This window comes from Monodon monoceros, unplaced genomic scaffold, assembly GCF_005190385.1.
Source record: "Monodon monoceros isolate NGI ecotype Baffin Bay Population unplaced genomic scaffold, NGI_Narwhal_1 Super_Scaffold_7, whole genome shotgun sequence".
NCBI lineage: Eukaryota > Metazoa > Chordata > Mammalia > Artiodactyla > Monodontidae > Monodon > Monodon monoceros.
In genome coordinates this window covers 45,401,858-45,473,946 of record NW_021703784.1, presented here as the reverse complement: position 1 = coordinate 45,473,946, position 72,089 = coordinate 45,401,858, and the positions used below count along the sequence as shown (strand labels likewise).

Genomic DNA, 72,089 nt, shown 5'->3' with positions numbered 1-72,089 from the left:
CTGTTGTCCCCTCCCCACTTGCCCCAGATGCTCAGAGACTTGTTTATTGGCCTTCCTTTTTGAGGAGGCCTCATAGTCTTCCCCAATTCATTCATTTAATCCTCACCACATCCATGTAAGGCAGGTGTTACCATCTCCATTTTACGGGTAAGGCGACTGAGGATCAGAGAGGTAAAGCAATTTGCCCAAGGTCACAGAGCTAGTAAATAGCAGAGTTGGGATTCACACCCTCTTCTGTCTCCTCTCAAAGTCTGTGCTTTGAACAAGTACTCTCTGTGAGTCTCAGCCCTAACCAGCCTGTCAGATCAATAGTTTCAGACCCCCAGGTATGGAAGCTGGAATTAGTACTAATACAGCCTGGGTTTGGTGTGCCCCCTGTGCTCACCAAATTGCAGCCTTGTCCCTAGCCCCTGTTATGCTTGCCTGTCTATAAGACTGGATCTTACCGTAACTTTCTGCTTTGCACTTTAGTTACCCTGCCGGGCGGGGAGCCTAGCCTGAATCCCTGACCCCTTGACCCTCTCCTGCCAGTCTTGTCCTCCCAGTCATGATCCTGCTCCAAATTAGATAACCTCCTGCAACCCCAATCTTGTTTCTTGCCTGGATCTGACCACCACCACTGTCTGTAAACTGCTGCTGGGCCCCAATCCCTGACATCTGATTTCCCCCAGTTAGGTCAGGTCATGTCTAAGGCTCCAACCTAGAAACTAGAGCTGGGCTCAGACTGAGATAGAGCTGGCCAATAGCTGTGGAACACAGAGGTAAGAAGGGATCCAAGGAGAGTATCTAAGGATGGAGGCAAAGAGGGGAAGCAAGAGCCAGGCCAAAGAAGTATCAATTGCAGGGAGGCTGGCAGAGGGGGAACCAGCCAAGAGGGGGGAAGACTGTAACCAGAGCCAACATTACAGAGGAAACGGGTGCATAAGGAAGGACAGAGGTGAAGGCAGCAACAACTTCCCAAGCATTTAAATATGGAGACAGGGCTTCTGATAGGGGCTACCAGTGTATAAGGTCGCAAACTGGTTCAGACACCCAGAACTGACCTCCTTCTGGCTCTGTTTAAGCCCTCAGGCACTATCAAGGATTGTTGGTTGCTGTGACCACAGTCCAGCCCAATCCCAGCCTCTTCCGTCTCTCCACTTTCATTCATTCATTCACTCATTCAGTTAAACATCTGACCCTCCACTAGAATATAAGCTCCATGCAGGCAGAAACACTGTCTACCTTTTTTCATCATTTTAAGGCCTAAAACCCAGAACAATGTCTGGCACGTAGTAAGCACTAGCTATCAATTAGTTGAACGAATGAATAATAAATGAATGTTTGGAAAATGTGTTGAATTCTAGAGTATTTTCCGAGTTGTGACAGTAACCTTACTTAGAGTGCCAAGCACATGTTGCCTACTGATATTCACCAACAATAAAATGAGAGATTTGAATAGGCTAGCAGCCATCAGCGTGTGTAGTCTTCTGTCAGACACTTAATACACTGAGATCATTTAAAAATTTCTAAGAGACAAATAGCACATGGACTTGAGAAAAAAAATACACTTTAATTAGTCAGGTTTTAGAACATCTAAGACAAAATAATTTTTTTTCTTTTAAGTTTAGAACTAATTTGTGGTCAATATTATCAATGCTACTAAACATTTGCCAATGATTTCAAAAGAATTTGCAACAAAGAATGCCTGCAATTTGCCAAAAATTATACAGTCAACATTGTAGGCAAAAAAATTATGGAGTTTGACCACAAAATTTTCTAGACTTGAATGGAGTCCCAAGAGGAAAATATTGATGCAAAGCTTTGAAATTTTACTTTGTATTACTTCTTAGGGCACTAGATCAGATAAGACTGAAAAGTTTTCAAGATGCAGGTAAACTCCACATAAGCCCCAAATCATCTACGTACTGACTTCAGGATGCTGTTGTCAGTCAGGTTGGAGCTCTATGGGTCACCTTCATGTTCAGAGTAAACAAATAACGATCCTTGGACTTGTACAGAAACAATGGCAAACCCTGAGCGGGGCTTTAACTTTGAATTAAAGGAAACCACGAGCCACCAAACTGCTGACCATGAACATGTTTACATTTTATCTGATGGGGGGTGACTGCAAAAGAGTTTGAGTGACTTACAGAGCTGTTGCCCATGGTGTGGCCAAGGGAAAGAGGACTGGGGGATATGCAATAAAAGGATCCAGCTACACACAGTTAGAGGCTCAGAAGGTCCAAGGCAAACTTGAGCTTGGGTTGGGCAGGTATGACTGTCTGTTGGGTATGTGAGTGGAGGGAAGGGACGCTTAAGTAAATAACAGGTGTCAATCAGAGTGACATAGGGTCTATAGAAGATTGCTGAAAGTCTGGTTTATGATCATCAGAAGTATCAGTCTGAATATGGGGAATGGTTGACAGAATTTTGTTAAAGATTTCTCACTAAATGTCATACTGAATGTCTTGGGGTCGAATGGATTGCGTTGAGTAACATACAGAGAAAATGTTACAACCATCAGTGAGAACTTGCAATGATACATTTCAATACCTAAATTGAAATTTAATTTCAATTTCAATACCTACATTTCAATTTCAATTTAATTTCAACCTAAATGCTAAATTCTGCCATTCTAAGTAAGATAAAGCGGTTGAGGCAGCAGCAAATATTACCCCTCCCCCTGCACTGGGTAATTCAATGGGAATAAATGAGCCAATAGGAAGTAAGCTCCTTGCTCACCAAGGAAGCAGGCTAAGAGGGGCAGGGGGAGGACTACAAGAATTCAAAGCCGTGACCACAGACCAGGGCTCCCGTGGTCTATGTAATGTCTGTCCTGTGCAGATGACTCCCTCAGAGTCTATTCCACTCTTTCTGCTCTCTCCAGAGACTTGACAGAGACGGGCAGAGCTGAGATGCGATCTGGGATGAGTCACATCATGAGCGCTACTGTCTGCTACATCCATTCATAGGGAAAGGATGCTGGGACGATTAGGTATACTGCCGTGGCTAAGAGGTCAAAGAATGAAGTTTGCATATATCAGTGCCACTTCCTTCTTTGTTTACTATTCCTATTACATAGCTTATTTACTTTTTGAAGTGTCTGATGCTGAGTGTGAAACTCAAAAGAACCATGAGGGTGAATTATAGATGAAAGGGAACATTCCTCTGGCTAGTTCCTAGAAGCTATTTTGCAACATGGAGCAATGCTTTTTATTTCCAGGCAAGTGGACTATCTATAGCAGAACCCTAACTGGGGGATGTGTGGATGGGGAGGAAAGAGTTGGGTGCATGATTTCTAGCCAAGTTGTCTGGGGTTTGGAGCAGGGCTCAGCCTAAGCCAGAAACTGAAATATTAGGCAAGGAAACTGAGGCAGAAGCCCAACTGTACAGATTTTGGCAACACAAGAAGATTAAGGAAATGATGCTCAGAGTCAGAGAGCTGAGAACTGAAATCCAGGCTGTCATTCCCCATGAGTGTAACCCTTGACAAGTGTCAACTTCTCTAAGCCTGTTTCCTTATGTGTAAAATGGGGATAATAATAATCTCATAGGTATATTGTGAGAACTAAGCTATATAAAGGATATAGGCTAAAAATAAACACTTCTTTTCTATTAGATTAAAAGCTCCCTGACAAAACCTGAAGTCAACAGAAGGAAGGAAAAAATAAAGATCATAGAGGAAATAAATAAAATAGAGATTTAAAAAAATAGAAAAAAAACCCAATAAAACCAAGAGCTGGTTTTTTGAAAGGATAAACAAAATCAACAAACCTCTGGCCAGGCTCACCAAGAAGAAAAGAGAGAGGACCCAAATAAACAAACTAAGAAGTGAAAGAGGAGAAATAATAACTGTTACCACAGAAATAAAAAACCATAATAGAATACTATGAACAATCATATGCCAACAGATTGGACAACTGAGAGGAAATGGACAAGTTTCTAGAAACATACAGCCCACCAAAACTGAATCGAGAAGAAATAGATAATTTGAACAGACCAATTACTAGAAGTGAAATAGAATCTGTAATTAAAACAGCAACAACAACAACAACAGCAACAAACCTCCAGGCAAACAAAAGTCCAGGACCAGATGGCTTCACTGGGGAATTCTAGCAAACATACAAAAAAGAGCTTATATGGATCCTTCTCAAACTCTTCCAAGAGACTGAAGAGGAGGTAACACTCCCAAAGCCATTCTATGAAGCCACCATCACCCTGATACCAAAAGCAGACAAAGACACTACCAAAAAAGAAAATTGCAGGCCAGTATCTTTGATGAATATAGATGCAAAAATTCTCAACAAAATCTTAGTAAACTGAATCTAACAACACATAAAAAAGATCACACACCACGATCAAGTTGGATTCATCCCAGGGTCACAAAGATGGTTCAATTTCAACATATACAAATCAATCAATGTGCTACATACACCACATCAACAGGTGAAAAGAAAAAAACTGTATGATCATTTCAGTAGACGCAGAAAAAGCACTTGATAAAGTTCAACATCTATTCATGATGAGAACTCTTACCAAAGTGGGTATAGAGCAAACTTACCTCAACATAATAAAAGCCATTTATGACAAACCCATAGCCAATATAATCTACTCAATGGTGAAAAGCTGAAAGCCTTCCCATTAAAATTTGGAACAAGACAAGGATGCCCACTCTCATCACTTCTGTTCAACATAGTACTGGAAGTCCTAGCCATAGCAATCAGACAAGAAAAATTATCCAGATTGGAAGAAAAGGGGTAAAACTGTCATTATATGCAGATGACATGATACTATATATAGAAAACCCTAAGGACTCCACACAAAAACTACTAGAACTGATAAATTCAGCAAGGTATCAGGATACAAGGTTAAGACACAGAAATCAGTTGCATTTCTTTACTCTAACAATGAAATATCAGAAAGGGAAAGTAAAAGAACAATCCCTTTTAAAATCACATCAAAAAAATAAAATACTTAGGAATAAACCTGACCAAGGAGGTGAAAGACTTATATGCTAAGAACTATAAGATGTTGATAAAGGAAACTGAAGATGATTCAAAGAAATGGAAAGATTCCTTATGCTCTTGGATTGGAAGAATTAATATTGTTAAAATGGCCATATTACCCAAAGCAATCTACAGATTTAATGGGATCCCTATCATATTATCCATGACATTTTTAACAGAACCAGAGCAAATAATCCAAATTTATATGGAACCATAAAAGACCCAGAATTGCAAAAGCAATCCTGAGGAAAAAGAACAAAGCTAGAGGCATAACCCTCCCAGACTTCAGACAATACTACAAAGCTATAGTAATCAAAGGAGTGTGGTATTGGCACAAAAAGAGGCATATGGAGCAATGGAACAGAATAGAGAGCCCAGAAATAAACCCACACTCCTATGGTCAATTAATCTTTGACAAAGGAGGCAAGAATATACAATGGAAAAAAAGCCAGTCTCTTCAGGAAATGGTGTTGGGAAAACTGGACAGTCACATGTAAATCAATGAAGTTAGAACACTCCCTCATACCATACCCAAAAGTAAACTCAAAATGGCTTAAAGACTTAAATATAAGCAAGACACCATAAAACTCCTAGAAGAGAACACAGGCAAAACATTCTCTGACATAAATCATAGCAATGTTTTCTTATGTCAGTCTCCCAAGGCAACAGAAATAAAAGCAAAATAAACAAATGGGACCTAATCAAACTTATAAGCTTTTGCACAGCAAGGGAAACCATAAACAAAATGAAAAGACTACCTATACACTGGGAGAAAATATTTGCAAACGATGTGACCAACAAGGGCTTTATTTCCAAAATATATAAACAGCTTATACAACTCAATAACAAACAACCAAATCAAAAAATGGGCAGAAGACCTAAATAGACATTCTCCAAAGAAGACCTACAGATGTTCAATAGACACATGAAAAGATGCTCAATATCGCTAATTATTAGAGAAATGCAAATCAAAACTACGATTGAGGAATCATTTCACATCAGTCAGAATGGCCATATCATCAAAAAGTCTACAAATAATAAATGCTGGAGAGGGTTTAGAGAAAAGGGAACCCTCCTACACTGTTGACGGTAATGGAAATTGGTGAAGCCCCGATGGAGAACAGTATGGAGGTTCCTTAAAAAACTAAAAATGGAGTTACCATATGATCCAGAAATCCCACTCCTGAACATATACCCAGAAAAAACTCTTAATTCAAAAAGATACACAGGGCTTCCCTGGTGGCACAGTGGTTGAGAGTCCGCCTGCCTATGCAGGGGACACGGGTTCGTGCCCTGGTCTGGGAAGATCCCACATGCCGCAGAAAAGCTGGGCCCGTGAGCCATGGCCATTGAGCCTGAGCGTCTGGAGCCTGTGCTCCGCAACAGGAGAGGCCACAACAGTGAGAGGTCCACGTACTGCAAAAAAAAAAAAGAAAAAAACTGGCATTATGCATATTTTTCAGGCATCACTATAAAAAGCAACCATCAATTCTGAAATGGGGATGTTTCCTTTTGTACTGTCAAAGCAAGATGAACTTTCAGCAACTATTTACATTTAAGGAGTGCAGTTTCAGCAGTGATGTCATTGACATTTGTCAAACTGCAGTTCAAATCTCAATTAAAAAAAGAACTGTCTGAGAAACAATTAAATTGTCCTCAAATAGAAGCCAAATAATGGAGACAGATCCCTTTGGTTAAAAAAATAATTATATTAATCAAACTTCATCCTAAATAATAGAGCTATTTCATGTATTTAATTCCACTCGTTGGTGGCTTAATTTTTTAAAGAAAACAGCCTGATTGCAATATAACTGACATATAATAAACTGCACAAATTTTGACATATGTATGCACCCATGAAACCACTGTGCTGGCTTATTTTTGAAAGCAATTCTACCTAGTTTTAAGTCTATATCATTTAAAAATCCACTTTCTGGAATAATCCATTAATTATCACACTTATGCAGTGATCCATTATGGGCTAAAGCTCTTTACATTACTCCCTATTTGAAATGGCTATATGAGTATATTCCAAAGTGCATACGTGTAAAATAATAAATACATTCTAATCCCCAGAAATTAAGAGGCATGTCTTACAAATAGTAATAAAAGCTACCACTTATTTAGCATCTATCATTGCCAAGGTCTATTTTGTAACTTTTTACATACATCATTTGTAACCCTCACAACAATCCTATGAGATCAATGTTATTAACTCTATTTCACCAGTGAGCAAATTGAGATTAGAGGCATTCAGTGATTTAGAGACATTTACATAGTTAGAACATGACGGAACTGGGAACTAGATTCATCCCACTATGCTAATATTTCCCAAACTGTTAATTTATTCAACAAGTATACGCCAGGCTCTAGGTTAGATGTTGGAGATATAGTAGTGAAGGTCATGGTTCCCAACATCATAAACTTTACAGGCAGGGGTAAAGAGATATGCCATTTCATTGAAATATGTTCTGACATATGTATACACCTTTGAAACTGACAGCACACTGAAGATTATGAACATACCCATTACTACCATAAGAGTCTTATGATCCTGTGTAATTCCTGCCTCCTGACCCTACCCTGCCCACGACAAAGCAACCATTGATCTACTTTCTCGCCCTATACATTAGCTTGCATTTTCTGGGGTTTAACGTAGATGGAATCATACATATGTATTATTTGCCTGGATTAATCTCTGGGTATATTTGAACTGTATTCAATTTTTAAAAATCAGCTTTACTGAGGCATAACTTACAAACTCACCAATTTTAAATGTAGAATTTGATGAGTTTTGACACATGAATATCAGCAAGTAATCACCACTACAATCAAGATACAGAGCATTTGACGAGGAATATTTTAAGTTTAGACAAAATTTTACCCTTAAAAGCACAGAGTTTATTAGTTTCAGAGAAAGTCAAGTGCAGTACACATGGAACATTCGTGCATTATCCCAGGAACACACCAAAATCCATGTCATTTTGCCTCCTTTTTAAACCTACACAGCTATGGGAACTTGCATTCTTGATTGTTTACAGGGAACTTTTATGATTGCCTATTGCTCTTCTTACAAACACCCCTTTGGCGCTTTAGGAAATAACTTCAAAGAGAACATAACAGGAAGGGGTATACTTTGATTCATTCACCACAGTGATTTCTCTGTCCCCAATCAGCCTAGTGACCCACAGTGGAAAGTTTCACACAGCTCAAAAGTTTCCGTCAGCCACGCTGTCTCAGGCTTCTTTCCTCTCTTTTTGTTCCCCAGCCTCCAGTCTCTTCCCATTCCATCCCTGCCTAAATATCACTGTTCCATTCATTTTTCTAAAGTCTTGCTTTTGGCATGCTGGGAAACATTCCGCGGCTCTACAGTGCTCACAGGATTAAGTCCAAGCTCTATAAGGCCACCTTTGTACGCTCCACCTGTTTGCACTCATGCTGCTGAGCAGCTGGGAGCCAGCTCCCGGGGCTGAGCCAAGCTGCTGCCCGGCCCCAGCAAAACGTGTGGAGCGTTTGCGTGTTCCCTGGACCCAGCACGACGTGTGGAGGGGACCTGGGTCTAGAAAAAAGATATCGGGACTGTATTTGCTGCAAAGGGATAAAAATGAACATCCTAAGCTTTATTTAGAAAGCCTAGTAAGGCCCTTAATTGGCATTGTTAAGAAATTTCAGTGATTTATGTGAATATAGGGATTCAGATGTAACAATAACTTAGAGGGTTTTTTGCTGCATGTGTAATTTCTCTGTCAAATACAAAGCATGCCGTGACTGGGTTACTTTCTGAAAGGATCACCATATTTCATTTATCCACACATTCACTAAATATCTCTTGAGCACCTATTACATATCAGGCTCTGTGCTAAGCCCTGGTGGTATATTGGTGAAGCAGAGAGGTATGATCTGCACCCTTACAGAACTAACAGATTAGCTGATGGGTCACTACAGGGTAAAGAGAACCACAAAGCAGAGATAAAATGCTTTCTGGGAGCTATGGTAGACACTATTGCCCTGCCCATATCCCTTAGCGCTCACCAGGCAAGCCAGAGGCTTCTTTCCACCAGGGACTCTCAGGCTGAGTGAGAACTTTTCTGGCCCAGGGGAACAGGAGCTCAGCCCTTGCGTGGTGCAGGCCGTGATTGCTGGGGAATCAGTGCCTTCAGGTGCAGCCCTAAACCAATGGCAAATGAGGATTGAGAGTTAACTACCCAGCTTCCACCCAGAGCACCCTGGCAACTCTGAGCTTGTTCCATGCTGTCTTAGCTTGAGCTGCCATTAACAAAATGCCATAGACTGAGTGGCTTGAACAACAGGAAATTTTTTTCTCACAGTTCTTAGAGGCTGGACGGCTGAGATTAGGGTGCCAGCATGCTTGGTTTCCGGTGAAGCATCTCTTCCTGGTTTGTGGGCTCACGTGACCTCTTGTGTGGAGAGAGAGAGAGAGAGAGAGAGACAGAGACAGACAGAGAGACAGAGAGATAGAGAGAGAACTCTCCGGTGCCTCTTTTTGAAGACACTCATCCTATTGCATCAAGGCCCCACCCTCACCATCTCACCGTAGGGCCTCCTTGATGTTTAATTACCTCCCTATAGGCCCTATCTCCAGACACAGTCACATTTGGGGTTAGAGCTTCAACATACACGTTTTGGGGGAACACAGTTCGGTCCATAGCATACACTGTCTCCCAGAGTTCTCCACTGAGGCTGAGCCCCAGTTACCCATCTCCCAGTAACTTGTTCATCAATGCATGCTGAATTGGATTCTTTTCCTTCCCTCCTCATTTCCCCATCCTCCTACCAGAGCTCCCTGAGACTACCTCCTAAATTAACAACTTGCACTCAAATCTCAGTCTCAGGGTGTGTTTCTGGGGGAACCCAACCAGTGACTGGAGCACATAGCAGGGAACCTGCCCCAGACCTGGGGGGCCTGGATTTTAGAAAGCCTTACCAGTTGTGTCAGTAATTTTTTCCTGAGGGCTCTGTGGGAAGCCACTTAAGGTCTTAAGCAAAGGAATGAATCTCTGGAAGAACGTGGAGAAAGGATTAGAGGAAATAAAAAGTAGATTCAGGGCAATTAGTTGGGAACCTATTTCTTCAGTCAATAGGAGGAAACTGTGACCTGGATTAGGGAGAAGGCAGTGAAGACGGAACCTGACATGGTGCTTAGCTCAAAGAGAGCTGCTCAACAAATATTTTTGATTAAAATTAATAAATGGGTTCAATCTACCGAATTTCTAGGTAGACTGACAGAACTCGAAGGTTGATTAGGTCTAGGGTCTGGGGAAAGGAAAGAGTTGAGAATAATTCCCATCTTCAGGCTTGAACAGCTAAGTAGATGCTGGTGCTATTGACTGAATATGGACACAGCCTCGAGGAGAAGGGGCAGGTTAGAGGGGGTAGGAGATAATGAGTTTGGGGCATGATGTGCCTGTGATACCTCTAACTGACGTTGAGTAGGCAGCTGGGTGTACAGGTTTGCAGCTGGGTCAGAGAGGCATATTTGGGTCCCACCAGACCAGCCACATGGGAAATATGACTCAGAAGAGCTCCACTTTTCCTACTTTCTGGCATTCCCTCTAAAATAATATTTTAGAAGGAGTATGATGGAGAATTAATATTTATTGAGAACCTACTACGTGTCAGGAATTGTACCAGGCATTTATTTAATCTTCCAAACGGCCCAGAGAGGTATGCAATATTATCTCCATTTACAGATGAGGAATTGCGGTGCAGAAAAGAGAAGTAACTTATCCAAGGTCACACAGCTGGTAAGCAGCTTCAGAAAAACTCTGGACTTACTCCAAATTTCATGTTCTTAAAGAAAATCAGATCAACAAAGTGTGGTTCTGTATCCTATGTCTCTCAGTCTCTCTAGACACCACAATGAGCAATTCGCAAAGTCAAGTGCATTCACTAGAAGGATCTTTCAATTTCAGCACCCAAAGACTTCTCTCCGCAGCGCCCTGTTGAGCTACGCATCCCTCATTTGGACAGTTCTCTCTCCAAGTCGTCCCCCTGCTGGTGACCCTACTGTGTACAGCCCTAACTGAAGTCTCTCAATTTTTTTTTTTGCGGTACGTTGCGGAGCACAGGCTCCGGACGCGCAGGCTCAGCGGCCATGGCTCACGGGCCCAGCCGCTCCGCGGCATGTGGGATCTTCCCCGACCGGGGCACGAACCCGTGTCCCCTGCATCGGCAGGCGGACTCTCAACCACTGCGCCACCAGGGAAGCCCCCTCTCTCAATTTTTGTCTCTGGAAATTTTTTCTTTTTCTGGAAATATCTTCTAAAAGGAATCACATAATGTGGTCTTTTGCAATGGTTTTCTTAGCTAGTGTGCTGTATAAAAGGTAAAATATTTAGTATTTTTCAACACCATATGAAGTGTAGGGAGTAACCCAAAACCTCATTATTTCTTTTCATTTAAAAATACAGCACACTACCTTGGATGTGCTAATATTGATTTATAGTCCTGAAAATGTCCCTTATTTTCCCTTCTGCAAACAAATACTTTTTTGTAGATCTGCATTAAACTTACACATTTCTTTGGAAAGAATTGACATTCTTCAATGTTATATATTTTCTCTTCAGGCACGCATTTCCTTTCCAATGCAATATGCTAAGTCAAAAGTTTTGAGAACTTTAAAAAAATTATTATTTAGGTTTTGAACATATGCTAGCAGTATGTAGTTAAACCCTTTGTTCTTTTTGTGATATTTTTATATGACACATTTTCCCATAGTCTATTCTAAATCAGTGTTTCTGATAGACAGGAAAGCTACTGAATTGCAAATTTAAAATTTGGAAAAAAACATATGGAGGTTCTTCAAAAAATTTAAAATAGAACTACCATAGGATCCAGCAATCCCATTTCTGGGTATTTATCCAAAAGAATTGAAATCAGGATCTCAAAGAGATATCTGCACTCCTGTGTTCACTGCAGTATTAGTCACAATAACCAAAATATGGAAACAACTTCAATGTCCATTGATAAATGAATGGATAAACAAAACATGGTACATTCATATAATGCAATATTACGTATCTTTAATGGAAGAAGAAAATACTACCATTTGCAACAACATGGATAAACATGGATAAAGCCAGTCACAGAAGGACAAATACTACATGATTCCACTTATATGGAATATCTAAAATAATCAAGCTCATAGGAGGGGGAAATGGGGAGCTGCTATTCAACAAAGTTTCATTTATGCCAGATGCATAAATTTTAGACATCTGCTATTAAATATAGTGCCTATAGCTAACAATATTGTATTATACACTTAAGATTTTGTTAAGAGGGCAGATCTCATGTGTTCTTACCACAATAATAAAAAAATCAAGGGGGAAAGAATTATATGAATACAGTCCTTAAAAGGTGGAAATTATTATCTATACTGCCCTATTCTCCAGATATGAGGTAGTGTTACTCCATGAGAGAGTGGCATGGACATCTATACACTACCAAGTGTAAAATAGATCGCGAGTGGGAAGTAGCCACATAGCACAGGGAGATCAGCTCCCCCTAGAGGGGTGGGATAGGGAGGGTGGGAGGCAGATGCAAGAGGGAGGAGATATGGGGATATATGTATACGTATAGCTGTTCACTTTGTGATACAGCAGAAACTAACACACCATTGTAAAGCAATTATACTCCATAAAGATGTTAAAAAAATAATAATTCCTTTCATATGTTTGCTGGAGGCGGAGCTTCATAGACTACTTCCTGGTGTGGAGGTAGGCATCTCACCTGAGTCATAGAAGGCTCCAGAGATTAGGCAAGCTGATAACTTGAACCAGGAAGATGAGGTCATTCTTTTTGCCAGTCGCTGCAGTCTGGCAAAAGGCAGATCCTGAGACATTTCTTGGACCAGAAACTAGACCTAAGGCAGAGGCTCTTAGGCAGAAAAAGATTGGAACTGTGGTCATTGGAGTTCATCCTGGAAATTGTCCCCATCCTGACTTCTCCCATCCTCCTCCACACTGGGGCCAGAGTGAACATTTGTTATCATAAAAGAGCGTGGTTCAGAGGACCCATCAGGATCTGCCCCTTCTTGCTTCTCCAGCCTCCCCTCTCGCTCCTTTCTTCTCTCTGGGACCCTATGATCTAACCATTAGTAAATTTCTTTCAGCTCCATGAGAAACTCATCATGTTCATTTTCACCTCTAGGCCTTTGTACATGCCCAGGCCTCTGTCCCAGCCCCTCTCACACCCTCCAAACTGACTCATTCCTGCCCACTGTCAAAACTCAGTTTAGACCTCACTTCCTCTAGGAATTCTTCCTTGACCCTCAAGGCTGGGCTCGGTTTTCCCTTAGCACTCTGCTTCTACCCCTGTTCCAGGGGTTATCCAGCTCTGTTGCAGTTGCCTATTAATTTGTCTGCCCCTCCCTCTTCCTAGACTGAAAGCTCCTTTAGGCAGAGACAGAATCTGTCCAACATCTGCCCTCATGAGATACCCCAAGTTAGAACTGCCCAGTCAATTTGCTCCGAAATTCCTGATGCATAGAAACCATGAGATAATAAGTGATTATTGTTGTCTTGAATCACTAAACGTTGGGGTAATTTGTCATACAGCGATGGACAACTAATGCACTATCAAAGCTCAGTGGCTTAAAACAACCGAATCTCAGATTCTGTAGGTTAGTAATTGGTGATCTCTTGCTCCTTGTGGCATCAATGAGATCAACTCAGCAATACTCAGCTGATGCATGGGCTGGTTGGGAGGATCCAAGGTGGCTTCACTCACAGGCCTGGCACTTTGTGGGCTGGAAGGCAGGACTCAGTTGGTTAACCACAGAGCCTACACGTGCTCTCTCTAGCATGGTCGTCTCAAAGTAGACTTTTTACGTGGCAGCTGGCCTCCCTCAGAGCAAAAGAACCTGGAAGAAGCTGCATGAGTTTTTACGACCTAGCCTTGGAAGTAACATAGAGTCATTTCTGCCATATTCTCTTGGTTGAAGCAGTCATAAAGACCACCAGATTCAAGAAGAGGAAACAGAGACCTCCATCTCTTGATGAGAGGAGTTGTCAAATAACTTTAGCTATTTTTTAAATTAACTTTTAAACATATAATTTATATACAATGCACCCATTTAAAGATAATTTGATGAGTTTTAACAAATACATACACCACCACTGCAATCAAGTTATAGAACATTTCCTTCATCCTAAAAAGTTCCCTCCTGCCCTCTTGTAGTCAATCCCCTCATTCCCCCCATCAGCACTAGGCAACCAGTGATCTGCTTTCAGGATTTTCTAGAAGTTCATGTGATGTAGTATATAATTTCTCACACTCGGCTTTTTCACTTAGCTAAGTTCTTTTGAGACTCATCATGCTGTTGATGGTGGGTCAAAACATAATCTCCTCTATGAGTTTGTCACCATGCCTGCTTAAAGGTGATGTAAACTTTTCCCCTCAAGAGAATATTTTACTTTATGACTTTTTTTTTTTGGCAAAACACCAATTTAACTGTTTCAAATTTGTCAGGAACAAAGTTTTTGGATAAGAAGTTATAGCAGGGCTTTTATATTTCTCAAAAATAACTTTGGGGCTTCCCTGGTGGCGCAGTGGTTGAGAGTCCTCCTGCCGATGCAGGGGACGCAGGCTTGTGCCCCGGTCCGGGAAGATCCCACATGCCGCAGAGCGGCTGGGCCTGTGAGGCATGGCCGCTGAGCCTCTGCGTCCGGAGCCTGTGCTCCGCAGCGGGAGAGGCCACAACAGTGAAAGGCCCGCCTACTGCAAAAAAAAAAAAAAAAAAAAAAAAAAGTAACTTTGTTGTCAGTAAAAGCTGTGATTTACTAGAAGTTTGAACTGGTTTACAAAGCCAATGGGTTAATCACTAGCTTGTGTTCCTAAAAATTATTGTGAGATTTAATATTAATACATTTAGTTGTCTTATGGTCTATTTGCAGAGGTAATGAAAATAGATTTTAAAGTATAAAATGCTTAGCAACAGAACATACCAAACAAGTTCTTTGTGTTTTTGCCAAAATCAGACAACATATTTGGCTTTTTCTACCACAGAAACTCTCCTGCCTCTATTTCTGCCTCATTCAACATGGCAAGGCTAACAGAAAATCAAGGTCAAATAAGGAAACTCTGCAAATGGTTTTTATCTGGCTTCACTGTTTGACCACAAACTGGCAAACACCATAAGAAAAACTGCACAGGAGATAAATGATAGGGTAAAAGTACATTTTTGACCATGGGCCCAGGCTCTAGCAAAAGAAACTGTCCTAAGATTTATAGAAAGTGATTTAGGAATGAATTCAAAGTACTGAAGAATCACAAAATTGTTTTTCCATTGAACAGCAACAAAAAAATCCCCATACTTTAAAAAATTTGTGTGGTGGCTTTTTTTTGTCCCTCTTGCATCGAACTCTATTCAATAATTTTACCCCATATCCCCACCTGTTGTTATTATTATAATTGGCCCTAAAGAAATATATAACACTAATAGAATAAAGGGCGGTTTGAATGAGATAGGAGACATAAATGATCTCAAACTGGCTAGGTTTTGGACGACTTTTTACTGATGAGAAAAACTACCTTAACCAAAGGTAATTAATATTTTTATTCACTGCTTCAGTTCCCTTCCTTAAGTTTTTAATATGTATTAATGTAACAGCATTAATCATAAAACATATGAAAATGTATTTTTTAAATCAAATTCAAGAATGCCAAACAGGAGACTTATGCAGAGAGTGGAGGCCCAAGAGAGCGCCTCATTTTTGTCTTCTGGGGACAAAAGGATGAATAATTGACTCTAACTAAGTGCTCTCAGGATGTAAGAAATTGTCTTGAGGCGAACGCAGATGAGGAAAAGAGGAACGTTAGCGGTGTAGGTGTGTGATATTTTTTCCCCCTGAATTAGGAGAGAGCTGCCAAAAGTGGAAACAGAGGGAAAGACAAAATCTATACTGGTTTTCTTAAGGTTTAGAAGCAAAAATGTAAAACGAGAAAGAAAACAAGCCGGATCAAGGACTTTTAAAGCTGTAAGTTACCTTATAAGCATTTAGTCCAGGGGTTTGCACTTCTGTTTGGAGTTAAAAGAACTCTTACACAAAACAAAAGTAGACAGGAGAAAAGCTGCCCAGGTGGAAGGGGCTGGTAGGGGTGGCGGGGGCGCGCTGAATCCCCGTCACGCGCACACATCCCAACATCGTAGGATGCTACGCGCTGCTTGAAAACCACAGACCAGTCCTGACGTCTCATTTTACAGGGGAAGAAACAAGTGAGCGTCTTACGGTCACAACACAGAGCCCGGACGTCAAGTCTCTATACTTCTCACCACTTCCCGGTTTGCCACTAGAGGGAGGCAAGCTGGGCGAGCGCGCCTTGTGGAGTAAGCTGGGTGGCTTGCGGCGGTGACAACCCCGCGGGAAGAAGGTGGGAGGGCGCGGTACCCTCAGGGAGGCAGCGCGAGACCTCGGCCTGATTGTTCCCCTTGCTGCCACCAGGTGGCGCGCCTGGCCCGCCGCTCGCGGCTGTTTGGTGGTGGGCGGGGGAGGCCCTAGCTCGCCGGTCGCCTTGGAAACGGAGGGCGCCGCGGCGACGGCTGTGGAGTGAGTGGGACTGGTCCGCCGGCCCGACGCGAGTACTACTTCCGGACCCGTTACTGTGTATCCGCACCTGGAAGCCGTCGAGGGGAGGTCAGAAGGCTGCCTAGCCTCCTCGCTCGGCCCCGAGTCCTTCCAGTCTGACACTTAAGACTTTACGAGCATCTCCGCCCCACCCCAACAGCCCTGCTGCTTACTCTGCCGCAAAATGGTCCTGTGGTCCCAACCTTCTGGGGTCCCGCGCCGGGCGAAATTCTGGGCGGTTAGGAGCCGCTGAGAAGGATTCTCATAGGCCGACCCTTCCTTTTCACCCAGGAGACACAGAGGGAGGAAGAACTTTTGATCTGATCGGAATATTAACCCATCTCTTTTTCCGCCTTGCAATAGAACCCCTGGATACATTGCTTATTTGCCTTTCTAGGTTTTCAGATCTGAATTTGATTCAGGTTTGCCCTCACAGTCTCTAGCACACAGTAGGTGCTCAGTAAACTAATGCCTTCCATTTGTACGGGGCTTTATCACTTGACAATTTTCCAAAGCATTAGAGCCTCATTAATAACTCCGACAGGAAGTAGGAAAGATGGAAGAGAAACTGAGGGTTAGAGGGGGTTAGAGACCTGTCCGAGGTTATAAAACTCCCTGGTGGAGGAGCTAGGTCTAGACTCATCTTCTTAGTCTCTTCTCACTGAATTCCCAGTCTGGTGAATGCCTTTAGAATGAGTACCCCGCAAACCCTGGAACCCTTCTCCGTACCAGCACAGAACCCCTCCCACTGCAGGTACCTTATAAGTGCTCCGTGTGGGCTTGATGGCGTTTCACCCTCACCCACCCAATCCATAGGCTGGTTTCAGCTTTTTGCCCTGGCTGCTGGCAGCATCCTTCTAAACAGGACACTTGGTTTCTTTCTTTTATTAACTTGTTAGATTTGTATAGCGGCCTATTTGTTTCCTCATTCTCTTCTTACCCCATAATGCTCTGCTGGGCGGAGAGACTTGATGAAACCGTTGGGAGGTGGGAGGAGATGTCCCATCTGAGAGGGAAGAAAAGGTTTCTGTGAAGGCAGAGAAGGAAAATAAGAAGACTGGGTGTTTATCAGTGTGTGTAATAATTGCTCATGGATTTCCTTTCCACCAGCCCCAAGACCCAGCCCCAGTTGGTCGTCTTTATTCACCACTGCTCTTTGAAGGAGAGAAGGCTTTTTGTTCTCCTCCACCATCAGAGTGTAAAGGTACTGCATGTCTTTCCATTATCCTTACAATATTCTCTTCACAGTTATGTTTCTTTTGTTTTTTGACACTTCTAAAATTGAAGGACAGTAGGAGTTGAAAAAAATGTAGTTCCGGTTGCTAGAAAAGTTAGTGTAATATACTGCTTTTCCAACTATTTGTTATTAGCAATTCTGGATCAAAAGACACCAATTTTTAAGCTAAGAATCCAATATAATTTGAGATCTGTAGTTCAGAAATGTGCCACTAACCAAAGGATTTGTATTGGTAAAGAAAATACATGCTAATGTAATGCACATTGTCAGTCATGCAAGTGAAAATGTCATCCATCTAGATATTTTTAAATACCTAGATTTGAATGTATAGTTATTTATCATATCTCAAAACTGGCTCTATCTTACATTTTAAAGCTGTTTGGGGCTATATATACATAATCTATACAAAAAGAGATGGGTCTGAAATTTTGTAAAACTAACTGTTAGGTGATATCACTACTAAGAGGCTTTAAATGCATTCAGGGGTTTGTTTTTGTTTTTGTTTTTTTTAACACGTGCTGGAGAGCATTTCTAAAATATTTTCAATTGTATTGAAAATGTGTTCTAGCCGAATTGAGAATTAGAGTTTAAAAGTTATTTTACTTTCCAAATTCAGGGTATATACAACGTTATGAGCAAATAAATAGGGCCACTAGGAAAGAAAGTGAGCATGCATTATTTATTTGCCAGTCAGTCATTTACATCAGACATTTATTGAACATCTAGTTTGTGCCCATGGGAGATGCTGACCTATGTGCCAACATCTGTGTTTGAATTCCCAAAGATATGAGTTGCTGAAGTAGTTACTATTCAGTATTTAAGGAGTTATGTTTTGCTGAAGATGAGTGCCTTGATAGTTAGACGTGTGCCTTTTAAGTTTGCTCTTTAACAAAGGGTCTTGGAAGTACTTCATTATTATTGTTGTTGTTGTTAGATTTACATAATGTTATAGCTTGTTAATGGTAAAGCCATGAATACACTTTAAGACTTCCGGCACCCATATAGAGACCTTTTAACTAAATTGTGCTGTCAACCCCTGATGGAATCTTATTCAGAACTTTTGTCATTACTAATGCTATTAAGTAAACATCTTCCATTTTAATCTACATTTATATAAAACATTAGCTAAAAAACAGGATCCATTTCAAACGTCTGGAAAGGTATTAGGGCAGAATTGCCACCCCTCCCAGCCTCCACAAGATTTGAAAGGAGTCGTTAGGAGGCTTCTGGATATTCATGGCTCCACAAAGTCATGAGAAAAGTCATTAGGAGCTTTCTACGTATTGAGCCAGGATCCTGAGACTGTGCAGGAAGGGACACACTCCTTGTTTTTTGGGTAATTTTGCAAAGTCAAGTAAAGCATTATGGGATAACAGCTCATTTGAAGAAGATGGCTACTATATGTCCCTTTCTACTAAATAGACTTCTTGCTTTTCACTGAGAAGCATTTGGGGAATATTTTTTGAAACATTTTCTGACAGAAAATGATTATGAAATAGTCTCTGAAAAGGCTGGATACCTGAGTCCTTCAAACCCACCCTCCTCACCTGCCCTCACTATATATAGTGTGTGTTATTGATGCCCAAACAGAGTTGGGAGAGGAAAAACGGACACGCACAAAAGGTCATGCCCTGGGCGAAGATCTCTCTAGCATTCATTACTTGTATGGTTTTCTCAAGCCTTTTAAAGTTGCTCTTTTTTTTTTTTAAGTTCTGCTGGAGTATGCTTCAGTCTGAGTAGAGATCTCACCTCTTCTACATTTTATAACCAAGGGCCAGGAAAACTGCCATACAGAGAACAGGCACTAAATAGATGTTTGAAATTACTGACAAAGCCGATTAGATGTCTGTCAGGAATTATTTTAAGTGAAATCTTCCTGGAAGATAATTACGTTACTTTGTGACTATTTTTCTAGAATTCTCACCTTTTACTGAGATAGAAATCCGGGACTTCCCTGGAAATCCAGTGGTTAAGACTTCGCCTTCCAGTGCAGAGGGTGAGGGTTCAATCCCTGGTTGGGGAGCTAAGATCCCACATGCCTCAGGGCCAGAAAACCAAAACATAAAACAGAAGCAATATTGTAACAAATTCAATAAAGACTTTAAAAAAATGGTCCACATCAAAAGAAAAAAGACATGCTGAGATAGAAATCCTCTAGGTGGTCAGGAACTGTAAATCCTTGTAAATGTTTATTAAAATCCCCGTTGTTTGTAGTACATTAATGCAAAAGTACATTTTGAGGCAATGTCATTAGCTCATTGCAAAAAGGCAGCTATTAAGCAGGGAGTCCAGTTGGCTTACTAATTTTCTGTAAAGTGTGTGAAACAATGAATCTTAATATAGTTTATGCACAAATCATTTGTGCTTAATGGATCTACATTTTCAGTCATATTTTATTAAAATCCTCTGCCGTGAGCTGCAGTTAGGTAACTAATTGTACATTGGTCAGAGAGCTGAAAACATTAGAGCCAGGTAACTGAAGTAATTGGGCAAGATGAGGTCATTTTTCCTCCAGCACCAGATGGGTACCATAGGTGGGAACCATAACTCTTGATCTCTTCTATATGACTCAGAAAAAAAATTAGAAATTAATGTTGCTTTACCTTTTAAATAAAATATTTTATAGTAAAAGTTTTTGTTAAATACTGTTATTATAAAATGAAACATTTGACAACATGCTATGTTTTTGTGCAACAGTCAATTTAAACATTCAAATTCTAAAATAGAAAATAATATAAAAATTCAATTCTACATCTGAAACAAAAGAAAGCAAATTTTTTTCCTAGCTGATAAGTTTCTGTGACCTGTGATGGTATAATGAAACATTTTGGTGTGTAGCTTATAGAATTATTCTTAATACTTTCATATCTGAGAAGATATCCCTTAATATATTACCGTGTCTTAATATGTTAAATCTTTTTGATGTGTCACCTTTGTGATTTTCAGTTAAAAAGTATTGTAGTATGTTTGCATGCATGAATACTAGAATCTATTAGGATGCAGAGATGAACATGCTTGGCTAGAAAAGAAAAGTCTCAGCCACAAAGACTGAGCCTTGCTGGAGGTCTGGTTATGTAAGCAGCATGTCTGCAGGGGAAAAGTATGTTTTCATTTCAGAGAGTTTCTCCACTTTGGATCTGAATGACCTATGTAGATTGCCTATTCAGTGATCCAAATCAACAATGAAGGCTGACAGCAGCAAACCACATGGATTAGTCTTTACACCTCTCATCATACTTGGCAGCAGGCAGACATCCTCTGCTTTAGTTACCTGACATTTAAAGAAGCATAATCTGGAGCCATAACTAAAGGGGCAGAATGCTTATTAAGCTCTTTCTATATGTCAGACACTATGCTAGGTGCTTTAAATATTAACTTATTTAATCCTTACTACAGCGTTTAGAATAAGATTTTTTGTTTTTGTTTTTGTTTTTTTGCGGTACGCAGGCCTCTCACTGTTGTGGCCTTTCCCGTTGCGGAGCACAGGCTCCGGACGCACAGGCTCAGCGGCGATGGCTCACAGGCCCAGCCGCTCCGCGGCATGTGGGATCTTCCCGGACCGGGGCATGAACCCGTGTCCCCTGCATCGGCAGGCGGACTCTCAACCACTGCGCCACCAGGGAAGCCCTAGAATAAGATTTTTGTTCTTACTTTAGGAAATGATGGAACTGAAGCTCAAAAAGATTCAGTAACCTACTCAAGGTCACACAGGTAAAAGATGGTGGATCTAGGATTAAAATATGTCTGCCTGATTCATCCACCTGTCCATTCATTCATTTGACAAGGACTGCATCTACTGTGCTAGGTGGGGAAATACAGTAATGCACAAGAATTACATCATCCCCACTCTCATGGAGTTTCCAGCCATTTTAACAAATCATTACAAAGGTTATGTTCTTTCTACCACACCCAACTACTAACACACTGATTGAAGGTTAGGCACTTATTTTCTTGAGATTAATAAAAATCAAAAGATAAAAATCTGTCAAGGAAGACTATGATCTTAAAAGATGTGCATTAGTATCCATACCAAATCCACAAAGTTATTTCTGCTTCCCATAAAAATCTAAGAACCTTGGGCCTGATTTTCTTGTTTAAAAAATATTAGTTTTCATAGTTTTTATTATTAGTTACAAAAGCAATTAATAGCTGATGAACAGTTACTGTTAATGATAACACATTATTATTATCATTCTTCTTATTATTTTGCATTTGTAAACCTCTTCACCATTTAAAAAATACTTTAATGTGTCCTTTTATTTGTTCTTTATAACAATCCTGGCCAAACCTAATTCTTTTGGATCCCAGTTCTAATTCTTTTGGAGCCTAGTCTCTTGGTGCTCATAGAAAGTTGTGCTTTTGTTTTGTCTTACTTTTTAAAAACTAAAAGACATATATCAAGCTGCTGTTACATGTGGTGCACTCTACCAAACATTGTGGAGACATTAAATGATTGAAAAAGTTTAGCCCTTGCTCTTAAAGAAGCTTGACAGGGGCAACAGTTGTTGATGGATAATGTAAGAGAGTGAGTCTCAGACAGTTTTGGGTGGGGGAATGCTGTACCTGGGCTAAGCATGGAACTCACCAGACTCAAGAATCCAGTTGATTCATGAGGTCCCAGCATTGTGGTGGATGTTAGCTCTCGGGACGTGGAAGCAATCTGGATGGAAAAGCCAGTTTTAAATTAAGTCCCAGCAGTGCTTTATCTCGTAAACACAAGTCGAGGGACAAAGAATTTATTTATTCTTCCTATGCCTCTTTTTAAAACAGGTATTCTTCTTTCTAGCTAAGCAACACAATGGAAAACACGTTGAAAACAAATAAAAAGGATATTCAAGACAGACCGCCAAAAGAAGTCAAATTGCCTATCGGTGAAGCACTTCTCGACTATCAGTAAGCTTAGATTATGAAATCCCAAAGTTCCCATACATAAGTGGCAATCATTGCTGCTAAGACTCATATGAGTCCAATGGAAAATGAAGTGCTCAAAAGCACTTCAGTAGTTGTGGCTCGCGGGCTCAGTAGTTGTGGCTCACAGGCTTAGTTGTAACTGAAGGACTTGAAATAGACCAGGAAAAGCTTGTTTGAGGAAGCGATGTTGAGCTAACCTCTGAAAGAGGAACAGGTGTTAAGGAGACAGAGTGATGGACAGAAGGCTTATGGAAAAAAGGCTGGGGTGAGGAAGAGCTTATCACAGTCTAGGAAGTGAGAAATGGCAGAGTGAGGGAGAGAGGGCAGAGCAGACTCTGGGGGTTTAGGTAAGGGTCAGATAAGCAAACCCCTGTGGAATACTTGGGCTTTGGAAATGGGAAGCCATTTATTGGAGGGCAACAAGGTTGAAAGTCAGGAGTCCACACTGCTGGTGACTAGGCCTTTGTTTAAGAGAATTGTTTTTAACAACACTCAGGGAAAATCCATCTCCCTGCAAGACTCCAAATCTATTCATATGTTCTTTTTAGAAGATAGTGAGCGAAAGGGTCAGAACACTGAGAGAGAAACATCCATGGGAAGGGACTTTTAACGAAGTTCCCTTTATTTTCTAGATAACAATTAAGTGATGACCAGATTGTACCTGCACTCATTTCTCAGCATAACTGAAAACTTCGCTCATCTTGCCTTAGCAGAGGTGGACAAAAAGTCCAGCTCTGTGATTACAATCTGGTCTCTAATCTGCTTCCATGGCTCACAGTGATGACATCCACTTAACAGCTCCTTCTCTCTCTTCTGGGTCAACCAGAGGGCAGTCTTTCTCCTCTTTAACAGAGGTTTACAAAGAGGCACACGTTTAAAAGTTCTCATGATCTAGTGAGAGACGCAAGTTGAACATTCCCATGCTTTTGTTCTCTTTCCTTTGTTAAAACTAAACAAATAATCTCATGGACTGGAACAGCCTAGGCCTTACTGTGCTCTTCCGGTGACGCTTTAATCATTCCATGTGTTCCGAGGTGACAGGACTTTTGTCACATGACAAATAGCCAGGACACCTCCCTCCACCATCTGAGGAAGGATTATCCAAGGGTCCCCTGGCAGCATCTTATATTTCTCTTATACAATCTCAGCTCCTGACAAAGAGCCGAGGGCACACAGTAGGTAGTCAATTCCAAACAGTTAACTTAAAACAAAATCTATCTCAAGAAAATAAAGTCATGAACCTATATGGTTGTTTGTGAAAAGCTGAGACTGCCAGTGTTGAACCTATAAAGTGATCATCTCTTAGTCTCTCCCCCACCCCTTATCCTCAGGGATTACACACCTAGACTCCCAGTGGATGCCTGAAATCACAGATAGTACCGAACCCTTTATATACTATGTTTTTTCCTATACATATATACCTATTATAAAGTTTAATTTATTAATTAGGCACAGTAAGAGATTAACAATAATAAGTAATAATACAATAGAACAATTATAACAATATACTGTATTAAAAGTTATGTGAATGTGGTCTTTCTCTCCCTCTCTCAAAATATCTTATTACATAATGCTAAATCTATAAAGTGGTCATCTCTAGGTAATGGTGGTTTTTATTTTTTCCTTTATACGTATTCCCCCAAACCTAGTTTTCTACAATGAGTATGGACATAGAGATAGAAATAGGTATGGATATAGTTGTGGGTTTAAAAAGTAGATAAAATTATAGATTCTTTTTTGGAATCCAAATTTGTTTTCTTTCTCAGAATTTTCAATGAAATTACATGGAAGAAGGAAGTCGACACATTACTATGTTGAGGCAAATACTCAATAAACAACCTGTAATAAAAATAGAAAAGAGTTTTATACAAGCCAAACTGAGGACTATAGCCCAGGAGACACAGATTCAAGAAACACTTGAATTGTGTTCCACTGACTATGAAATGGGGAGGCTTATATAGGCAAAAAACCACAGTTACACGTTGTTTGTCAAGAATTAGGATTGGAGCTGGCAAGAAGTAAGGGTGCTTGTTAAGCAAGGATTGGTTGGGGTCCAAAATCATCACACAGTTACAAGCGGAGACCTTGAGACCATAAGGTTGCAGCTGGCAGCTACTGGCAGATATTATTCTGAAAACGTCTGGTGGTGTCTTTGAGTTTGATACAGTTCAGAAAATTCAGGTTGTCAGTGATGCAGGAATGTATATGAAAACACATCCACAACGACAAGTTTTAAAAACTTGAAGTTATCTCTCTAATCCATATTTTAGTGAGTAAAAGATACTCAGAAACACAAACTCACTTAAGATTCTTATCCCTAAATGGGTCTTTATAATATGTTTAATACTTTATTTCAATTCAAATTAATTTAGATTAAATTTTATCTCATTAGTTTTTCCTAAGGCAAATAATCGTAAAATACATCTTGTCTTTGTTATCAGCTGTCAAATAAAGGAAAATGCAGTGGAACGATTCATGGCTCAAATAAAGAAAATGAGAGAAAAGAACCAAAAGTATCATGAAAGAGTAAGTATAAAATTTAAAGCCAATATCTAGTCATTAAACATTTACACAAATGCTTTAAAAAATTGTGAGTTATGATGAAATGAACTCTAGGAAATTATCTTCTTTAGCCCTTGGAGTTGATAAATTTACACTATATTTAAATACATTTTTGTACATGGGAGACAAGAGGATACTGCTGTTCTTATTATATTAATTATAATGTCAAAGGAAGTCAGCTTGAATTGTGTTATTTAGATCATGCAGACACTGAATCTTATGTTGAAAATTTTAAAGCTCTGCAACCACATTTATCTTTTAAATTCTTATTTAACCACACTATAAAACATTGGTTCTCTATTTTAAATTTCTGTATCTGTTTTCCTTTAGATTTTCAGAGTGTGTGCATATGTAAATATTATCTGAAAAGTACAATCTCAGTTGTTAAAATGACTAATTTATTGTTTAAGTGATTTATTTTTATGAAATTAGAATAAAGTGACTATCAAAGGGGTGCTGTATATGACTCTCAGGACCAACAGAAATAAAGTTAGGAAGCAGTAAATGATGCATACAACTTAGCCCTTAAGGGTTCTCATGAGTGAGGAAATACTGAGGGTGTCCACTATTAAAACATTTATTTTATATGTACCCTGAAATTTCCACACCTGTTTTATTTGGCTTTTGTCTAAAAAGACTATATCTACAAATTTTAACAGAATTTGGGTCAGAGACCTAAATTTGCATCCTGACTGTACAACTTACTGCTGATGTCATTTTGGCCAACCTGGTGTAAGCCTCAATTTCCCCCTTGTAAAATGAGGATTCCTGTCTTCCTTATAGGGGGAATTTGTTCATTTGTTCAGCAAATATGTATTGGGCAAGACAAGCCCCGGTGGTGATATAACTGTGACCCTGACATTGTCATGATTCTGAAGAATCAGTCACTTGCAATAGGACCTAAGAAACTGAAGTCTGTGGATGAGAGTGGAAAGGGGAAGTCTGGCTTAGGCACTTGGAGGCAGGTTCCACATGTGATTCCAGAGCACATGAGAGTGAGCTGCCATCAAGGGGCCAATGCACACCCCCTAGTGGTCAGCATGGGAACTCCCAGGCCAGCTTTGGGATTTCCATTTGGTTGTGCAAAGGACAACAGATCAGGACTGAGGAATCACTTTCCCATAACCCATCAACTGGAGCCAGAAACAAAGTTCTTGTTTCCATGAGGATTAGCTCAAGAATGCGATAGATCTTGGAGTCACTAGTGGACCCAGCAGTGAGGAGCATGGTAATGCAGACTCTAGCTCAACCGTATGTATCTATTTCTTTCCATTTATGCTGCTATTGCCACAGTTTAAGCCACCATCTTCTCTTACCCATCCTTCCTCTAACCAGTACAGTTTCCACAGTGCAACCAGAATCACCCTTGGAATACGGTAAACTTTTCAGTGCTTAAAACCCTGCAGTGGCTTCCTACTGCACAGAAAGTAAAATCCATAGTCCTTCCTAAAGTCTTCAAGGCCCTGCAAAAGCTGACCTCTGCTCACCTCTCCAATCTTGTCTCCAGCCGCCCCACCCTTTGCTTACCCCTGCTTCTTTTAAATATTAGAAAACCCAATCTTTTTCTTACTATGGTACCTTTACAACAAAAAGGCTGTTTCCTCTTCCTGAAATGCTCTTCTCTTGGCTAGCCCCTGTTCATTCCCCCCATCTGAGGTAGGATGTTGTGTAAAAATATTTCTCCATTATTCAGTTGAAAGCCCTTTAGGCAGCAGCAATCAAATCTTATCTTCGTTTCTCCAGAAAGGCCCAGCATGAGTAGATGTTCAATAAATATATGTTGAGTTGATTCACACAAACACCAGTGGGAGGAAAAAAATTTGAGGTCACAGATATTTAAATTGCTAAGTTAAACATGACTCATTAGCAAGATATATTTTTCTCTTCAGTTATGTGGAAATCGGAAATGCCCCTCTTCCTTCCTACCCATCATCTCTTCCTATGTGTTTAGTTCTGTTTAGATGTTTATTATCTTTCTTTTTCTGTTTGCATTCATTGCTCCACTACATCATTAGATATTTCATAGTTCAGTGTGTTCACATCCTTACTTCCCGACACATACTTTCACTCCTGCTATTCCGCTACAGCCGCTCTAGAAAAAGTTGTTAATGACCAGTTAGCCAGGTTCAATGGACTCTTTGTAGTCCTTTCTTTACCCCTTACTCCTTCAGCAGTCACTCCTGTCATCTTGAAACTCTTTTTCCTTTGGGTTCCAGGATATCACTCTTAAATTTCCTTCTACTTCTCTGATCATTTTTTCTTGGTTTTCATTGTTTTTTTCCTAGAACCACCCTTTAATTAGGGTATTTATCAAGGTTCTGACCTCCATCCTTCTCTTTCACTCTAAACTCTCTCTGGATCATCTTATTTAACATCATGGCTTCAAATGCCATCTTCATAGTGATACTTCTCATATGTATATGTGACAGAATTCATAATCCTATTGAAAGGGTTCCCGACCCAGTTCCAACTTGTATGTGTGGAGGCTTCCTCTCACCAGCAAGAGAATCTCAGACACAAACAGGGTGTCTGAGAGTTCAGCTCAACTCTGACACTACCTACCAGGAGATAGAGTCAGATTCCACAGGTAAAGGGCTCAGTCCCACAAGACCACCCTCCACTTCAGACGCCAGCTGCAAGCCCAGGTTGTTTTTTGTGCTTCTGACCGACTGGCTATAAATCAGAGGCTCGCACAACCCCTTCCTCAGTTTCAATTAATTTGCTAGAATGGCTCCCAGAACTCAGGAAAACCCATTTACTCACTAGATTACTGATTTATCATAAAAAGGGTATTAAAGGATATGAATCAAAATCAACAGCCAGATGAAGAGATACATAGAGCAAAGTCCTGAACAAAGGAGCTTCTGTCCTTATGAAGCTTGGGGCCCAGCACAGTGTCACATGGAAGCTCTCTCAAAAAGGACCAAAAGACGCTCCTTGTTCCGGTTTTAATGGAGGCTTCATTACATAATCATGATTGACTAAATCATTGGCCAATAGCGGCTGATTCAACCTCAAGTCCCTCTCCCTTCCCCGGAAGTCAGGGGGAGGGAATGAAAGTTCCAACCCTCTAATAATTTGGTTGGTTCTCCTGGCAACCAGGCCCCTTCCCTCTCTCCCCACCTGTGGGATTCAAAAGTCACTTTCATTAACATAAACCCAATTGTTGATGGCAGAAATTCCAAGGGTTTTGGGCACTGTGGACCAGGAACTATGGGTGAAAACCAAATATAGCTAAGAAATATGTTTTAGTCATCTGAATGACCAAATAAATATATTTTTATAGATCACAATATCACAACTATAACTAAAAAAAAAAAAAGTAAAAACTGGTGAAATCCAAATAAAGTCTCTAGTTCAGTTAATAACATTGTACCAATGTCAATTTCCTGGTTTTGATACTGTACTATCATTAGATAAGATGTTATCATTGGGGAAAGCTGGGTGAATAGTAGATGGGAACTGTGTGTCCTATTTTGGCAACTTCTATTCTTGTTCTTGTGAGTCTTAAAAAGTTAAAAAAAAGACCATGAGATGGCCTTATAACAAAACAAAATTAATCCTTTCTTTGTAACTTAATTACTAAATTTCCTTTCTTCTATTTTATAATGTGATAATTATTCTTACCTCAAATAATAAATGTACTTCGTAAGATAAATGTCATTTTTTAGCATATTGGTGGATATATTTAAATAAATTTTATTTTGGTATGTAGCTCAAAATAATTTTTCAGACATAGCGAATTTTATAACATTGTCAGACACATTTCCTTTCTATTTGAAATTCATACAGGATTTGGGAAGTTTAATATAGATGTTATTAAATTTATATATATGCCCTATACATGCATGTGGCCTTTTAGATTCCCAGGAATATGTCAGAGCTTTCAAAGCTCTCCATGGACATCTCATCTGCAGATTTCTTTTAAAGTTTTTTGGTCAGCTTGTTGTTTACCTCAACTTTTACTACCGCCTCAGGGAGCTGTAATGTTCAACAATTGTTGATTGTTTTTGACAAACATCTGCCTCTGATTGTTTTTGACCAACATCAATCTGGGAAAAGGCTGGTCACACACTGGGTAAGCTCTGACTCAGGTCAAATAAAGACAAGGTTTCCCAGTGGGATTTTCCAGGGAATTACCAGATAGGTCAAATAGTGACTGTTATTTGGGAATTGAGCTTTGGAAGAGTTCTGTTCCCCTCACTTCTCTCCATGACCCTCAACCCCAGGCTGCTAAGTTGCTGGTTTTTACCGTAACCTTGGGCTTTTGGTTTTTAGAGCACGTTAAAATGCCACAAAGCTCACTTGTCCTTACCAAGATTCAACCATTTTTCTTGAATAAACACTCCCTGGAAGTTACTGCAAAGCCTTTCATTTCAAGAGTTCTGAAAAGTTGATTTTGACAATTTTTGCCAACTTTTTCTCATTGCTTTTATGAAGGAGAGGATTTTCAGAAGTCTTATTCCACCATTCCTGCTTACATCATGCCCAATAAGATTTTACACAGAAGGAAAGAGATTCAGTTTTCAGATATATCATATTATGAACCCTTCGGTACTAAAAATTCTTCAGAGACAGAATTATGACACTTTAGAATATTACAAACAAAAGATCAGAGAAGTTAAACGACCAAATTTTGAATATCATATCTTTTTAACCTTTTTTTTTTTTTTTTTGCGGTATGCGGCCCTCTCACTGTTGTGGCCTCTCCCATTGCGGAGCACAGGCTCTGGACGCGCAGGCTCAGCGGCCATGGCTCACGGGCCCAGCCACCCCGCGGCACGTGGGATCCTCCCGGACCGGGGCACGAGCCCATGTCCCCTGCATCGGCAGGCGGACTCTCAACCACTGCGCCACCAGGGAAGCCCATATCTTTTTAATCTTTATTTCCATTTTTTTTTAATCACTCAAAGCCTGTCCAGTCCCAGTCTTTTTTTTTTTTTTTTTTTGGCCTGTATTTCCCAATACTGAGCATCATCATAAAGTTAATTGTCTGTTGCTTTCTTTCAGCTTATCAAAGTTTTAAATTAAAATTCTAATGCACTGAAATGACAATAATGTCACGCAGCCTGTGGAATAACTTAAAGAGCACTAAGGTTACATAATCCTGTCCAGGGAGTTTATTAAACTAGAAATCAAATTTTTCAGCCTTCAACTTTAAAGTTTGTTGGATTAAGTGTTAAAGAATTGAGTTTTAGTAGGCCGTAGTACTATCAATAAATCACAGATATTTGGATTACCTGAAAGAAGTTTGCTACCCAAACTGTGGGTTGTGGGCCAGCAGGCTTGGCATCACCTGGAGCTTATCAGAAGTGCAGAATTGCAGGCTTCATACCAAACTTACTGAACCAGAATCTGCATTTTAAAAAGGTCCCCAAGTGTTGGGTATACACATTGAAGTCTGCGAATCACTGGCCCAGAGAATAAATTTTGGGAAAGAAAATACTCTTCCAGTAGAGTATCCATGTAGGTTAAGAGGATAAAAGACGTGAATATCAGAAATAAAATATAATGTTGAAAAAGCTATAGTAAAGAGAATGTTAAATTATAGGAAAAATAATTTTTAAAAGAAGTATTAGAATATTTTAAGTATGTGCATTTTATTAGGTTTAAGAAATTGAAGGAGAGACACCAGGAAAGTGAGGATTAAAACTTAAAGGGAGGCTAAGAAAATTACAAGGAAAAGGTATTAAGTTCACACACAGTAAAATATCTCTACATATACATAATAAGCTAGCAAGGACAAGAATAAACTCTAAGTTGATTAAGTAAGAAACTTGGAAACATAGGTGGGATATTCACAAAAGGAACACAGTCCATACTTCAGGTATGGAGTATTGAAATAGTAACCATCACCCCAGAACAAGAGAGTTAGGGTCATTTGTGAGAAAAACAAAGAATAATGTAAATTCCACAAGAGCAGTACTTTTGTCTATTTTGTTCACTGATATATTCCTAGTGTCTAGAAGACTACCTGGCATATGGTAGATGCCCCATAAATACTGACTAAATGAACGATGTTTCCTAGAAAAGCAAGGTGTTTGTGGGAGTTGAAGAAACTGACCTCTGAAATCTAATTTTAATGTTCACCGATCCTATGACAGGGTGATAGACTGGCAGATTAATAACGCAGGTTTTAATATGTAACTTTCTCTTCAGTGATTACTGTATTGATGGGTTTAATTTTGAGTCTTCCATATTCCATATGTTCTTTAGACATGTTATTGAATAACTTATTTCATTAAATATCTCTCATTTTGCAAACCTCAATGTGTAACTCTATTTGAGGGAAATCAATGGAAGTACTTCAGCAGATGTAATTAACAACTGTTGATATTCATGACAGAATAAACGCTTAAAGGATGAACAGATTTGGCACATAAGGAACCTACTAAAGGACCTGAGCGAGGAGAAGTCAAAGGGATTAGCAGTTGTAACAAGAGAGGAAGTTGAAGAAGCAATGAAGGAAAAATGGAAGTTTGTAAGAGACCAGGAGCAAAACTTGAAAGGTGATTTAGAAACTTAGAAAATTATCATAAAGCTGTATCAAGTTATTTCTTGAATGTATTAATGCTTTTGTCTCCTAATATGTTCAAAAGGCTGTGAACACATTTCAAATGACATCATCACCACAACCACAAACACATATAAGTAAGTGGACGAGACAGGGAAATAAAGTGGGCGGAGATACTGAAGCCAAGCGAGGCGGAGGAGTAAGGGCAGTGATCAAAAACAAAGACAGGGCTTCCCGGGTGGTGCAGTGGTTGAGAGCCCGCCTGCCGATGCAGGGGACACGGGTTCGTGCCCCGGTCCGGGAAGATCCCACATACCGCGGCTGGGCCTGTGAGCCATGGCCACTGAGCCTGTGCGTCCGGAGCCTGTGCACCACAACGGGAGAGGCCACGGCAGTGAGAGGCCTGCGTACCGCAAAAAAAAAAAAAAAAATCCTATCCCTTCATCATAAACTTGCTGCTCAGATTTCTAAAACTTTTGCCAGAACCTCTATAAATACCATCTCAGCTAGGAAGCTGGAAACCAAGGAGAGACTTGAGTGCTCTCAGGAAGCAGTATTAGAATCTGAGAGGCAAAAAAAGGGACTAGATTTTCTTGAGTTTCCCCAAGCATTTTAGAGAGCCTCCTTACCCAAGCGCTTGGCGCAGAGCAGGCATTCCCTTTGTAGATATTTGTTATTCTGAAAGAAATAGTTACCAACGCCAAAGGTCAATCAGCAAATTTCATTTTTAGGGGGTCTCTAAAACTTTCCCATAAGCCTCCTCCTGCCAAGTCCCTGTGTGAACAACAGTGATGTCATGAGGTGGTAGACGTATTTTCTGGTCGGGCTTCTGTCTAGGAGAGTTCTGCTTATGTTTGGAAGGAATGCTTTAAGAAGTCAAACCCTTGAGATGGGTGTGAGACCAAAGCAGATACTTAGATGTGCTCCCTAAACTGCCTTCAAAGGGAATGGGCCCGGTTAGTTAAGGTGTGCCTGTCTGTGGTTTGGGCTGAGTGCTGGGGTATGTGTGTCATACAAGACTGGGGACGTGCTGGGTGACTAAGAACAGGAGGGCTGGGCATGTGCAGTGGTCCAAGGAAGAAAGAAGCCCACAGATGCTGAGGAAGAGAAGGAAAGAGAGAACAGATGTGTCTACAAAGGATCCCTGAGGCAGTGACATTTTGTACCAGGTAGTCAGTCACTTTCAACTCAATTTGGTCTGTGGAGCAGCAGCTGGAGCTTCACCTGGCAGCTTGTGATAGTACTGAACCTCAGACCCCCATCCGGACCTGCTGAATCAGAATCTGCATTTGGACGGGATCCTAGGGGAGTCCTGTGCACAGTAAAGTTTGAGAAGTGCTGACAAAACTCCCTTCTTCCAATGTTTAGTTAGGACTCTTTCAGTTGCAAGGATAAAAATCCAATCTAAACTAGTCCAAGCATAAAGAAGATGTTAATTTTTTCATGTAACCGAACAGAAAAGGCAGGGTGCTACTGACCTGGACCCAGAGCCTCACATGCTGTCAGATCTCAGCGTCTTTTTGTTAATTTCCCTCTCTTGCCCCCCTCTCTCCCCCTGCATCACCCTCCCTCTTTTATCCCACCTCCTCCCCCTCCACCCGCTGCTCCTCTTACGCGTATTCTCTCTCTGCCTTCCCCCTGAAAGTTGGCTCCTTTTTCTGAGAATGTTCTCCCCATGAGGCTGGAATTCTGACCAGACACCTCTGAACTTACATCCTTATAATCTCAAAGTGGAGACAAAAGAGACATGTTTTCCACCAGTGAAAATATTTCTAGGGGAGGACTCCGAGCATTTGCCCAGCTTGGGGCACCTGCTCAGCCCTGGACCAATCCCTAAAGCCAGGAGAAGGGGCGACTGTAATCGGTCTACTTATATGACAAGGGACAGGAGACATGTGTTACTAGAAGGGAAGGGAGAGAGGGGTTCTGGGAAAGTAGAGCAACAGCCACTACACCCCCCTCTCTTTCAAAAGCTTCAGTGACATCAATCAACCCTCCCCACAAAGACTGAACATGGTGCAGGGCTGAGACAGCAACAGTCTGCCCACATGGGAGGACAGCTGATCACTGGGGTGCAGTGTTCTTACTTGTTTAATGATAATAACAAGTACCATTTGTTAAGGGAGTTTAAAATATATTATCTTATATTCTTAATATACTAAGTATATATTAAAAAATATATATTAAAAATATATTATCATGTCTTGGAAAAAGACATGTCTGGAGAACTCCTGGACCTTTGGACTGAAGAACACCTCTCTGGCCTGAATGGGATGCTTCAGTCATAAACATCGATTGAGCACCAACTAAATGCCAGACTCTGTGCTAAGTGCTGGGTGGACAGAGATGAGTAAGACGTGGTCTTGCCCTCAGGGGCTCTCAAACAAGACGGTGCGTGGTAGTGCGCCAAACAGCCATTCAGTTCATCGGACCTGACTTTTTGTAATGCTGCCTTTTCCAGAATATTCAGCAGCATGATACTCAGCCTAAAGACTGAGTAGAATATCATGTGTAGGAAGTACACCAGGGCAAGCTGAAAGTTTATATGATTGAGAGGGCTCCGTATTTGTACACACGTAACTGGGGAACTTATGTTTCACTCTGAAGTCTCACTGTGTGGGGTTAGGGGAAGGCAGGTTATTATGACTATCATATGCTATCATTTCACACAAGGGAAGCTCAAACAATTGAACTTTAAATGATGGAATCAAACAGCTTACCTACAAAAATGGTCACCAAGTACTGGGGAAGGATGTTAAGTTGAAATCACTTTGCCCAGACACATAATGACCAGAAAAATGACAATTCACTAATAAAAAGTATATGCGACATAATATATTGTACAAGACAGGACACTTATCAAGCTATCACAGGCATAACTTAAGCTTGTGGGTCCCTAGGCATATAGGTTGATTGCATGTTACAGCTCTCAATCACAGCCCCAAACCACACAACTACTTTATAATTGGAAGTCTAATTTTACTTAGATTTTGAATCATGAGGGCTAGATAAACAATAGTTTGAATAGTTTAGATTTCCCTAAATTATAGATATAAAATAGTATTTAAGAGTTGATATTTTCACATCAGACCTTAACTTCACAAAAACAGATTGCAACATATAATGGTTGCAAGGACAATAGAAATGACAGAAAGTCTCGATTTTCTTTCAACAGATATGCGCATCCAAATAAATAACGCTGAGAAACTATTTCTTGAGAAACTCAGTGAGAAAGAATATTGGGAGGAGTACAAGAATGTAGGGAGTGAACAACATGCTAAACTCATTACCTCCTTACAGAATGACATCAACAGAGTTAAAGAGAATGCTGAGAAAATGTCAGGTCAGTTGCAAGAAAGCTGGTTCAGATTCAATAAAAAAATCTTTCAGGGGCAGACATTTGGTGGAAGAAAGAAACGGGTACCCCCTGAATCATCCGTTACTCTCAGCACAAGCACTATGAGCCTAAGGATTAGGTGAAGGGAGGAAGTAAAGAAACCATCCCAGGACCACCTATGGAACTGAGCAGGGGAAGTAAAGGGATGGGAGTGTGTGCCTCTGTGTGTGTAGAAACCCTGCAACCGACTTTGAGAAAGAAGCTTCATTCAGTGGGTGGGTGTCTGCCTGCTCTCACACCTGGGTCTGGGCCAATTCCACCAAGGTGAGAGGGTCCTGGGAAGGGGTTATATTAGAGAAGGAATTCACCTGAGGCAAGCTGAGGCAACCCACCCAGGCTGGACAACCAGAATCGTTATAGAAAAATGGCCAAGTAAATGCTAAGTTGCAGACGGTGGGGGGGGAAAAACTGGAGAACAAACATGAGACAGGAAGTGAAGAGGGTATGGAGCAGGGCGGCCTCGGGCATAATGAATCTTACCAGGATCAGAGCTGGGAACCATGAGGCCGGCCAGCTGTCTGTCACTGAGGCATAGTGGCTTAAAAGAACACCAGACAGAGACAAGAAAGTCCTAGGGTAGAACAAACAGGAGAAATCTGGCCTGAAAGAACACTGTGGGTGGATGGCAGTTCTGAGCCCAGCTGGTAATGGTACCCTGTTTTGTGGAAGGAGCGTTCATTCGGGGTCGTTCCCACTATCCCCTCTGAGGCTCTGTCCAGTCAGTCTGCTTCTAGACCAATTTTTATGTAAGTTTCTCAGCTCAGGGCCTCTGTACCACAGTGGTAGTGTAAATTTGGCCCCAAATCAGTTACAATTTTTCAAAAGGTTCTCCTCCCCAAAAGAAGAAAGTAAGAGTGACACCCTCCTACCCCTGTCAATCCCCCAGCCACTGAGATCCTTCCTCTAGATAAAAACACTATTACCAGTTCCTTATGTAACCTTTCAGAAAGAGTCCATGCATGTTTCAGTATGTACATATATGTCACAAGCAGCATGCCACAGATGCAATTTTTCACTTGCTCTTTCAGGTAACAATATGGACATCCTTATAGATGAGTACATATTAATACTTCCTCATCCTCCCAATGGCTACTTTGTTTTGTTGTACCATAATTTTTTAAAGTCCCCTACTCATAAGCATTTAGGCTGTTTCCCATCTTTTACTATTACAAATAATACTGCAGTGACTATCCTTACACAATCTCATTTTACTACGATGAATACCCTCGTATGTATGTAATTTCACTTATGTGCATCTCTAAAGGGAAATGGCTGGCCCAAACAGCCTATTCATTTTTACACTGATAGGCATGGCCCTGCGTAGAGGTTGTACCAAGTGTACTCCGGCTGGTGGTGGTGAGGATGTGTGTTTTCCCACTTCTTCAACAACAGGGGTTGTGATCCACCTCTTTGTTCTTTGCCAGTCTTATAGGTAGAAAATGGTATCTCATTGTAGCTTTAATTTCCATTTCTCTTACTATAAGCAACAGTGAATATCTTTTTATAAGTTCAAGAACCATATGAATTTCCTTTCTGTTCACATCTTTGCCCATTTTTCTATCGTGCTGTGGAGCTCTTTACATTTCAAGGAAATTAGCTCTTTAACTGTGATATAAGATGCAAATATTTTTCCCATTTGTCATTAGTCTTTTGTTTATGCAGTGTTTGTATGAGGAAATTTTATAGTTTTATAGTGCCCAATTTATCACTTTGATTTTATGATTTCTGATATTACAAATACATTCTCTAATATTTTTCTTCTAGAATTTTTTATGGCTTCATTTTTATATTTAATCTCTGATTTTTTTGTGTGAGATAGGAAACCAACCTTATTTTTTGCCAGATGGCTTTCCAGTTGTCCCAACATCACCTATTAAATAAGCCATTTTTACCCTATGATCCAAAATGCTAACTTTATCATACTTTCATTTCCCATGTGTATTTGGATCTCTTTCTGTCTTTTCTATTCTGTTCCATGGATCTATGTATTTGTGCAACAATACCACACTTTAAAAATTGTTACTGTTCTAGTATGCTTTAGATTTTTAAAATAATTTTTCCAGCATTCCTTTATTTTATGGTTTTTAAGTAGGAAGAGTGATCTTCTCATATAAACTTAACCCATTATCCTGATTAGAAATTTGGATGGTTTCTTTGAGCTGAAAATTTCATGCTTTTGTATCCAACTTTGGGGTAGGGGTAATAATTATATGCTGCTGGTTGAGCCTTGGCGTATAGCCTGTTTTAAGTGTCATGGGATAATGGCTGTTATGGGCTTATCTTATTTGCCATTAGTTTTAGGCACTTCTCCTAACCATACAGCAGCAATTCTGCCTGGGGATGATTAAAGCACCTTGGGGGCCACTAACTGGGCACAATGAATATGAGTAGAACTCCTAAATTAAATTTATCTGAAGTCTTACTACCACCATCTCTTCCTCTCACCTCTCTCCTTCTTCCATGACTTTTCTAGAATTCTCCTCCCACACCCATGATCATGGAGTTTGTGTTAGCTAGACTGCTTTAATTGCAAGGAACAAGTACTTTAGTCGAAAGGGGCTTTATTGTAAGTGAAACATGATATTAAAATGAAACTTTTTTAGTCTCAGTTTAAACCTGGTTGTCTATATAATGGATACCACATTTCAAAGTAAAGTGAGATATCGCCAGGCAGACTGCCAATATGATGAGGCAGAAAACTGGTTTCACACCTTCAACCACTGAATTCCAGTCTATAAAAGAAGTTGAGGAAGCCATGAAAAGACTGTTGGAAATAAGGAGACAGTTTTTGGAAAGAGCTCTTGGTGTGCTGTAAGTTGTACACAGTCCCCCAAAGGGGCAGGTGAAGGGTAATTCCTCCTTCATCTCAAATCAAGTCGCAAGGTCTTTAAAGGAAATTCTTCAGATTCTTCAACATGTGTTCCCTGCAGTTTGGGGCGGGGGTGGGGGGACATTGAGATCTAGTTTATGACTCATCCCTGAAAAAAATCTATGGGATAAGTGGCTGACTAGGAAACTGTTCTAACATCAGAGCAAAGAAGAGGTCGGCAGCTGCTGCCCTGGGCTGGGCCTGTGTCTTAGTCCATTCAGGCCTCTATAACAAAGTACCATAGACTGGGTGTCTTACAAATGACAGAAATTTATTTCTCACAGTTCTGGAGGCTGGGAAGTCAAGATCAAGTCACTGACAGATTCAGTGCCCAGTGAGAGCTTGCTTCCTGGTTCATCGATGCCTTCTATTTGCTGTAACCTCACGTAGTGAAAGGGCGAGGCAACTCTCTGGGGTCTCTATCATAAGGGCACTAATTCCATGCATGAGGCTTCTACCCTCCTGACCTAACGACCACCCAAATACCAGTACATTGGGGATTAGGTTTCAACCTAAGAATCTGGGGCGGGCGCGGGTGGGGGGTCAGAGACTTTCAGCCTGTAGCAGCCTGCACTTCCAGAGTTTGTTGTGGCAAAGCGAGAAGGAGTGTTTCCTGTGGACCGGTTGTGAAAGAGAGCTGGTATGCAGTCCTGTTAAATCTTGCCTGAGGGCTGATGAGAGGGGCCATGGTGCCCCCAAAGAGAAACAGGAGCCTGTCTATGTGGGAGGGAGGAGGAAACTGAGACCCAGAGGCCAAAGGAAGAGTCATTAGCCAACCTCCAAGGGCAGTATTTCCCCTGTATCAAGGGCATGCAGGTAAAATATAACTAGCAATGGGGGAGGCGGTCCTCCGGAGAACCTACAAAAACCACCCCCAAGAGAGGAGAATCAATCTTAAATGCTAACTAGACCCAGAAAATGGGACATCAGCTTGAGATAGTATCAGTCAAGTGAGTGCTTTCCTGTCCCTTTCCAGGCTCCCCTTCAGCCCTGAGGGAGAAGGCATAGAAGTTCAAGTAAGAGGAAATGGTAGTAGGTTTAAGCTAGGAAGGGAACAGCCATAACTTTAAATGAAGCTTAAAATTTCAATTATTATAAAGACTAGACATATTAATTTCTGATTGGAAGATATTTTGTTATCACAAAGGAACCAGAAAAGTCATAGGATTGCCATGTATCTTACTGAGAGAGAGCTTCTAGCCTCACAGTATGAATTTTAAAGGCAAGAGAGAAAAATAAGGTTTCTTGATGTCCCATGATCATGTTTGTTGGATGTAACACTTGTACTGAAGAATGGGAGGACTGAAGATGGAAACAGAAGGCCATCAGATCAGTGGTGGCTCTAGGGATGCTCCTCCCTACATTTGTCACTCATGGTCTGTGACTGTCCCTCTTGTGGCACCTCTGCTTTGCTCTTTGTGCCTGTCCCCATTCTCTTCTTGCTTCCCACAGACCAATTCTTGCAGTATTCTCCAACCCAGATTCTGAAAAGAGCCAGTGTGATCACCTACCTAGTCAAAGGTGACCAAAGACCTTCGTCCATGCCTCCTCATGGGTCATCAGTTGGCCCCAGCACAAACCATTCTTTGGTCAGCTGTCCAACCTATCTTATTCAGTAGCCACCCTGAGCCCTAGGGGCATGGGGAGGAAGAACCTGGAGCTGCTTTCCTGAACTTCAGCTAGAAGGAGATGTCGGGATATAGGGTGTAGAAAACACAGTCACTGATAAAACCAGGACAAGGCTCTTTCTCTCAATAAAAGGAAAGGGAACCTTAGATTAGGCTCAGGAACAGAGAAAGTATGGGTTATTACAAATCATCAGATATTAGAGTCACAGAGAGCTTTTACTTTTGTCCTTGACCAGGTGCATGGGACAGGGATCCTGAAAAGTTTCTTTGTACACTAACAGTGAGTTAATCCACCTCTTTGAATGCTAGTTTCCTCGCCTGTAAAGTGAGAGTACCTCAGAGATCTCCAGCAGAACTCACAGTCCCAGCACCTGCTTTTCTATACCTTATCTCATCCAACTCGTACAAGTTCCTTTGAGTTGGATACCATTGTGCCCAGTTTAAAGATGAGGAAACAGAGGCCCGGAGAAGTTAATTGCCTTAACTAAACGCACAGATTTAGTAAGCAGTGGAAATGGGATTTGAACACAGGTGTGTGTCAGACCCAAACCCTTATGCTTCAAATAAGTCCTCCCAGCTCTGTGATGCAGCGAAGTAGGGAGGGCTCTCTAACATGCACTCTGCCTGAAGAAACTGCTACATGGCCAGTGTTGCCACCTGCCCTTGCTTGGTTTTCTCCAGAGGGGGCTCAAAGGAAGTCACTGGCACAGTGAAGCTGGGTGACACCCGGAAGTGTGTGAAGAGTGAACAGACTCCTAAAAAGCCGTGGAGCAGAGCCAAAGCAGAGCCACACACAACAAGGAAAAGAGAACAATGCAAAGCAAGCTTCAGCCTCTGAGAAGTGTGGTCAGCTTCTGAGAAGTGACCATATTAGACCGGGCATCTGAGCAGCCAGGCGTCTAAAGGCACAAAGTCATAATCTCCCAAGCTCCCATTTGCAGTGTTCCAAACTTTTCTGGGAAGGAGACTTTTACATACTCCCAGTTTCTATGGCCGTATTCACAAATGTGTGGTTAATAGTTGCTACCTGAAGCATCATCTGAATTTCAAAGGATAACAGGGAGATTTTCACATCCTCCCTTGTGCTAGCTCCTCTGCTTTTGAGAAGAAAAACAGTCCATAGAGTTGTATATGGAATTTGGAACAGAGTTGGATGTTATTATCGCTTTTTCAGTATTAACATGAGGGAGAGCTACAACTTTACCCAGAGCATATTTGGTAATCTATTTTTTTATGATTTATAGCAAATAATTAATATATAATGTTATCAAGCTCCAGTTTTTATGTTTTCTTTCAGATGCTAAGAATGTAAAATCCATTATAGCTCAACTCCTGATGCACTGCAACTTTTAGATTGATTGTTGTATTTTGTGTGGTAGAAATTTTAAATAACTATCTAGCGTTAGTCTAGTGGACTAGATACTGAACTGAAAAAAACAATCCATCAGAAATGAGATTGGAATGATTAAAACATTCAAGCAATTACTTTGAATGGGATTAAGAAAAACACAGGTTTTATACAGATAGATTGATATACACACACATACATACACACACATATACATATATATACATATCCATATATATATCCATATATATGTGTAGGTTGGAATAATGAAGATGTCCATTTTCTTATTCTCCAGATGTCAAGTTAGACTCGACCCAAAACCCAATGAACTCTTGTTTATAAACCTCAGCCACTCTTGTTCCAGCTCTGGAACCGGAGGTAGAAACTGATGGTTCCCAGCCTCCTTTCTGGCCACTCCACAGCCTGGGAGAGCTCGCTCCTTCCCTCCTTCGACTCTCCCTTTCCCTCACCAAAGTTGCCATTGTTTGCTGCTTCTATCCTGGCACTGAAGGCTCAGATCACTGCCCTCCAAAGACGTGCAGCTGGCCAAAGTTCATTTTCTTCAAAATATTTTTCAGTATCTGTTGTGTTCCAGGGACTGCGGTAATAGAAGGATATGGAAGAGAAGTTTTTACACTCTGCTCAGAGTTTTCCTTGAATAGGGGAAGCAGTTATGCCAGTACAAAATACAAGGAGGGCTGAATAACTCCTGCCTAGCTCCCTGCCCCGCTTTCCAGAGCCTTAGATTGGCTCTAAACTATGGAAAGATCAGACCTGCAGATCTCCTTCCCTGTAGCCTAAGATCCTCAAGAGTTCTTAGAGCTGGCTTTGGTTGACTTGGTCTGTGAAGAAATTTTTCCCTTTGAAACAATGTCCTAAATGGCAGCTATGTTCCACAACACTCTCAGTACAATACTATTGTTTCATTATAGAATAAGTTAAATGGGTCTCTGTGGACCAGTCCAGAAATCTAGCAACCGTAATTGTCAACATCATTTGTATGGGAAGATACTTTCTGACTTCCAAGTAATTATGCTTCAAATGTTATAAATAAAACACATCTAATGGGGACACATAACATAGATGTTATCATAAAGTACAACTAACTTTGGCGATTCTTAGATTTGGAGGGTACACTACCCTCCTGTTGCACACTACTGACTACCTCATTGTATTCAGTCTTTGCTCAGATGTTACCTCCTCAAAAGAGCTTTCTCTGATCACCCTATCTAAAACAGAGAATTTTAGTTTTTTCTTCATCACACACCTCACCACCTGAAATATTATTCATTCGATTCCCCATTAGGATGTACATGTCATAAGAGCAGGAGTTTTGTCTCTTATTTGGCAATATTCCCAGTGCCTTAAATAGTGTCATGCACATCAAAAGAACTTGATGATGATTCGTTGAATAAAAGAATGAACAAACTGGACTCATTTATCCAGCTTTATTTCTCTCCTCTCTCTAAAGCAGCCTTCCTGTCACTACATCTTGCTTTCCTTAAACAGAAGTGTTGATTATATGATCTCTCGGCATCTTTCAAGGCCCCCAATTTTACGATCCTTTGCTCTCTCAATTCTGACATTTATGATGTAAGAAAATCTGGAGAGGATAGAGAATCCTGCACTTCTTCATCTCTGTTCTCCCTTCTTGCTCTGAACCCAACTCAGAACGGGTCTACTGACTTTCACAGCCCCTCTCCTACTCTCTCTCCTTATTCTGTCTTTCCTGCCCCAGGAAACGCATGCCAAGAATATTGGAAAATTAGTTAGAAGGAGTTAGATGTACAGGATGCCACTCAAGTGTGTAATCAAATCTCTTCATATTTATGTGGTAGAATCAGAAGTTGTGTGATATGAAAAGTAGACGGCTGCATAGGTACTAAAGTGTTCGAAATTCTCCCTTTGGAGAGACAATCCTTTAAAACTATGACTATTCATGAGACAGATATCATTGTAAACGAAGTCACATTAAGGTGTTAGTAAATTATTGGAGCATTTCTTCTAATTGGAGGTACTAGATGCTTCAGTAAGAATGTACCTTGAAAATTCAGAAAAGAAAAAGTACATAGAAAGGAGAGGTGGGGATCATGGAAAATAAAATTTATAACTTCATAGTTTTACCTAGGATCTTAAGGTTTCTAATTTTCTTTTTAAAGAACAGTATAAAATCACCCTGGAAGATGATAGAAAGAGAATAATCAGAGAAACTTTGTTGCAACTGAACCAAAAGAAGGAATGGGCCACAGAGGTATATCTCAATTTTCTTTCTTTCTTTTTTCTGATAGTAGATTTTTATTCTTCTCACACAGAATTTCAAAATTTTAACTGAAATGTAGTTGATGTATAATTCTTCTCACACAGAATTTCAAAATTTTAACTGAAATGTTAGTTTCAGGTGTACTACCGAGGGATTTGACATTTGCATACGTCATGAAATGATCACCAGGATAAGTCTCGTAACCATCTGTCTCCATACAAAGTTATTATTGACCATATTCCTTATGCTGTACATTACATCCCATGGCTTATTTATTTTATAATTGGAGGTTTGTACCTCTTAATCCCCTTCACCTATTTCACCCTCTCCTGTCTGTATTTCAATTTCCTTAGAAAACAAAGCTCCCCCCACCCATTTCTTTCTCATGGTGTATTATAACGGTCAGAAACTTGTGTTTTGAAATTAGGCAGTTTAGTTTAAATCACAGTTCTACCACTTACTGGGTGCATAAACTGAATTTATACTTGACTTTTCTGGGCTTCGGTTTCCTAATCTATAAAAAGGGGACAATAATAATATTTAACTTTAATGAATAGTATAAGGATTGATAGTGCCTCATAAGAGCAAGAGCTCAGTAAATTAATATTCGGTTATTTTTAAGTATAATAATAATGGCTACAACAAATTATTAAATTAGATTTTGGATGAATTATAGGATGAAATATAATTTGTCTAAAAAGTACTTTCTTACATATGCAAACCTAAGAGAGTACACTTTACATTGCTGGAGCTTTAAAAATTGGGGATATAAAAAAATGTTTGAGATGTAATTTCCAATTCATGTTTTCTAATCTTTGTTTTGCCCCAAATGCCTGACTTTCTTTCCTTTTCACTGCCCTTCCCCTGTCTCCAGACTGTCTCCTAAATCAGTGAGGTCCCTGCTGGGATTGTCTCTTTATCTGGAACATCCTTTCTTCAGAGTCATAAACATCTGGTCTTTTCTTCACTGAATTTCAGTTGCCTTTGTTTGTTGCTTCCCTGTTGGTTCAGTTGTTCTTTCAGTGTTACTATTCTACTGCATGATTTTACTGATTAACACAAATACAGAGGATGTGGAGAACTGACCAACGGTTTTGTCTGCCCATGCAATTCAGACCCTTTGTTACTGAATATGATTAAATGGTGAAATCAACAATTAAGTAATCTGATCATAGTTAAGATGATTAAAAATGCATATGTAGATCAAATATGCCCTCAGTATGTACATTCAATATATAATGAAGACTGTTCCCAATACTGTTCCTAACATTTTACATTAAAGTCTCCCAACAATCCTGTTAAGGGAAAGACTTGCTAATAAAAAGACAGAGGCACAGAGAAACTTTGTAACTTGCCCAGAGCATGTGGCAGAATAGAGAGTTAAGATAGCTTCTTCAGATCATTACTCTTAATCATTACATTGTACATTTTCTTTTCCCCACATACTGCCAAACACCCACACACGTGAACGAATTTTCCTCATTTTCTCTGGCCATCTTATGTGTTAACTTCTAAAATCTACTACTTTTGTGCAACCTTGGCTGCTTATTGGAGTCACCTGAGAAATTTGTTTAACCCAGGTGGGTCCTGGGTCCCACCCACAGAGATGCTCATGTAATTGGCCTGGGATGTTGCCTGGGCTTTTGGATTTTTCAAAATATCTGGGAGATTCTAATGTGTAGCCAAAGCTGAAAACACTACTCTATTGTTAGTGAATTAAGCCATTAGTCAACTAAATTCAATTATGAGTGACTTCCTACTTTTGTTCAAACAAAATTCTATGTTCAAATAAACTTTAGACTTATCAGTTGGAGCTGAAGTATAAAAATTCCTGGTTCCTAGGAAATGGAGGTTCACTCTTTGGTCAATTACCATGATTTAAAGAAAAGAAATTTATTGCACATCTTCCTACTTTAAAGACTTACACAAATTTACCCTTAACATAGTTTTAAATTATTTCAATCCATGTTTATGAACCAGAATATTTTTCTTCTTGTGGTTATGTCCTTCAGTTCCTGCGTTTGTAGCACGGTATCCATATAAAAGTACCTCACATATAACTAGAATCTGTCATCCATTATAAAGTTCCTTTGGGTGAAACTGTAAATATCCTAGTAACTGAATATGAATTTACATTTTAAGATCCTACTGATAAAATAAGGATTTTTCCTGTTTGCTTTGTCTAAAATGCCTTTCTCCAGGAGACTATCTAGCTACAGCCTGCTATCCTGAAACTATTGGCTGTTAAGTTTGTAAGTATGTATATTGTTATTATTGACATGCAGAAATCTTTCAAATTAAAAAGGTAGTTATATAATCTATTCATGCCTTTGCTATACGTTGAATTATGTCTGTGACCATAAACTTGAAGGAAGTTTGATCACTGCAGTTTAACCATCTTAATTGTGGAGCAGATCACTTAATGACTGATTTCACCATGGCAGTCAGATTCAGTCACAATAGGGGCCAAATTGAATGGACAACCATTGTCCAGTTCTCTCAATCACCTGTGTTAGGCAATGTAAATCAGCAAAAACAATACAACAGGATAATAAAGAAAGAACAACTGCACCAAAAGTTTTTAGGTATATTTCCAAAGTAATTGCAAAACATAATTTTAAATGATCAGATAAGTTGATTGTGTATCCCCATTGCTAAAACTCTTAAATGTTATGTGGCAGCTCTTCTTTAATACAGAAAAGTTTTGTTTTTTTTTTTTAGAATGCTATCAGGTTCATTGACAAGGGCAGCTATCGAGAGATCTGGGAGAATGACTGGCTTAAAAAAGAGGTAAGTGGAATTTTTAGAAACAAAGCCAATTTCTTCTTTCTCATTTTTTTGAACTGGAAATGACTTTTATTTGTGAGCTGAAGTCATGGGAAAAGCATGGAACCATGACTGACTGAGGTAAAATGAAATTCAAGTGGAGTCCTAATCTTATTACAAGTTATTACTCAATGAACACCATAAATAATCTCAATAATAAACAGAAATCATTTTTGGTGTTACAATTCATACAACATACTCAAGTGTGCAAAGCTTCTTTATGTCCTAAAACTGATCTGGCCTTCCTCTGGACCCTACTTCCTCATGGGTGATGGGAGCAAGGTTTAAGGATCATTTTAACCTCATTCTCTGCTATTTTAAATTGCCTCTTTAGGTATTCAAATTGGTAGGGAAGAGGTAAAGTTGTCATTATATGCAGATGACATGATACTATATATAGAAAACCCTAAAGACTCCACACAAAAACTACTAGAACTGACAAATGAATTCAGCAAGGTGGCAGGATACAAGATCAACATACAGAAACGGGTTATATTTCTTTACACTAACAATGAAATATCAGAAAGGGAATGCAAACAAACAATCCCTTTTAAAATTGCACCAAAAAATAGAAATAAAATACTTAGGAATAAACCTAATCAAGGAGGTGAAAGACATATGCTGAGAACTACAAAACATTAATACAGGAAACTGAAGATGATTCAAAGAAATGGAAAGACACCTCATGCTCTTAGATTGGAAGAATTAATATTGTTAAAATGGGCATACCACCCAAAGCAATCTACAGACTTAATGCAATCCTTATTGAATTACCCATGACATTTTTCACAGAACCAGAACAAATAATCCTAAAATTTATATGGAAACATAAAAGACCCAGAATTGCCAAAGCAATCCTGAGGAAAAAGAACATAGCAGGAGGCATAACCCTCCCAGACTTCAGAAAATACTACAAATCTACAGTAATCAAAACAGTGTGGTATTGGCACAAAAACAGACCTGTGGATCAATGGAACAGAAGAGAGAGTCCAGAAATAAACCTACACACCTATGGACAATTAATCTTCAGCAAAGGAGGCAAGAATGTACAATGGGAAAAAGACAGTCTCTTCAGCAAGTGGTGTTGGGAAAGCTGGACAGCTGCATGTAAATCAATGAAGTTAGAACACACCCACACACCATACACACACACACACAAAACTCGAAATGGCTTAAAGACTTAAATATTAAGACAAGACACCATAAAACTAGAAGAGAACACAGGCAAAACATTCTCTGACATAAATCATAGCAATGTTTTCTTATGTCAGTTTCCCAAGGTACAAGAAATAAAAACAAAATGAACAAATGAGATCTAATCAAGTGTATAAGCTTTTGCACAGCAAGGGAAACCACAAACAAAAAGAAAAGACAACCTACAGACTGGGAGAAAATATTTGCAAAAGATGTGACCAACAAGGGCTTAATTTCCAAAATATACAAACAGCTCATACAATTCAATAACTGAATATTTCCACATAGATGTCGCAAAGGCACTTCAAACTCAACATACCTGAAGCATAATTTATTAAATTTCTTCTTAGATATTCTTTTCCTTCATTTCTTTTTTTGCCATCTGCTCAGACACCCGAGGTAAAAATGTTACCATCAGCTTCTTTTCCATTTTCCTTGCTCCCATTTGACTGAAAAGAGTTGGTTAGTCTAGGAAACAAAAGAATTTAAAAATCAATATGCTTTCTATGATATTGACAATTATCTTGAAATTGCCTTTATAAAGTCATGGTGAGTAGGAATCCATACTATTTCCAAAACTAATCAAGATGAATCCTCAATTTTAAAAAATAAGTATTAATTTTAAAAACTCAAGGTGAGCTCAATAGTTAAAGAATATTAGGGAGAAACTTGGTTCTTATACTTTTATTAAATATAACAGTATGATCCTAGTGATAATAATTTAACAATTCAAACCTTAAATTTTATAAGATATCATAGATGTTAAGTTCAGAGAAAATAACTACAAAAGTTTATATTCGACTGAAAAGAAAGGCCATTTTGTGCCTTGGTCCTTCCTACTAAAGCCACAAATTACATTTTGTTTTATTTTTTAATTCTCATAATTCAGTGGAAACAAAAGACAGAAAAAATGTCAAGTTTAACTGAATCATGAGCAAAAAGAGCTCACTAATAAAGAACAAATCATATAATTCAATATATTTAATTTCTCTTTATTTCAATAAATATTCATTTTTGCTGTCATTAAATTTACTCACAAAATTAATTAAAACCAGTTCTGGTTATAAGTACTATCACAATAATTGAAAATTGCCTGGAAATAGAACAATGTATGTCAATTAATTTCTTTGAGGAAGGCTTAGAATGAGTAACAAGGGATATTTAACAGTGGAACTCCCCCAAATATTTCTCCATTTAGCTATCTTTCAACAATAATCAAAAACTGACATCTCTGGGAAGAATGAGATGTCCCATTGCATGACTTTTATTATCTGGTTTTATTTAGCATGCTTATTAGGAACATGAAGAAAATTCAAATTTCCAAATAACCTGGACTAACAACAAATGGAAAGCTGGAAAAACTAGGCAAAGGGATTCAAAGAGGTTAGCAATCAGAGTTTCAAACGTGAGGAGGCATAAAGCTAACTTGGATCTTGCAGGGGAAAATTTCAAGAGCATGCATTTTATTCAGGATCCTAGGTCCCTGACTTATAATAGTTTTAACTAAATTACCTTGCCCAATTTCTTAAGTACATTTCTTGGGTATCTGGGGAGAAGCAGGGGTGGGGAAGGAAAAGAGGTCTTCTACTTCCTTCTTTATACTTTCTTACCCCAGAAACTAAAGGTATTTATACGGCTATAAAAAGGAACTAGTTTTCATTTCCCTAACATTTCAAAAGACTGGGAGGGAGATAGCAATTGATGAGAACCTTACTTAGCACTCTACAGGGATAGGTGATGTCACAGGATATCCATAGCTTGAAAGATTGGACTTAACTCCCCAAATGGGCCCTCATTCCCAGCTTTGGCAGGAGACCAAGAATTGTGTGTGCGGCCTCCCAAGTATGCCAAACCCTTAGTCACACATTCTATTAATTCCTTCTTTTACAACCTCTAACTATGATTTTTTCTCATCCTTTGACATTTGAAAATTATAAACTTTTCCTTAAGGCATTCAGGCTTGTAATCAAGCTGATCATATCTTAAAAACATGAGATCCTAAAGCACCAACACCTAGCTCTGTAATGTAGAATTATGGACTTAAATGGTTTTGTGAAATTGTTTAAGGCTGGTAAATAATATATGCTTTTCTTTCCATCTCTAAGCCAGCAGCAATATTTGAGCCTTTTCTATGACACTGGTACTGTTTTATATTATAATTATTTGTATATTTGTTCACTGGTTTGTATACTTGTTCCCTCTTTTGAGGGAAGGAGCCACACTTTATTGGATTTTGTATCCGTCTACCTCTAGGACAGAGCCTTACCCATGGTAAGAATTCAAGCATTTAATAAATGACTTATGTGAAAGGGATATCCATCTGGTAATATACTGAGTGCTTCCAGATTCCAAAATACAATAATTTCAACTACAAATAAAAAATGTTAGTCATCTTTTTCTAAGTACTCATCTCAGTTATGCTCTTGGCAACTCCTAACAAGAGATACTGAATCGAAACCCCTACCCTGTGCCCTTATTTCATCATATTCCCTGGAGACATGTTACTTTTTCCAGTTTATTCTCACCAGCCGATCACTTTCTATTTTATTGTCTTATTTCTAATTCTTCTATTGTCCTGACTTCTCCACACGAGCACCTCTCAATCCAGCTCATGCTGTTTTGGGGGGCAGAGACGGAAGGTGGGGATTCTATCTAGTCACATTCTTCTATATATTCTTCCCACAATCAAGCCTTCTTTAGACAAAAGTTATCAAAATACATTTCTTAAAGATTGATGGGAACTCTATCAACAGAACTCCTGTTTGAGTTAGCCACAATTCTTCAGTAAACGTTAAGCCTGCTATGTCCACAAAGGACCTTCCATCACCTGCGAGATAGAAATAAGACTCTTTAGCATTACTTGGCTCCCCTACTTGTCCAGTTCTTCTACTTCTCCCCATTCCCATTTTATTTCTATCCACACCAAAATGTGGATAGAAGGCACATGTGCCTTTATCCATGTGGCTCCTTCTGCCTAGAATATATCCTCTCTTGTCTGCTAGAGAATCTCTACTTGGCCTTCAAGATCCAGAAGAGAGGTCATCTCTTCCATTAACTCCCCTTTACCCCCTCACACCTGGCGGACATAGGGTGAACCTCTATCTCTCCCACAGTCCCTGGATGGCTTCCATTATGATTTTATCACACTATTTTCTGTTGCTATCACTCTTTCCCATTAAACTAAGAGATCCTTGAAGGTTATTGTATCTTATTGATCCTTTGTTCCCAAAGTGTACTATAGTTTTTGACGCCTAGTAGGCATACACTACAATTACATGAGTGAATGAACAACATTTCATCTCTCTGATGTTTCTCGGAATGACTCCAGCACACTCAAGAGAGAATATAATTGTCCTATAGAGGCTGATAGAAAGGGCTCCTAGGCCTGTACTTCTCTTTTTTAATTGCCATAATAAAGATTTTTTCCCAGTGTTATTAGTTTTCATTATGTTGTTTATAATTAACCTTAGATAGAGCCTCATTTAGCTACTAACACCAGAGTGATAAATTAGTCTTATTTTCTTATTTATCTCTGCCTCCAGCTCAGATAAATCCAGTGATGTTTCTGAAGAGTAGGAAAGGACTGCTCCTGCCATTCAGTAATAACTGCCTAATCATGCAACCAAGTTCTGCAAATGACCAGGAAAAAAGTCCCACCTGTTCCTTCTTAGAGCAAACCCAGTAATAAATAATACAGGATAGATCTTCCCCTCAGGCAAATGCACTTTTAAAAAATTAATTAATTTATTCATTTTGGGCGCTGTTGGGTCTTCGTTGTTGCACGGGCTTTCTCTAGTTGCGGCAAGTGGGGGCTACTCTTCGTTGTGGTGCGTGGGCTTCTCATTGCGGTGGCTTCTCTTGTTGCAGAGCACGGGCTCTAGGCGCGCAGGCTTCAGTAGTTGTGGCACGCGGGCTCAGTAGTTGTGGCTCACGGGCTTAGTTGCTCCACGGCATGTGGGATGATATTCCTGAACCAGGGCTCAAACCCGTGTCTCCTGCATTGGCAGGTGGATTCTTAACCACTGCACCACCAGGGAAGTACCACAAATGCACTTTTAAAAGTTGAGTTTTTTATAGAGGACTAGATAGAACTAAGTCCATAAGTACTAACACCCATTCTCTTTTCCTGAGAATAGATCGCAAATCACAGGAAGGAAGTGGAAGAACTGGAACATGCTATTCATGAGCTGGAAGGAGAAAATTTGGTGCTTATTGATCAGCTGTTCAACTGCAGACTTGTGGATCTCAAAATACCCAGGTGAGAGTCATTACATATCTAGAAAGTATTTTTTTTAACATTTGTATCTGTAAAAAGTTATTTCTTTTAAGATGACAATTCTTTAATAGTTGGAAAGAAAGGAGCTCACAAAATGGCCATGGGGAAGGTATAAGATCATTACAGCCGACCACTGGTCCAGTGCAGACTTCGACTTGCTTTTTCTAACAATGCCCTGTGGTCACAGTAGCAAACACTGAACATGAATGTCACAGCTGCTGCCCTTCAGAAGCCTCTGGGCCAGCAGGGGATTGGGCATAACAATAAATGCACAACAGTACAGCGGAAGAGGCACGGGGTTCGAAGCCAGCACACAGGAGGAGTGGTCAACTTGATGGGAGCTCCTGGAGTGTTCTGAGCATCTGCTTACCTTGTGGATTATAGAATGGTTTCCTTTGACAGTTAATGAAAGAGGCAAACCACCTGCTAGGCAGAGAAAATAGCCTGGCCTTCCAAGTCACATTTATTCCTGCATGAGAGAAATCGAATATGTATATGGCTTTGTAGTTTAGGTTATCTCTTTTTCTTACCTGACAAAAAAAAGTCTTAATATACCAATCTTGATGAAAAATTAGAGCCCTGGAATGTGGTATTAAAACCCAAAGTGGCATTCATAATTTGGACAAGTAGTCAGAAACAAGAAATAACCTAAATAGTAACATGCTTAGGAAGATTGAGGAATTAAATCACACAAATGTGAGGTGTACATGTGCAAGATGGGAGAGAAGTTCAACATGGTGGAAGGGTCAGGAAAACACTTCCACCTGAGTAGGTCTTGCTTGTGTGGCGTGGAGAAAATACTATTAGAGACATAATAAAGTATTTATTGTTGGCAAACTTCCTAATGTGCTTCAAGAAGGGTAGATACAAGTTGTGGGGTTTTTATTTGCTGAGCTAAGTGATGGGTGTCGGGATACAAGATTGGAGAAATGGGAGATGGTGCAATTACTTTATAGGCTGAACACTGGGTGGGGCAGGACAGAGAAAGAGGCCACCTGCCTCCCTTCCACAGTCTATGTGTGCTGCCCTGGAGCCACAGATACCAGTGTAAATGAGGTAGGCAGTCAGGCTGAATGAATTGGCTGATTACTGGACTCCTGTACTTCCAGTCTCTTGAGCTGATGCCCTTGAGGGTCCCTAGGGGGTGGGGGGGCCTCACTGTCACCCCAGCAGGCAATGCTCTCTTTTGCCAGCCTCCCTCCCTATGATCAGGTCTCCAGCTCCACACTCCCGTCCCGCCTCTACCCCGAAGCACCTGCTGCTGCCACCCCTTTGTGATCACGCGGAATCTCTGCCAGCCTTGCCTTCTAACCACTGCTCCACCTGCTGTCCGCTGTGTTCTTTTTCTCTCTTCCGAACCAGCCAACCCTTAGGAAAGAGCTACCCTGTAAACTGCCAACCCCACTTCCTGCTTTGGTCAGCTCAGTCTAGTGCACCTGATTTGCTGCTGATGTGGGTGTGAAGTGCTCATTATAATAAAGGGGAAATCTTTCATCGGCCAGAGAGAGCTTGGCAAGGACAGGAAAGGGAGATGAGAAACTTTTAATGGCGATTTTCATTAAGTTGTTTGCTGTATTGTATGCAATTTAAACCTATCTGCTAGCTTCCCCACAGAAATCCACATTGTTCATCAATGCTTTGTGGGTTGGTTTTCTTTAGTGAGAGACCTGAGTGCTTAGTTTTGCTTCAGAGTTGGGAGAGATGAATGCAAAATCTGTCCGAGGGAAAAGAAACAGCATGGGCGACGTTTAGAAGAACTGGGTTTGGTGCCCGGTATTTGCCTCCATGGCACACTGAACTTTTCCTTTGTAACTAGCATTTATCAGGGTAGGGACTACTTTTTAAACATCTGCTTCCTTGCTAGATTGTCCTTGAGACAAGTGTTTAGGACATCTTAGAAAGACCCGAATAAAGAAACAGAGAAATGTGTAAACCCTCAATTATCTGTTACAATGCTTATCTAGAAGGAAAAGTTCAGGAGCTTTTCCTGTATCCATTTTCAAGTCAAAGAAATGTTAACACATACTGTGTAATTTATGGTAACTGCCCTTTCCACCTCTTTGTTGAGAATTTAGTCCTGTATATTCTGGTAGGGTGAGAAATAGACATGAACAGTACCCAGTAAACATATAAAAACTTCCCTATTTGGATGAAGAATGGGGTATTCTACCTAATAGAGTTACTGTATTTCCCATCCAGAGCTCCCCAAACTTCTTTCCTTCCTGACTCCCATAGAACATCATAGTATTTGTCTGATACATTAGATGAGCTGAATAAGCTAGAGGTGACTGCCCAGGGACTCCCATGCCGCAGAGCTGAGGCTAGGTGGACCAGTACCTCAAATCTAACGCTAGTTTCATATGATAACGTTCTGTAAAATATTTTCTGTAACAAATGTTGCTGCCCTGTGGTGGTACAAAAGTGACAATAAACTAATGATTAAGAGAGAAGCCAGACTTAAGAAGGGTACGGCATTTAGTAAGATCGTAGTTATTCAAGAGTAAAACCAGGAAAGAAGAGAACTCTGTGGCCTCAGACTTGTCCACCTGCAGATCAGAGCTTCACTAAGTCAACACTTAAGAAGGTTTTAAGATATAAATATTGTATGTAGTTACATTAGTTGCTGGAGCGCTAAACATCTCAGATAACACCTCCTTCGTGGTCTTTAAGTAATTGACAGCCTGTAATCCAGGGGATTCACTCTGGTTGCTAAGCATGAAGTGTGGCTGGCGCATCTGCCAGGGGCGCTTGCTTCATGCTATAGCTTCAGGCAAACTTCATGGCGATGCTGTATGGAGTTTCAAGGTATCATGTCTTCTGACTGAAAATTCCACTGGCCTCTGCAATGCAGAGAGTTGCAACAGCAGACGCAAACTCACCAGGCTTGTAGCTGGAACACGCCGCTCAGCGAGAGCCAGAACCTAGGTGTCATCTTGGATTCCTACTGCTGTCTTTCTCTTTTTCTCTTTGTCTCAAATCCCATCCCATTCCTCATCTGGATTCCCTGCAACAGTGACCTAACTGGTGTCATGATCACTCTCATTTCTGGGACTTTAAGCCTGTTATTTCCTAATCATGGGATGCCCTCCCCTCACCCCAAGCTCTTCCCTGGCAAACAGCCCCTGGTGTTTCAAGACTCAACGCAGGTTTCATCTTCTCCTGGAAACCTTTCCTTACCTCCTAAGGCTAAATCCGGTGCTGCTTCTCTTTGCCCCGTGGCACTCCTGACACTGTGCTCCTCACATAATTACCCACCATGGTACAAACCATCACCATCAAACACTGTAAGCCTGTCTGCCACCCCACTGGGCCTGATGCCCCTTTCTCATCTGTGTCTCCAGCACCCAGCAGAGAGATAAGACACTACTGAGCAGGTGGTACAATATTTGCTGACTGACAGACTACTTTTCTTATTTGTTTTTAGGCGACTATATCTTGCTCAAGCTGTTGGACAGGAAGTGCCACAGGAAGAAATGCCTTTGGAGTTGCCAAAAACATATATAGGTATTATTTTATTGTAATGGTGATTTTTAAAAAGTTGACAAACACTTAATTGCGCTTCTTGTTATGGACAGGAACCTTATATCAGAGAGCTATTCAGCGAATAGATGCCTGCCAGCTCCTCCATATTTCTCTATGCTTGCAGAGCTTACCTAACCCATCTCCTTTCTCTAGTGACTTTTCAAATCAAAGTCGCCATGTGTCACAGTGAATTAAATAGACACTGGTAGAGAGGGATGGAATGATGTCTACACTGGCATGGTTAGTGCTCCAATTTAGCCAACCAACCAAAATACCAACACACTCACAGGTCCCCATGTGATTATTATAACTTATTAGCTAACAGAAGGAAATACAACCTAGATGTGGTTTCGAATAATAGGACTCACTCTCACTTTAATACCTAGATTCTACATTTCTAATTCTCAAATTTTTCTCCTCCAGGAGATTCTCAAAGGTCTTTCAAATTTAAAATGTGACAAAGGAGCGTATATATATATATATATATATATATATATATATATATCTGAGTCACTACACCAGAAACTAACACGACATTGTAAAGCAACCATATTTCAATTCAAAAAAAACTAAAACTGAAAAAAGAATGTGACAAAGTATGTATTGTATTTTTAATCTGTTCAAAAATTGTACATAATTAATTTCTTTGCACTCATCCCAGAAAAGTCACAATTGCAACCTGCAGAAGTAAAAAGTAGAGACTTGTTGACCTTATCACTTGGGAGCAGTGCTTTACATCTTAGTCATGAGGATAGCAGCAGATACAGCCAGCATCTGAAGATAGATGAAGAGAGTTCAAGTATAGAGTTTGGAGCCTCTGATATGAAATACTTACTGTATGAGGATGAGCGGGATTTCAAGGTAAGATTCATGAGAAAACATCTTGACTACTAGAGAAAATGTTGCTTTATTAGTTAGTGGAGAAAATTAACCTGCAGTATGGATGCTGAAAAATTCTATTTGCAATTATTAGTAAAATTTGCCAACCATTCATGTCTGTCACTAGATACTATTTTCACTCCTACCTTTGCCCAACTTACTACATATATTCATTTATAGACATCCATTACTAGTATACCATGTAAGTTATCTAGTGCTACATAACAAATTACCTCAAGAATTAGTGCTTATAACAATAAATCATTTATTCTCTTTCAGGGCTTCTGTTGGTTAGAAATTTGGGAAGGTCTCCAGTGGACAGTCCTCACTTGGGTTCTCTAGAAGGTGCAGTTATATTTAGCTGAAGGCTTGATTTGGGCAGGAAGATCCACTTCCAAGGTGGTTCACTCACATGGCTGGCAAGTTGATGCTGGCTAAGCTGGGGGCTTCAGTTCTTCTTCACATGGGCCTCCTTACAGGGCACCTTTATTGTCCCTTTGTTACAGTATCTGGCTTCTTCCAAAGCAATCAGTCCCAGAGACCAAATGTTTCATATGACTTAGCCTTGGAAATCGGACACCAACACTTCCATCATATTCTATTTGTCGATGTAGCTACAAAGTTCCACCCAAAGAGAAACAGTGTAGCTCCTGCATCTTGAAAGAGGAAGGTCAGCATCATATTGTAAGAAAATCATGTGGGATAGGATGTATATTAGCATGACCATCTTTGGAAAGTACAAACAGTCACATATACCATTAGGTGAAACCTAGATTATCAAGCCTTTTAATTTTAAAACCTTTTGGTACATTCCAGTCACTTTCACATCCACCCCTTGCTGTTTTCCCTCTTGGTACTACCAATAACCTTGAAAGTTCTCCTAGAACTTAAAGTCTGGTAGGAGAAAGAGTGATTAAGAAAGCAAAAGAAACTGAATAAATCAACAAAAACCATTTTAACTAAGTACAACTCAGTCCTGCTACCATCAAGTGATAATTTAAAGACTAAAGCTCTAGTCTCTATAACACTCAAACACTCCCATGAGTATATTGGAATCATGTCGCCTTGTATGTTACAATAACCTCACGCTAGTGGACAACTGTCTATAAAATTCCAAACTTGCATATCATTTGGTTGAATGAAAAACCTTCTTACTTTTTGTCTTTGTTTTTATCCGTTGAATTTATTTAAATTTCTTTTCTATTTGACTTACAATGTTGTCTTAATTACTGCTGTACAGCAAAGTGACTCAGTTATACATGTATATGTATATATACATTCTTCTTCTTCATATTCTTTTCTATTATGGTTTACCACAGGACATTGAATATAGTTCCCTTTGCTATACAGTAGGACCTTGTTGTTTATCCATTCTATGTATATCAGTGTGCATCTGCTAACCCCAAACTCCCACTCCTCCCTTCTCCCACCCCCTCTCCCCCTTGGCAAACCACCAGTCTGTTCTCTATGTCCCTGATTTTCTGTTTCATAGATAGGTTCATTTGTGTCATATTTTAGATTCCACACGTGATATCATATGGTATTTGTCTTTCTCTGACTTACTTTACTTAGTACGATAATCTGTAGTTGCATCCATGTTGCTGCAAATGGCATTATTTCATTCTTTTTTTATGGCTGAGTAATATTCCATTGTATATATGTACCACATCTTCTTTAACCATTCATCTGTTGATGGACGTTTAGGCTTTTTCTATGTCTTGGCTATTGTGAGTAGTGCTGCTATGAACATAGGGGTGCATGTATCTTTTTGAATTATAGTTTCGTCTGGATATATGCCCAGGAGTGGGATTGCTGGATCATATGGTAATTCTATTTTTAGTTTTCTGAGGAACCTCCATACTGTTTTCCATAGTGGCTGCACCAACTTACATTCCCACAAACCATGCAGGAGGTTTGCACCCTCCCCAGCATTTGTTATTTGTAGACATTTTAATGATGGCCATTCTGACCAGCATGAGGTGGTAACCCATTGTAGTTTTGACTTGCATTTCTCTAATAATTAGCGATGTTGAGCGTCTTTTCACGTGCCTATTGGCCATCTGTATTTCTTCTTTGAAGAAATGTCTCTTTAGGCCCATTTTTTGATTGGGTTGTTTGTTTTTTTGTTGTCGACTTGTATGAGCTGTTTGTACATTTTGGAAATTAAGCCCTTGTTGGTTGTGTCATTTGCAAATATTTTCTCCCATTCTGTAGGTTATCCTTTCCTTTTGTTTATGGTTTCCTTTGCTGTGCAGAAGCTTGTAAGTTTAATTCCCATTTGTTTATTTTCACTTTGATTTCTATTACCGTAGGAGACTGACCTAAGGAAACACTGGTATGATTTATGTCAGAGAATGTTTCGCCTACGTTCTCTTCTAAGACCTTACTTTCCACGGAAGTTTTTGATGTGGTGGAAATGGTATTGTATGTGCTACAGACTGAATTTTGTCCCCACCCCTCCCCCAAATTCACATGTTGAAGCCCTAACACACAATATGACTGTATCTGGAGATACAGGCTTTAGGAGTTAATTAAGGTTATATGAGGTCATGAAGATGGGCCCTCATCTGATAGGACTGTGGCCTTATAAGAAGAGGCTTTGCCTTGTGAGAGCGCTGTGAGAAGGCAGCCATCTGCCAGCCAGGAAGAGGCTCTCACCAGAACCCAACCATGCTGGCATCCTAATGTTGGACTTCCCAGCCTCCAGAACTGTGAGAAATAAAGTTCTGTCGTTTCAGCCACTCAGCCTGTGGTATTTGCTATGGCAGTTCAAGCAGACTAAGAGAGTCTATTACTTCAGAATCCTGCTCCAGATGGTTCTGAAATATATGGTAGACTTCCATCAATTTACTTTTCTCCTATCTCGCATTTATTGTAGCTCTGCAATTATGTATTTTAAAAGCTACATACAGTTATATGAATTTTTGAGAAATATTAATAAAACATTGCCTTCCTTTTTCATTCTTTGACTCTCCTAAATTCTAATAAATGTTTATTGAGACCCTCACAACATGCCAGGTACTTGTTAGATGCTTGAGAATTTAAGGGGAAGAACAGGAAGAAATGAAGTCTCAAAGATGCCTATGTGGCAGGCCCTACCCTAAATAGTGTACATGCTAGTAGAAAACTGATAAAATCATTGATTACTGTACAGGAGGAATGTCCTACCTGTATCTGTCTCCCTGACCAGTCTTTTGCCCCAGCACTTGGTACACAGCCTGGCACATAGTAGGCACTCAGGAAAGGTTTGTTGAAGTGTTGAAGGAATCCAAAAGAAGGAGTTACAGCTTGGAGAGGCTTCCAAGAGGAAGGCCCATTGGGTAGGGCTGGAGCTGTTTCAAGTCAGTTTGGGGTTAGCTGTGGGATTTCATATAAATTAGACTTCTAATTCTGTTTGTTGATATCTGAAACTATATTCAGTTTGACAGAATGTGGTAAGTTTTATATCTACAGTAGATCCTGTGAAATGTGCAAAACCCATGTAGATTTGCTCAATATTAAGACATTTATCGTCGGGCTTCCCTGGTGGTGCAATGGTTGAGAATCTGCCTGCCAATGCAGGGGACACGGGTTCGAGCCCTGGTCTGGGAAGATCCCACATGCCGCGGAGCAACTGGGCCCGTGAGCCACAATTACTGAGCCTGCGTGTCTGGAGCCTGTGCTCCGCAACAAGAGAGGCCGCAACAGTGAGAGGCCCGCGCACCGCAATGAAGAGTGGCCCCCGCTCGCCGCAACTAGAGAAAGCCCTTGCACAGAAACGAAGACCCAACACAGCCAAAAATATAAATAAATAAATAAATAGATAAATTTATTTAAAAAAAAAGATATTTATCGTCAAAGATGTTTGCAGATCACTCATTTTGTTCTTGAATAATATAGAAAACTCTGCTGTGCTTATATCCTGGCCAGCAGAGGGCTATATAAATGCAGCCAATACTTCCTACTTCCTTTTACCAATTAAAGAGCTTGCAGAGAATATATCTCCCTGCTGTAGTTGATGTTCCCCTCCCCGGCTCAAGCCCCCAAAAGACAAGCCTGCAAGCCTTGCTGCCTGCTCTTTGGGAGATTTGCCTACCATGCCCCCACTGGGTATATAACTTTACTGAGTGGTTTTTATTTACAGTAGCTCTCATATTTCACATGTCATACAGCATTCAGACAATTAGGAGTGCAATGAAATCTGTCATATAGAGGCCAACTATAGTAAATAAAACCTGATCTATGAAGGCTGGTAACTTGCTGAATAACCTCTCCTATTCTCCTCTGTGTCTGTTCACCACAGGATTATGTAAACTTGGGCCCCCTGGAAGTGAAGCTCATGACTGTGGAGAGCAAGAAAATGCCCATCCATTTCCAAGAGGAGACTCCAGTCAAATTCTATGACGATGTCAGGAGCCCGGAAAGCCACATCACATATAAAATGATGAAGTCTTTTCTCTAAGACTGAAATCTGCAAAGTAAAAACAGCTTCTTATACATTTCCTTTGGGAACTGAGGTATATCAGTCACCCATTTTACTCACTCTTTGGTCCATTTTTAAAGCAGTTATTTCTAAAGGTCATAATTACATTTAAAATCAAAGATCTGAGTATTCAGCTATTCATTTACTTGCATGGCCTGAGTGACAAAAATGAAAGTACACTTTATATTTCCATATTCAAGTATAGAGGAGCATGACAGTGGGCCAAGATGGTCTCTGAGGTTGCTTACCACTTAAAAATTTACTGATCAATCTAGGATGCCAATATGAAATAGTTCAATTAGGAATTTTCTGAGAAAATTTAGAGGTCTGCATAGCACTGACTACACATCTTTCCCTCTGAGGGTGCTGAATGATAGATAGCCAGTCCACAATTCAAGTCGACTCTTCTTTAACCTAACACTATAATGAAAATCAAACATTTTAGAAACAAATTTGAGGGTGGTAATTTCTTTTACAAAAATATTCCATCAATAGGGAGGTCCATCTCCCATCAGCTATATCAAGTCTAAACTGCTGAGTCTCTATCCAAGGTCATTACTCCTTCCCTCTTATTGGTACCACAAGCCAAGGACACTCTGACTGTGCCTGAATTTGGCATCAGCTTTCCATTTTAAAGCTAGTTCTACTTATAAAGCTTTTTACAAGAAATGCCTTTTTTTTGAAACACGTTTTAAATACAAGGCCACAGATAGATTGAACGTAAATACACCATGCAAACATTAACCAGAAGGAAGCTGGTGTGACCAAACTATTCGACAAAGTAGACTTTAAGGTAAGAAGTGTTAAGAAAATGAAAAGAAAATGAAGAAATATATGTCACAATAATAAGCAGATTAATTCATCAGGATGATATAACAATTCTAAATAATAATATCTCAAAATATATAAAACAAAATTTACCAAACTAAAAAGCAATATGGTAAACCTTATGTATATTTTACCACAATAAAAAAAGAAAAAAGAAAACAGGCAGGAACAAATTCACCATTAGACTTGAAGGTCTTACCACACCTCTCTCAATAACTGATTACAAAACAAAACAAAACCCCAATCATTAAGGATATAAAAAGTTAAACAACTGTAGATTATACATACTTTTCAAGTGTACATAAAATATTTACAAAAATAGACTATATCCTGGGCCATAAAGTAAGTGACAACAAATATTCAAAAAGTTGAAATGCATGGAACGGTTCTCTGACCACAGTAGGAAATAACTAAAAACAACAACAACAAAAACAAAGCTGTAATTTTCAGGTAAGCAAGATACTTCGGAAAAGCCTATGTGTGAAAGGAGAAATCACAAGAAAAAAATACTCTGAATTATAATGAAAAATATGACATCAAAACTTGTGGGGACCAGTTAAAGTGATGTTTAAAGGGAAATTTATAACCTTTCATGTATTAAAAAGAAGAAAGTTTGAAAATTCAATCATCTAAGCTTTCATCTCAGGAATCTTAAAAAAGCAGCAAAAATAAACCCAAAGAAAGTAGAAGAAAGGAAATAAAGAGCAGAAATTAATTAAATAGAAAGTTGACATATAAAAGAGAAAATCAACAAAGTCAAAAGCTGGTTCCTTGAAGGGTTAACTAAAATTGATAACCCATAGTAAGACTAATCAAAAAAGAGAGGAAATAAATGAAAAAGAGACATCACTACAGAATTACAGACATTATTAAAAGGATAAAAGGAAATTAAGCAGAAAAAAACTTTCCCCATAAATTTGACAATTTAGATGAAATGGACACATTTCTTGAAAAATATTTCTACAAAACAGGAGGAAACAAAAATTCTGATTTAGGCCTAGATATGTTTTTAAAAATCCAATCTGCATTTAAAAAATTTAAGAAGCCAGCTGGCTTGCTTCACTGGTGAAGTTTTCCAAACATTTCAAAAAGATACAATACCAAATATACACAAACTCTTTCAGAGAATAGAGAAAAAAGAAACACTTCCAAATTATTCTATGAGGTCAATATTATTCTAATACCAAAACCTGGCAACATCATTACAGGAAAAGAAAATTAAAGGCCAGTATTTCTCATGAAGATAGATGCAAAATCATTCACAAAATATTAGCTTATTGAATCTAGCAATATTATATATTTCATGAATAAAGAATGCAAGGTTGGTTTAATATTCAGTAATCAGAGTGGAAACATGAATGAGATCAATGGATTATATCAATATCAATACCCTGGTTGTGACATTGTACTATAATTTTGGAAAAAATGCTTATTTTTAGGGAAACTGGATAAAGAGTACATGTGATCTGTCTGTATTATTTTTGTACAACTGCATGTGATTCTAAAGTTATCTCAAAATAAAAAAATCAAGGGTAAAATGAACAGAACATAGGTGGTAACTCATATGATCATCTCACTAGATACAGCATTTGATAAAGTTTAACAGTGTGATAAAAATTCATAATAATATGATAAAGCTCTCAGCAAAGAAGGAATATTTTTTTAAAAAAAAAAAAGCCCTGTAGCTAAAATTGTATTTAATAGTGAAATATTAAACACTTTCCCATTGAGGTCAGGAACAAGACATATATTCACCATCACACTTCTATTCAACAGTATTGACTAGAACTGGAGTGTTCTAACCAGGCAAGAAAAAGGAATTAAAAGCATAGAGATTAGAAGAAAGAAGCAAATTGTCTTAGAGATGTCAAGGTTTTGTATGTAGATAATCCAAAGTAATCTACAAACTACTAGAATTTACAAGTGAATTTAGCAAGGTCACAGAGTACAAGGTCAATAAAGATCCAATGTATTTCTTTATACTAGCAACAAACAATTGGGAAAAATAAAATATAATAGAATCAATAACATCAAATATCAAGGAATTCATGCAATGAAATATAAGCAAAATTTCTATGGAGACTTCAAAACATTGTTGAGAGAAATTAAAGAAAACTTAAATAAATGGAATAAACAGAGAGATACACCATTATCATGAAGTGGAAGATTCAAAAGAGTTAAGATGTCTGTTCTTCCCAACTTGATCTATAGATTCAGTGCAATCCAAATCAAAATGCTAGCATTTTCTTGTAGACGTTAACAAGTTTTTTGTAACATTATTATGGAAATTTATAACCTAGGCAGAAGACCTAGGATAGCCAAAACAATCTTGAAGTAAAACAACAAACTGGAGACCTTAACACTACCAAACTGCAAGACTTAATATAACATTTCAGTAATTAAGACAGTGCACTACAGGCCCAAAGATGAAGAATCAGTCTGGTGGAACAGAATAAAGAGTCCAGAAACAAAGCCACACATTTACAGTCTCTTGACTTCTGCAAAGATGCCCCTGTAATTCAGTGGGGGGGGGGGGGGCATGGTCTTTTTTAATAATAGATGATGCTGAGGCAATTGTATATCTGGGAAAAAATGAACATTGACTCTTACCTCATACCATACACAAAAATCAACTCAAAGTGAATCTGAGACCTAAATATGGAACGTAAAACAATAAAGCTTTTAGTAGAAAATATAAGAATATTTTCATGCTCCCCTGTGCACATCCAATAGATCCTCAAAGCCTGTGCCTGAAATTTTAAACTACATCTGGTACGTGGGTAAATGTGGATTTGGTAGTGTTCCACATGGCTCCATCAAGCCTACTGCTCCCTGTATCAACCACCTCCCTGGGAAAAATAAAAGTCATAAAAATAACCAATCATAAAAAGACTGATAAACTGCATTTTATTAAAATTAATATCTCTTTTCATTAAAAGACACCATTAAGAGAGTCAAAAGGCAAGCCACATATTGGGAGAATTTACTATACCTATATCTAACAAAAAAATCATATCCAAAATATATAAAGAACTTGTACAAATCAGTAGAAAAAAAGATCTGAGGAGGCACTTCACAGAAGAATATATCCAAATGACCAGGAAGCCTAAAAAGGAGATCAACACTATCAGTGATGAGGGAAAAGCAAATTAAAACCACGATATACTATACACCCACTAGAGTGGCTAAAATTAGTTGAAAATAGTAAATATTGACAAGGATACAGAGTGATTTGAACTCCTCTCATAGTTGTTGATGGGAGTATTAATTGGCACAAACACTCTGGAATATGTTTGGCAGTAATTATTAAAGCTGAACATATATATGTATGTATATATGTATACATGTATACATATATGTGTCTATGTATGTCATGCTCCAGCAATTTCACTCTTGGCTTAATATGGAACAGAAACAAGTGGTTATGTTTACCTGAAGACAGGGATAAGAATGTTCCTAGCAGCTTTACTGAAAATAGGCCAAAACCTGAAACAGTCGTAGACTATCAGCAGTAGAATATGTAAGTAAATTGTGCTATATTCATGCAATGGAATACTCTACAGTAATGAAAGAACAAACTATTTCCATATGCAGCAATGTAGATCAATCTTATAGACGTAATACTGAGTGAAGGAAGGCAGACACAAAAGAACACATACGGTATGATTCCATTTACACAATGTTCAAAAACAGGACGAGCGTGCTAATCTTGATGATAGAAGTCAGAAGAGTGATTACTTCTGTGGAGGGAAATGACGAGGATGGTACATGAAAGAGTTTTCTGGTAATTTTGATGAGTGGCAGTTAACATGGACGTGTTCACTTTGCAAACATTCATCAAGCAGGACACTTAAGATTGGGTACGTGACTGATATGTTTTATACTTCAGAAAGATTAAAAAAAAAAAGCCCCCCCCCACACACACACACCCAGGGAATTCCCTAGCTGTCCAGTGATTAGGACTCCCATGCTTCCACTGCAGGGGGCACAGGTTTGATCCCTGGTTGGGGAAATAAGATACTGTAAGACGCGTGGCACAGCCAAAAAAAAAAGTCCCCCCAAATAACCATATTCCAATCCACTCCATGAAGTGACAGTGTGAACGGCAGCAAGAGTGTTTCCTGACAGGAAGGCAGCATACTTTGTTAGGACAATCTTTCAAAGGTCAACAGAAACAGAAATGTCCTTGGAAAAGTTAGTAACAATATGGAGTGACCTGGCCAATTTTCTTTTCAAGAAAGAAAGGTAAACTTTTTATAGATAAGATCTTTACTTTTCTTGGGTAGAAAAAAAAAAAACTGACCTTCCACTGGGACAAACCAAAGAGCTCCCAGTAACCAACAAATATAGCCTATGTGACAGCTCATTGGTTTCAGTAGGTCAGCAGAAACTGACTATCATATTTGGAAAGTTCAGACCATGAGATTATTAAAATAAGCCAAGCATAACATGGTAGGATCCCAGCATTTATTTATTAGGTGTGGCAGTTTCTCCTTCACAATGTGAAATTGAATCAGAAGAAAATATCAAATGACTACAAGTCCTGTTTGCTGCCAAGATCTCAGAGTGGAAAAGGCATCCTTTGGAAAAAGGGAAGAATTTTCTTTTCTTCTGTTAATATTATTCCTTGCGTTTAGAATTTGCAGATAGCAGTATCTCTAAAACAAATCTTCGGGATTTTCCTAACAACCTAGATTCTTAATAGCTTAGGATGGTAGCCCTGTTAGATGACTACATTACAAGGAAATCTCAATAAAGTTGTACCACTGTGAACTTCCTATCAGTGTCACCTATCCAACGAAGCACTTATCAAATGAATCTTTGCACCCAGGCACTGTGTGTAGGACATGAGGGAGGCAACATGAAACTGCCCCTTTCCTCAAGATATTCACGGTCCAGCAAAAGTGCATGATGGGTCAAGGAGCCTCTCAGCCTTGGTGTGACCTGCTTCCACTCTTAAACACTAACAGCAGAGAAGGAAGAAAGGAAAGTGGGAGATGGCAGAACAGGATATTCTAGGTGGTGCGGTGGTTGTGTTTAACTCAGAATACTTTATTTTTCACACCTTTAGCGACAGGTTTGGAAAATAAATTTAAGATGAGTTTTGGAGGATTTTATGTTGGTTTCAGTTCTCAGAAAAACCAAGCATGTGAGTTCTACTTGTTGTCATTCAAGACTGGGGAAGACGGGACAGGGTGTTGGCAGCTTTAGCATCAGGCTGGGAATGTGCTTCCTGTGGCCCAGGAACGAGATAGGTTTGAAGAAATTAAGGTGTAAAGAGACTGGGTGGCGTGTGGGGAAACACTCTGGGATCAGGCTGGCTGCCTTGAATCTTGGGCAGTCACTTCACCTCTTTCAAGCCTATTCTCCTCAGTATTACATGGACCTAATTCCTGTATTGAAGGATTGTTTCAAGGATGACAGAGACCGCATGTAACCTGCACACAGTAGATATGCAATACATGGCAGTTGAAATGATAATTGACATTTAACAGCAATCTCTGGGAGAAAGGCCTAAGACTTCTGCTTGTCTTTACAGTACATTCACTCAAAGGTGCACAGAGTGTGCCCGTGTCTGATCCATCACATGCTGTGAGGCGCCGAAAAAGCTCTGATGGCAGCTGGGCCCTGCGTGCTTATATCAAGGGGCTCACTGAACCAAATTGGTTGTTAATGAACCAAATTTGGGTCCACTCACCTGTGTGCAGTAAAGGCAATCTACTGACACTAGGTTGTGGTGAAGAGAAGTGCAGCATTTACTGCAGGGCCAAGCAAGGAGTATGGGCCGTTAATGCTCTAAAGACCCAAATTCCCTGACGGCTTTCAGGGAAAGGTTTTCAAAGAGAGGGTGAGGGAGAGGGTTGCAGGTGTGGACAGGTGATCAGCTGTGGACATTCTTCTGATTGGTTGGTGGTGAGGTAAGTGGAAGTCAACATCATCAACCTTCTGGTTCCAACCAGTCTGGGGTCTATGTGCTTGGGGTCAAAATGCAGTTAACTTCCTCCACCTGGTGGGGGTTTCAGTATCTGCAGAACAGCTCAAGGACATGGCTCAGAATATTACCCACAGCCCTTGAAGAGGAACTAAAGGTCCTGGACTGTTTAATGGCTAAACTGTTATTATTTTGTCTTGCTTGTTTTCCTTCCTGCATTTTCTCACTTCTCTGGTTAAATTTGCTCTTTGGGACTCCGGGAGGGCCTAGGAGGTTAAAGTTTTTCTACAAACAAGATGCAGGCGGAGAACATAGGAAGAGTCTGTCCTGGGAAGGCACCATAGGATCCTGATCAATTACAATCTCCCCTTTTCTTTGATACTCCTCAGTCTTGAGGGAGAACAACTGGAGAACAAGGAATAGAGTTTTGGATAGAGAGGTTAGTCAGAAACTCAGCAGAGGAACTCACTTCTAGGGGGGAATTCGTTTCAGGGTGGCTGGAAAGAGGGCTCAGCCACCCACTCGTGTGAGGACTCTAAGAAGCCCTGCCCTGGATCTGCAGATCTACATCAGTAGGGACAAGTAGTAAACCCAGTTCCAAAATTCTTACGAGTGCAGTGGAGGAAGGGCACTCCGCACTGTGGGTCAGTGGTAACAATTTTGTTTCTTTCTGAATCCTAGAGTCAGACACTGGAGTGATTCAGGGTCAGGGAGACCAAGGGGATTTTTGTGGCAATAAAGGGCTGTTTGTTAAAGGCCTGCTTGATCCTTGCTTGTTTTACTAGATCTCAACACAACAGTTCTCTGTATTTTTCTTGGAATAAAACGGCCTTTGCACTAGACACAAGGAACTGTGCCCTCAAGCAGCGGAGGCTTTCTAAATATTAGTGACTTTAACTTGATTAAGTATTTCCATTTCCTACTCCTGTGACTTCGTGAGGCTCAAGTTCCCAGAAAGGCTGCTTTTTTGACCATGACTCTTTAGATTGGTTATGTTTTAGGTCATTCTGTTCTTATGGTCTACGTAAGTGCTAAAAAGCATCCAAGATACTTTTAAAAGATTCTTCACATGGAAATGTTTCCAGATTTCCAGCCAGCAAAAGTTTGAAAGGACTGCAGATGCTGATATACTCAAAGATTCTTAGTAAAAGGTTTTGTCAGCATTTCCTTCCTCAAATCCTTTGCTCAACTCACTGACCTCTCGCCTTCTTGGGTTAGGGCCATCTTTTGGTATAGTCTCAGCTATAAAAATATGCTAGGCCTTGCAACATTTCCCTCCTCCTAAGAGGAATGAAAATTAACTCTGTTGGATTCCCCTCTGCCTGACTAACAGAGGCCAGCGAAGCGTTTTTATCTTTAAAGCCCTCAGACACCAAATCAGAGGGATGGTGGGCTCTGGCCTCACTTGAGGTTCTGGTGCAAGTGTGCAATTAACTTCAGATCTTTGATGTTCTTTGACTGCTACATTTCATTTTGCATGGGTCATTTTCTCCTAGCCACTTAAAAAGTGTCCTCTGTGGCTTTTGCGCTATTTATGTAAAAATGTCAACTTGGGATACAGCAGGGCCTAAAATCTATTGAGAAGGTACACATTTCCAACGTGCTTGAAACATTTGCCGAACACTAACAGTTTGGATTTGCTTATTTTTCCTTTTATAAGCTTTTAACTTTTTTTGCATTTAATTCCTTTGAAATATTTAAATTCTAAAACTATAAACTATAATTCTTTTTTAGGATATCTCAGATCTCAAGTTACAATATGTGACATGGTAGGGTTTTGAGGTCATTGAGCAGAAAAGGTTCAAGAAATTAGCAATTCTTTTAATAAAAAATGTATGACTACGCTAGCAGCTGCTAGTTTTCCTTCAAATCTATTCTCCCCGTTTCAATAATAATACATTCATTTAGTTGTTGAGAATACAGTCACCCCAATTTAAGTCTCTGTTTCCCAGCTTCCCTTGCAGTCACGTGACAAAGTTCTGGCCAATGGAAGGTGAGTAAAAGTTGTGCACAATTTCTGGGTCATCCCTTTCCCTCCCCTTCTCTCCCCTTCTTTCATCCTGCTGCTTGGAATGTAGTTCTGCTGCTCAGCCACAGTGGACTGTGTGACGAGAGGAACACCTTAAGGCCCGTGGAACAGCAAGACACCCAACACCTAAAAGTGGACACCTAACAACCTTGCAAAGCTGCCGTGCCCACTCAGACTTTCACGAGAGAAAATAAACTTCTGTCTTGTTTGAATCATTGTTGGTGTGAACTTTCTGTTACACACAGCCAAACCTAATCCTAAAACAGAGACTGACATGAATATTAATCTCACTGAAGTCAACGTTTTCAATAGTAAAATGTAGTCTCCAGGACACTAAATAAGTCTTTGCGGTAAGTAGCTATTCTCTGTTATAAATTTTAAAAAGGGCTCAAACTACTTTAGAAAGTATTCTGCTTTATCTGAGGGCACCTAAAACTGCCAACCTAAGTATACTTAGATTTGTCAGGCTTGCTGTTTTCAAAACAGTGTTCTGTCACACCAAACTAAAGTATTGCTGAAGCTGTCTCAGCACCCAGGACTCCTGCTTGAGGTCAAGTGGAGTCAGGGGCTCGGGGTTCTGCTTTGGAAGCAGCTCATGGAACCTCCACCAGCACTGCGCTGACATCAACTATGCAAACAGAACAGCTTGGATAAATCCAAAGACTGATATTTTCAAAGGTTCTTTAGTAATACTAATAATGGCAAACACTTAAATGCACTTATTAAGCGCACTTTACTTACATTAACCTAGTTGATCCTTCTTATAATCCTATGAAGGTAGGGTCTCTAATCATTCTCATTTCACAGATACAGAAACAGAGGGATATTTAATAACTTTCCCAAAGTCTCCCAGCTAGTAAGAGACAGTCAGGATTTGAACACAGGTGTTTTGTCTCCAGAATCTAGGCTCTTAACCACAAGCTAGTCTGCATTCCAGTAAGAATAGTAACTATGTATTGAACTTCTATCATGTGCCAGGCTGTTTTAAAATGCTTCCATTTATTAATTCATTGACTACATTGGCCCTATGAGGTAGGCACTATTATACCATTTTATAGATGAAACTGAGGCACAGGGAGAGTATGTAACTTGCCCAAACTAGGGTTCAAACTCATAGCAAGGCTGCAGAGTCCACAGTGTTACAGCTATGCTGCATTTTCTCATCAAGAAGCAGGTGCTTTCCTCAATGATGGAAATGCTTTCAGAAGGGAAAGAGAATGCTCTTCAAAAAAAGAGCATTTTCTGCACACTGTCCTCCGTATACACCTGTATTCCAGGCTCTCCATTTGCCTTTCTTCCACCTCCCAGCCCATCTCACCTCCACTCCGGACCACTCAGCTTTCCCCTTCCTCCCGCTGATTTTTCAGCCTATCTCCTCTCTCTTTTTTTAAACTTCCTTAACTCCTTCTACTCTAAGTAATTAATGCTGTTAGTACATTCTTTTTTTCAGCTCTATTAAGATATAATTGACAAATAAAAATTTCAGGTATTTACAGTGTATAATGTGATGATTTGATACACGTATACATTGTGAAAGTATTCCTTGCCATAAAGTTAACACATCCATCACCTCACATTCTTACCTTTCGTGGGGGGCAGGGTGAGAACATTTAAATTCTACTCTCTTAGTAAATTTCAATTACACAGTATAGTGTTATCAACTATAGTTACCATGCCATTCATTAGATCCTCAGACCTTATTCTTTTTAACTTTGTACCCTTTTACTAACCTCTCCCTATTTCTCCCACCCTCCAGCCCCTGGAAACCAATTTTCTACTTTGTTTCTATTTATTATTTTTTTTAATATTCCACATATAAGTGATAGCATACAGTAATTGTTTTGCTTTTTCTGGCTTATTTCACTTAGCATAATGCCTCACAGTTTCATCTATTTTGTCATAAATGACAGGATTTCCTTCTTTTTTAAGATGGAATATTTCATCATGTGTGTATATTTATCACAATTTTTTTTATCAGTTCATCTGTTAACAGACAGGTCGTTTCCATACCTTGGCTGTAGTGAATAATGCTGCAGTGAACATGAAGTACAGTTGTCTATTTGAGATAATGGTGCTGTTTCCTTTGGATGTACACCCAGAAGTAGGACTGCTGGATCATGTTCTATTTTTAACTTCTTGAGGAACTTCCATACTGTTTTCCATAGTGGCTGTACTAGCTTACATTCCAATCAACAGTGCACTAGGGTTTCTTCTCTCCAAACCCGCACCAGTATTTGTCATCTCTTGTCTTGTTGATAATAGCCATCCTAATAGCCTCACAGGTGTGAGGTGATATCTCACTGTGGTTTTGAGTTTCATTTCCCTGATGATTAGTGACGCTGAGTACATTTTCATGTACCTGTTGGCCATCTGTATTTCTTCTTTGGAAAAATAATTATTCAGGTCTTCTGCCCATTTTTAAACTTTTTTTTTTGATGTTGAGTTTATGAATTCTTTATATATTTTGGATATTAACCCCTTATTAGATATATCATTTGCAGATATCTTCTCTTGTTCATTAAGTTGCCTTTTCTTTTTGTTGAGTTTTGTTTAGTTTCTTTTGCTGCACAAAAGCTTTTTAGTTGATGTAATCCCACTTTTTTATTTTTGCTTTTGTTACCTTTGTTTTTGGTGTCAAATCCAAAAAATAATTGCCAAGACCAACGATGAGGAGCTTACCCCCTATGTTTTCTTCTAGAGGTTTTCCAGGTGCAGGTCTTACATTTAAGCCTTTAATTGAGTTGATTTTTGTATATGGTGTAAGATAGGGGTCCACTTTTATTCTTTTGCATGTGGCAATCCAGTTTTCCTCACATCAAGTATTGAAGGGACTATCCTTTCC

At 39.6% G+C, this 72,089-nt stretch overlaps 1 protein-coding gene across 2 annotated transcripts; it reads left to right on the top strand.

Annotated features, from left to right (window-relative positions):
• Positions 1–16,805: 16,805 nt before the first annotated feature.
• Positions 16,806–60,437, top strand: CCDC83 (coiled-coil domain containing 83). Of its 2 annotated transcripts, none has more exons than XM_029209126.1 (11): positions 16,806–16,995; positions 22,581–22,703; positions 25,163–25,247; positions 31,630–31,792; positions 34,973–35,140; positions 43,199–43,290; positions 46,021–46,089; positions 51,456–51,577; positions 55,020–55,099; positions 55,779–55,978; positions 60,279–60,437. In XM_029209126.1, the coding sequence occupies exons 2-11, from the start codon at positions 22,609–22,611 to the stop codon at positions 60,435–60,437; spliced, it is 1,233 nt and encodes a 410-aa protein (XP_029064959.1). In that variant the 5' UTR covers positions 16,806–16,995; positions 22,581–22,608. The 2 variants fall into 2 exon arrangements, with proteins under 2 accessions (XP_029064959.1, XP_029064960.1); XM_029209127.1 differs by lacking the exon at positions 16,806–16,995 and adding an exon at positions 17,742–17,777 and having other exon boundaries at positions 22,597–22,703.
• Positions 60,438–72,089: the final 11,652 nt, after the last annotated feature.

Coding starts and splice junctions, on each gene's coding strand:
- CCDC83 (XM_029209126.1), top strand. CDS start 22,609: ATGGAAAACACGTTGAAAACAAATAAAAAGGATATTCAAGACAGACCG. Junction 25,248..31,629: donor ACCAAAAGTATCATGAAAGA/GTAAGTATAAAA, acceptor TATTCATGACAG/AATAAACGCTTAAAGGATGA. Junction 35,141..43,198: donor GAATGCTGAGAAAATGTCAG/GTCAGTTGCAAG, acceptor TTCTTTTTAAAG/AACAGTATAAAATCACCCTG.